This window comes from Phoenix dactylifera, unplaced genomic scaffold (genome assembly GCF_009389715.1).
Source record: "Phoenix dactylifera cultivar Barhee BC4 unplaced genomic scaffold, palm_55x_up_171113_PBpolish2nd_filt_p 000521F, whole genome shotgun sequence".
Classification (NCBI taxonomy): Eukaryota; Viridiplantae; Streptophyta; class Magnoliopsida; order Arecales; family Arecaceae; genus Phoenix; species Phoenix dactylifera.
In genome coordinates this window covers 230,174-302,262 of record NW_024067932.1, presented here as the reverse complement: position 1 = coordinate 302,262, position 72,089 = coordinate 230,174, and the positions used below count along the sequence as shown (strand labels likewise).

At 39.0% G+C, this 72,089-nt stretch overlaps 2 protein-coding genes and 1 pseudogene across 7 annotated transcripts; all 3 read left to right on the top strand.

Moving 5' to 3' along the window:
- The first annotated feature begins 14,207 nt into the window (after window positions 1-14,207).
- On the top strand, window positions 14,208-16,505 carry LOC120106299. The gene has a single exon (XM_039119279.1). The coding sequence runs from the start codon at window positions 14,208-14,210 to the stop codon at window positions 16,503-16,505; it is 2,298 nt and encodes a 765-aa protein (XP_038975207.1).
- A 7,714-nt stretch (window positions 16,506-24,219) lies between these two features.
- LOC120106297 (ribosomal biogenesis protein LAS1L-like) lies at window positions 24,220-26,783 on the top strand. Of its 6 annotated transcripts, none has more exons than XM_039119278.1 (4): window positions 24,221-24,365; window positions 25,506-25,786; window positions 26,025-26,320; window positions 26,466-26,783. In XM_039119278.1, coding segments are annotated over exons 2-4 (393 nt in total). In that variant the 5' UTR covers window positions 24,221-24,365; window positions 25,506-25,690; the 3' UTR covers window positions 26,467-26,783. The 6 variants fall into 6 exon arrangements, 4 of the variants coding, with proteins under 4 accessions (XP_038975206.1, XP_038975205.1, XP_038975204.1 ...); XM_039119277.1 differs by having other exon boundaries at window positions 25,503-25,786; XR_005508481.1 differs by lacking the exon at window positions 25,506-25,786 and having other exon boundaries at window positions 24,220-24,365; window positions 25,991-26,320.
- A 14,892-nt stretch (window positions 26,784-41,675) lies between these two features.
- On the top strand, window positions 41,676-46,307 carry LOC103696808 (annotated as a pseudogene).
- The last annotated feature ends 25,782 nt before the right edge of the window (window positions 46,308-72,089 follow it).

Genomic DNA, 72,089 nt, shown 5'->3' with positions numbered 1-72,089 from the left:
GGGTTGTCTCCGAGACGTCTCTGGCACAAACAGGAAGAACTGGCACGTCTGGAGACGTCTCCGGTACCTGCGGAGTCATCCCCGCAAGTAAAAAGCAGACCAGCGGAGTCGTCCCCTAGATAGCGGAGACGACTCTCTCAGAGAATTCCAGAAGACTTGTTTTTCGGAGATATAACGGCGGAGACGTCCCCGTAAAGCGCGGAGTCGTCCCCGAAGAAGCGGAGTCGTCCCCATGCAAAAAGCGCAAACAAGCGGAGACGTCCCCGTAAAGCGCGAAGACGTCCCCGTAAAGCGCGGAGACGTCCCCGGAGCGCCTGAGACGCGACTAACAACTTTTTCAGGTTTGATTTGAATTTCAAACGTCTCTTTTTTGTGTCTAACGGCTATATTTGCTTTTGGGGCTATAAAAGGGACCTCTTAAGTGCTTCTCAACATCTTCTTACCAACCCAATACAAGATCATTCAAGAGAGAAGAGAGAAAAAAAGGTTCAAGAGAGTTAGTGCATTCAAGTGAAGAAATCAAGCGCCTTCAAGTTTTCCAACAGATTTCATGCTCAACTACTCTCTCCCGTTTGGCATTCAAAGCTCACATTCAAGCCAACGCGATCCACATCGGAAGAACCATCATCTCCCACGCTTCCAACGGCTAAAAGGGTTCTTGCGGGTTCTATTGTTTATATTGTTATATTTGCTTGTTTAAGAAGCTTTGATTTGTTTTAAACCTTTATTCTAATATCTTGTAACTTGATTCAATCAAGGGATTGAATCAAGGGGTTAAGGTTTGTTGGTGAGCCAAAGGAAAAAACCAACGTTGTAAGGTTGTGGTTGGTGAGCCTTTGGGAAAACCAACCGGGTTGGATTGTGAGCCCGTGAAAACAATCGGTTGGTTCGAGTCGGTGAGCCTGTGAAAACCGACCGAGTTCGTTGTGAACTCGTAAAACAACAAGTTAGGTTGTGAGCTTGTAAAACAACCGGCTGTAATCTGTAGGATTATAGTGAAATTCCCAAGAGGTCTTGGGGAGTGGATGTAGGTGCTGGGGTGCACCGAACCACTATATGTTTGTTGTGTTTGTGATGCTTTTTGTCATTGTCTAACTTGCTCACCTACTTACTTAGATAAATTGCTTGCTTAACTCTTATCCGTGCATCCTTTAGTTGCAAGCATATTCAATTTACGTAATCAAGTTTCATTCAATAAATCAAACTGTTGCTAAGTTTAAATTCCACTGTGCATCTATACAACTTAGCATAATTAATCAAAAAGTTTCAAAAGAAGCTTAAAAGTTTTAAAAGACCCAATTCACCCCTCCTCTTGGGTCGTATTTACTGGGCAACAAGTGGTATCAGAGCAGGTGCTCTAAATTTAATTATTGATCTCACGATCAAGAGCCAAAGATCATGACAACTCAAATAGATAGTTTTCTAGGAGAAGGACAATCAATTGATACACCTCCACTATTTAATGGCATAAACTATACACATTGGAAAATACGCATGCGCATTTTTATTCAATCACAAAACTATTATTTATGGAAAATCATAATAAATGACTTTCATACACTCTCTCAAACTATTAATGAAAAGGACTTAGCACAATTGAATGCTAATGCTATGAACATATTATATTGTGCTATTCATGAAACGAAGTTTAATGAAATTTCTGCATGCTTATCTGCTAAGGAGATCTGGGATACTTTAGAAACTATTTATAATAAATCTCAGATTAGCTCACATGTGCTTCAATTGCGTACTAACAATGAGATTGCAGAATCCTCCACAGTAGCCGAGTCGACTCCCAGTTTGTCCGAGTCGACTCCTAGAGAAGAACAGTCTGAAAGGCAGAGACACAGTCTTGAAGACCCTGTGAACGAGTCGACTCCAAGTATTTCCGAGTCGACTCCCAAGTTAGCCGAGTCGACTCCAACAAGGCCCGAGTCGACTCGGAGGCAGATTAGTTCAAAAAACAAAGAGTACGGTGATGGAAACAAGGATCCATTCCCGAACACCGAAAGATTCAAAAGCTTCCTAAAGACGAAGAAGAAGAGAAAGCAAGAAGAAAGGAAGAAAGAGATAAAAAGCAAGAAAGCCTTGACCAAGGAAGAGTCAAGCAAAAAATTAAAAGCTAGAAGCAACAATGAACTACAAGAGGTAACTAACTTATGTTTTATGGCACTAGAAGATAAAGTAGAATCTGAATCTAATTTTACATCAAATGATTTTCAAGAAGAATTTTCTTATGATGAACTTTTAAATGCTTTTCATGATTTGTATGGTGAATGTAGAAAATTAGCTATGAAAAATAAAAATCTTAAAAAACTAAATTTGAAAATTTCAAAAAAAGGAAATTCTATTGCTGAAATACAAGACAAACTAAATTCTGAAAATAAAAGCTTAAGGTTAAATTCAGAAGAATTGATTCAGAAAAATCATAGCTTAATCAAAACAAACCAAAACTTGAGTAAAGAAGTTGACCAACTGAAATCTCTTATTAACAAGTTCACTGTAAGTTCAGAAAGATTAAAAATGATGTTTGAAAGCCAACATGCTGATTTTGATAAATCAAAATTTGGCTTGATTCCTTCACTTAGCAATGAATCCCTAAAGAAAAATGTTTTGAATTTATCAAGCAAATCATCAAAAAGGATAACGTATTTTAAACATCAAAAGAATGGACATAACAACCTTACCTATAGTTCTAGTACAATTAAGTCAAATGGTAAAGTTATTACTGTTAAACAGATTTGGGTTCCAAAAGGAACCATATGTCCTAACTTTCAAGGACCCAAGCAAGCTTGGGTACCCAAAATGAAAATATGAGGATGTAGACATAGGTGTGCCAAGATACCCATGGAACAAATAGAACTTTCATACAAATGGGTGTTCTAGACACACATCAAAAAATGAAACTTAAAACATACTTATGAAAAGTAATTTTAAATAATAAAAAAAAATATAATAATAATAATGAAATCAGTAAACCTTGCATTTCATCATTATTTTTGCTTTAGTATTTGATTGAAATATGAATTGCAAGTATTGACCAATTTTGTGATATAGAAAATACTTTTGAAAATATAATCAAATCACTTCATTTTATAGTATACTTTACTCACTATTGGATAAGTTGCTAAAAGATTAATCAATTTATTAAGAATAACTCTATGAATTCTCTATATGCTTGATTGAGAGTTTTTATCCATGGCATTATTATTTATTGATCATAGATATGATAATGTGTATATGCACTATGAATACCAAGATTAAAGAAACCATCTTTGGCATATAAAATCAACTCATGCTAGTATGTACTTAATCTCAAAAGACCTTGCCATTGGCTTACTTAGATCATCTTCTGAAAGGTAAAAGTTTTGCTATGCATACTAACTAAGGAAACAAACAAAAATCATTTCCAAATCTAAAGATGTTGTTTCCATCACTAAGTTTTCAAAAGCTTACATTGGATTTGTTCTTGGCAAATAAAATTAAAATACTTTCTGTATTTGCTAAATCATGTAAAAGTGTTTCAAATGATAAAGATTTTCAAACTGTGAAGATAAAGAGTATCATGGCACAGTGTTGAAAACCAAAATCCTGATAAAGTTTATACAGAAATTAATTATTTCAGCACCAAGGACACCTTAAGTAAAATAGAGTTAATAGAATTCTTGAAGAAATGAAAAAGACAATTGTGTATGATAGTCATCTACTTAAATTTTTTTAGGCTATCATCACTGCTTATCATACATATGACTTCTATTAGATCTATTTTTTGATGAAAACTTTTTTTGATCTTCTGAAAAATAGAAAATGAACCATTGCATATCTCTCATATTTTTCAGTCGTACATACTATGCTTGATATGGTCTTATGAAAATAATGCCAAATCTGATAAAGATATTTCTATTCTTGGATATCATTCATCAAGCAATGCATATAGAACATTCAATGAAAAGATTCGAGTTGTAGAAATATTAATTCATTTTGTTACTTATGAGATTAATGATTTATTATCAAGATACTAAAATTAAATTATATATGTATATGGTTAATCTTTTACATATAACAATCTGAAAACATGTTAATAATTATAACCAAATTGAGTTTTTCAGAAATGCACTTAATGAAGAAAAATTGTTTGCTTAGAAGATGAAATAGATCTTGATTCTTGCATGATTAGAAGTAAAGATCACCATTATCATTTGCTTGCTTTATGAGCTTTATATTCTATCAAATGAGTGTGTAGAATGGACTCCTATATGCTTATTTTATTAAAGAAGATATATGTTAAATAACCACCATATTTGAAAACACTCATTACAAATATGATAAAGCAATATATGATTTGAAACAAGCATCAAAAGCATGATATAAAAGCTTAAGCAACCTTTTTGATATAAAGTAATAGTGATAATTCTTTGCATCAAAAATGTGTGATATCTTACTTGCTCAAAGTATACATTAATGACATCATTCTTGGTTCTACTAATGGAGATTTATATGAAGATTTTACTTAGCTCATGTAAGGTGAGTTTGAAATATGTATGATGAACATCTTCTCTCAAACTCTAAATTAAGATAAACAAGAAAGGGAATCTTCATTGACCAAAGTTAGTCCACAAGAAAACCCTTATAGAAGATTGGCATGAAGAAGGTATGTCTATGACCCCATCTTGTAGAATTTGAAAAGGATGAGCAAAGTAGATCTATTGTTTTAAAGCTGTATTGAAGCATGATAGAATAATTATTTTATCATACAGCTGATAGACCAGATTGTATGCTCATTATGTGACCTTGTGGAAGATTTCAATCTAACTTTAATGAATCATATTTTATTGATAACAGAGAAATCATAATCAGAATTTTGATAGAAACAACCGTTTAAGATAAGTTGATTATAACATAGCTAACATATCTTATTGATAATTATCTTAAGCAAATAAAATCTAAACTAAATTATTTTTGAAAATAAGAAATTGATTTGACCTTGATAAATCTTTCTATTGCTTCACATGCTTGTCTTTGAACCATCTTGGTTAATGAAACTATCTCTTTAAGTTCAAGTGACATATGCTTGCTTATATTTAGGCAATCTCTTGAGTAAAATGACTCAACACTCAATTATTGTCATATCGTACGTTGAGTCATCTAGTTAAGAAATATATGTATGAATGTTTTGTATCTTGAAGAAACTAATGATTTTCCTTCAAGAAAGAAAAGAATTTTGTTAATAATGCAGGATCTTTAAGCAAGAAAATGAGAGATTTCAACTTGAAGAAAACCTCCACATAAGATACAATAAACATTCACATGCAAACAAGAGAGAGGATCTTCTTCAGCCAAAAGTTCACACATAAGAAATCTAGTTTGGCTTGAAGAATATAGAATGAATAGGTAATTTTAGATACCTTTCTCATAAATTAATTGAGCAAAGTCAATAACTTAAATCTTATTATGGCATGATTATATTCTTTAATTATTAATTTTTGATATCATGTCTATGTGTGTATTGACTGACTTATACTTTTAGAAACTGTTTCATAGTTTGCCCAAACTAAATTATTTCTTTGCCTATATCATAACCATGAAATACACAAGTATATGCTTAAAATTTTGATGTAAAATAACTTGTGAGAAGTTATGAATACTTGAGCATAATGAAAATGTTGTTTGCATGATATACATCTATATGACACATAAGATTATTTCTTTATTCTGCTCTTTCATGTAAATTACTTGAGAATAACAAAAAGAGAGAGAGATAAAGAAAAGAAAATAGATATTATTCAAGAGAAGTAAAATCTAAGTAAAGGCAAATACTTCAATCTTGAGGAAAAACAAAACAAGCATAATATATTTGGAACATTTGTGAGCATTCTTTTGGAAGGGATAAAATCCATAATTAATTACACTTAAACAGGGAGAGTTTGAAGTAAACATTTTAACCTTTCTATATTGCTCATCATAGGGATGGTGCCAATGGGGAGGCTAGTGGTAGTACCCGGCACTATTTGACCCAACTATTCGGTGTAGGGCATATTAGGGACGGCACAAGAGGGAGGCTAGTGGTAGTACCTCGTGCCCCTTCCCAACTCCACTGGATAGGGAGCAAATAGAGTATAGAGCATAAGAAAGTTAAAAATGAAAGACAAAGTAAATGAAAGTATATAAGAAGAATCAAGTCAAATTTTTAATCACTTGAAAACACACTTTAATGATGAAATCAGTGCAAAATTATATAGAGGGAGTTTGTTTGAAAAGAATTGATTTTGATCCTTGACATTCTTTTTCTTATTATTTTAATGCATGACTTAACACATAATATATTTTGCATGTGGCATGATGTCTTGAATTATGGGTTCTCAATATTTTTGTAATGCCTCATACTTGGACAATTTGATTGAATGTTTGAAATACTACATAACATCTTGTGTTTGGTTTTATTGAAAAGAAATTTCAGATTTGTCGTTCACAATCATCGTTAAAATCTGAAAGTTAAATAAATTTGTAAAAAGGAGAAGAGAAGGATATCTCTATTTAGGCAAAATGAATTGAGTTTGTTTTATCTTTCAACTTGCTTAACTTTGGTATATAATGTGCTAATTCATACCAAAACTCACATTAAATACAAAGATTCTGAATATGCTCTTATATGTTTGAAATATAAGTTTTCAATCGTAATGATTTAAGATGAGCTATAATGTGGAAGATACATATCTCAAATTATGACCTTGAAAGGCTCTATTGAAAATCTTTATGAAATTCAGAATCTGATTTTGTATAAAAGCTTAAACTCATATGATTTCTAAATAAAATCTTAATATAAGAAAAATAGAATTAAAATTTTGATGCCTTGGTTGATTGCTCTGATACGCATCCGAAACATATCATTTCTTATCTTTAAAGTGTACTAATATTGGTCCAAATGATGTGTCTTTCGATGATTTTGATTGCAAACAAAAATTTCTAAATATATAATCTTATCTTGATATTAAAAAGATTTATTGTGTTTCATATATACATTGGTGAAAAACTATGATTAAGAAATTGAGTTCTATAAATATATATACCTCAATGATCATCTATATGTTTTTCTCTCCTACATTCTTAAAGACTTCCATCAGAATATATATATAGAGTGAATGATCTTAAAGCTAGAAATATTTCAGCTCACTCAAATGATTCTTAAAAGAAAGAAAATGTAAATGTTTTTGAAAGAAACTGAGCTACAAATGAATCATTTTCTGATTAATATTTCTATACATTTTCTCTAAGATTAGGAAAAAGCATAACTTGTGCTTAAAAGATTAAAAAGGGTGATTGCTATAAATTTTGAATAATTCTTGATCACTCTACATTCTCGATATCATAGAATTTCAGTTTTATTCACGCTTGTCATTAAAATCTGAAATTCAACAAAAGAAAAGAATGATTGAAGAGGAATACATCTTTTGAGGGGGAGCTTTAGATATCTTATCCTAAAGTTACTTTAATTTGATGCATACCTTGATTTTTATGGATTGATTTTGATGAACATCCTTATATTGCAATACATGCTTTAATTATAAGTTTATACCTTAAGATGAGTTCTATAAAGGTTGTCTTATCTCAAACCTTGAGTCTTATGAAAATAAGCTGAAACTTATAGAAAACATATTTTTGAGATTGACAATTTTATTGAACATTATCTACAAATTCTAAACTCTTAAAATGGAATGATCAATTAAGGGGGAGAAAGAAAATTTCAGAAGGAAAGATCTTATGGAACTTAATCGCATAAATCTATAACTAAAGGAGAGGGAAAGAATACTAAATGAAAAGTGATCCTAATACTCTCCAATATGTATCATCTGAAATTTAAATCTGAAAATCTTTATAATACACCTTGAGGCGTGTTATTTGGTTAGTATATCTCATGCATCACTCTTGAACCAAATTGCAAATTTTAAGAGCCTCTAATTTAATGAAAAAGGGGGAGAATAATGTGTTAAATTTTCTTGAGTATCTCTTAGAAAATCTATTTTTGAACTTCACTAATGAGTCCTAATTGGCTTGCTCTTTAGAACTTCAATTTTGTGCCAATTCATTATTTTATGTATCAAATTGTGCTTATTCTCTAAAGAAATAAAAGAAAGTCTTTAAAAGAGCTCTAAGATGTATCAAAAATTGCATGAATTCATATTTTGGTATTTGTGCCCCAATGCTCTTATTATCATAAAAGAACTTTGAAGTCATTAAGAATTAATGATCCAACAGGATGATATGTCTTTCAAATATATAAGTTTTGATCTTTTACTCTGAAAATCAATTGAATTGCTCTCCTATTGATAAAATACTTAATAGATTGGGCAAAAGGTCTTAAATGAACAAGCTTTCCCACTTATTATTGAAGAGAGGTCAGATTTCCATTCGTGCTTTCCTTGAATATCATTTGTGGTACTTCTTGAATTAACCTAAGGAAGATTCCACCTACACTTGATTAGAAAACTATCTGTGGTATCAAATTAGAAAATTTCTTGAAATCACATTCGATGTGTTCTGCTCTGGAATTATCTTAATTGGCTCTGATCTATGCTCATTAATCTTTTTCTAACATTATTGCCTTGAGTTATATGATTCATATTCTTGCAATAACTTGACATGCAAATCAGAGTACAATAAGAAAAAGAAATATTTGAGTATTCTTATCTTTGTGCTTAATGTTCCACTATCTTTTTGATGTTGTCAAAAAGGGGGAGAAATATCTAAGTATATGCTCATAATGCTTTGTATTTTATATTGAATACCAACTCAGCTTAAACTGAAATAGGTTGATTGTGTTAAGCTGATTAAATCTAAAGCATTATCATGAAGTATGTTTTAAATATTTATGTTTTCTACTTTATGTAACTTAGCTATGCATTAGTCCTAGAACACAATATATTTTATATTGCACATACTCCAAGTTTTGTCATCATCAAAAAGGGGGAGATTGTTGACCCTCTAATGGATTTTGATGAATACAAAATACTAGAGCATAATTCCCTTTATCTTAACAAGTTATTTGAGGATTTCAGTTGGTTAATTAAGAATATTGTTAAGAAATGTCTAGGCAAGTTTCCATGATTTTTAAGAACTTATTGAAGAATTTTTGAGATGAAAGAAAAAGTTCAGGGACAGCCGAGACGTCTCCGGGTTGTCTCCGAGACGTCTCTGGCACAAACAGGAAGAACTGGCACGTCTGGAGACGTCTCCGGTACCTGTGGAGTCGTCCCCGCAAGTAAAAAGCAGACCAGCGGAGTCGTCCCCTAGATAGCGGAGACGACTCTCTCAGAGAATTCCAGAAGACTTGTTTTTCGGAGATATAACGGCGGAGACGTCCCCGTAAAGCGCGGAGTCGTCCCCGAAGAAGCGGAGTCGTCCCCATGCAAAAAGCGCAAACAAGCGGAGACGTCCCCGTAAAGCGCGGAGACGTCCCCGGAGCGCCTGGGACGCGACTAACAACTTTTTCAGGTTTGATTTGAATTTCAAACGTCTCTTTTTTATGTCTAACGGCTATATTTGCTTTTGGGGCTATAAAAGGGACCTCTTAAGTGCTTCTCAATATCTTCTTACCAACCCAATACAAGATCATTCAAGAGAGAAGAGAGAAAAAGAGGTTCAAGAGAGTTAGTGCATTCAAGTGAAGAAATCAAGCGCCTTCAAGTTTTCCAACAGATTTCGTGCTCAACTACTCTCTCCCGTTTGGCATTCAAAGCTCACATTCAAGCCAACGCGATCCACATCGGAAGAACCATCATCTCCCACGCTTCCAACGGCTAAAAGGGTTCTTGCGGGTTCTATTGTTTATATTGTTATATTTGCTTGTTTAAGAAGCTTTGATTTGTTTTAAACCTTTATTCTAATATCTTGTAACTTGATTCAATCAAGGGATTGAATCAAGGGGTTAAGATTTGTTGGTGAGCCAAAGGGAAAAACCAACGTTGTAAGGTTGTGGTTGGTGAGCCTTTGGGAAAACCAACCGGGTTGGATTGTGAGCCCGTGAAAACAATCGGTTGGTTCGAGTCGGTGAGCCTGTGAAAACCGACCGAGTTCGTTGTGATCTCGTAAAACAACAAGTTGGGTTGTGAGCTTGTAAAACAACCGGCTGTAATCTGTAGGATTATAGTGAAATTCCCAAGAGGTCTTGGGGAGTGGATGTAGGTGCTGGGGTGCACCGAACCACTATATGTTTGTTGTGTTTGTGATGCTTTTTGTCATTGTCTAACTTGCTCACCTACTTACTTAGATAAATTGCTTGCTTAACTCTTATCCGTGCATCCTTTAGTTGCAAGCATATTCAATTTACGTAATCAAGTTTCATTCAATAAATCAAACTGTTGCTAAGTTTAAATTCCACTGTGCATCTATACAACTTAGCATAATTAATCAAAAAGTTTTAAAAGAAGCTTAAAAGTTTTAAAAGACCCAATTCACCCCCCCCCCCTCTTGGGTTGTATTTACTGGGCAACAATCCTAAATCAAGCTAGAAATCAATTCAAGCTTGAACCAAGCGAGCTTGTTCCAAGCTTGGTTCAAATTTGAATTAAAATTTAATAAGTTCAAAAATAAACAAACTTTCAATCTTGAACTAATACTGTGGATTATTGGATATAAGATCCAACAACTTCTATCTAAAATTATAACTAGTATATATACGCATAAATACGTATATACTATTATGGTGTATACTGATTAATGTGGACAAGGCCGACACATAAGAGGTGGAAAATAATATAAAATGGAGAGAGGGAGGATAAAAGAAGGCACCTGATCAAGTTGGTAGATACACGGCGGAGAAGAAACTAATTTTTCTTATTTACTCTATCTTGATTTGTCATAGTACATGGGTTTACATAGAATTAAGGAGAGACTACCTTGGAAAGGAACGAATAAAAGTTAGACTCTGACTGTCATACTACCATATAAAAATATACTAACAGTGGAACCTTTCCCTAAATAAACAACATAATATCCCAAGATAGGAAGGTTCATTGAGTTTATTTTCAATGCTGTTTAGAAGCTATATGATTCCCCTTGGACACAACTATGGACTCTGCAAGGCATTCTAATAGTGCCCTAACATTGACCTCACCAAACTTTTACTAGAATCAACTTCGAACTCAACTTGAACTTCAACAAGAACATGCTATGACTCGGTAGTGTTGATATTCGTATTATCTTTAACACTCCCTCGTAATGTTGATAGCCTTCACTCCAAGTTTTTCTATAAAAAACACAGACTTTTCTACCAATGAAGGCTTTGTAAGATGTTATCAAATGAGAGAACTGTTTATGGAGATATGGAAGCAAGACAAGTAAATATAATACACTACCAGAAAACACGCGTATAGTGACGGAAAATTAGTGACGGACCGTTATCAGTCACTATTTGTGACTGATTAGTGACCGCCAGAAATTTGGTCACCGTGGTGTAAACTTAGTGACCGATTAGTGACAGACCGGTCACAGAATGCGCGGGTAGGATGGGCGCCAAACCTTAGTAACCATCATAGTGACGGGATATCTGTCAGCAAAATGATAACCGAAATTGCAACCCCGCAGTGACAAATTCAGCCGTCACAAATATCGTAACCCAAGTATTTATAAATTTTTAAAAGATTATTTTTGGCGGTGACAGGTTATTGACAAAAATTTCCGTCACCAAATTTAATTTTTAATTCCATAAATATTAAAAATATTATTTTTGAGTAAATCTAAATTAAAAAAAGATAAAAGGAGGAAAATCCAACATGAAACTAAGTATGCCCGCCGTTTCGCCCAAATTTCTTCGATAACTCAAATTCCAAACGCTCTCCAGAAAACTCAAATTTCTTCTCATTTTCAAATCTCATGGTGTTGGCCATGACCCATTTGTACCCCTATTGCAACTTTCCTGCAATGGGATTGGATTTTGGAAGAAGGTCTCGAATTTTTTTTACCATGCTTTATAGTTCAAAAATATTTTTTCCAGCAAGTTCCGTCCAATCAGCCTTCTTCCAATCAACCTTATAGATAAAAAATAGTTCAATATGAAATTTGGCTTGCACACCGACTTAGTCCAAAAATAATTCAATATGAAATTTGGCTTGCAGTCCCGTCCCGATTTGGAGCTGGGTGACAGGGTGAGCCTGGGACTCGAAGCATTTGGTCTCGATTAAAAGATTGGCGTGGTTAGGGATTTGGCATCGCGGCTTCCTATCTCCTCTCCTCCCCTCCACCTCCGGCCTCTCCTCTCCGGCTCCCCCTTGCCGACGGCGACCACGGCAACATCACGCCTCCCGATTGCGGCTACATCACCTCGTCGACGCCCCCTCCTTCTTGCTCGTCGGCTAGGATCTCTTCCCGGAGTTAAACCCTAACCTACCGAGGGTTTCATTGTCTCTTTGCTCGGCGCCTGTGTTCATCTCCTTCTCGCCCGGGACGAGATCATCGCGGCTACGTCACCCCGTCGACGCTCCCCTGTTTCTTGCTCGTCGGCTAGGGTTTTCAGAACCGGTTCTTCCCGGAGGTAAACCCTAACCCCATTTCCTTTTACCCCATGATAACAAAATAAAAGAAACGAAGAAGAGGAAGAGGAAGGGGGAAGGAACCTACCGAGGGTCTCCCCCTGTGGATCCGGCGCCGCGCTTGATCGCCGTGCCTTTCGATTATATACATGATCCTGTGTTTACATCTCTTTGTGTTCATCTTCATCTAGTCATTATATACATGATCCAAGATTCCAAATGTGGATGTAAATGTATACATTTTAATCTCCTTTCTGAGATGCTGTGGTGAAGCAGGGTTTTTGAGATGCTGTGGTGAAGCAGGGTTTTTGAGATGCTGTGGTGAAGCAGGGTTTGTTTCCCTTAATTCCCTATTGATGTTTCGTTTTAGCAGACGAATTTTTTGATTAATAGTGTCTGTTAAGTTTGGAACCGCAAAATCTCATGTTGTGACATGGAGCAGCAACTATTTCTTTTTTTTTCTTCCCTTTTTTCTTTTTGAGAAATATGAAGCAGCCAGGATTTAGAGAATATATGTTCTTGGGGGTTCTTCTAAATAAACAGATCTCACTCTTTGAAACAACTTCAACTGAAAAACTGATGAAATCATTGACTAAAGGCTTGTGTTTCCAGCTGCCAAGGATTATAGTAGTACTTTGTTTCAAGAGTTTCAACATCAGATATTGTGGTTCCAATGGTCCGATACTATTAGCTCTCAATGATTAATCTCCATTTTTTTATTGTTCATGTGAAAATATTAAGGGAAGAGTTGTGTATCATTGGTGCAATTTTTTTTCCTCCTAAATCTGAATCTACAGTAACCTCTAATTTAATGTAATATAATTGAATGTATTTTATTTACTTGGACCCTTGTAGGAAATCTAATCTTTGTATATTGTGATATATTTGAGCTTTCCTATGAATATCATTCGTCAAGCACCAAACTTGGGCCGATTAGAGATCTAATACTTAAAAAAGAGTATCAATTATTGATTCTTCATCAACTTGCAAAATTTATTTTCATAATTGTTGAATAGTACTTCAAAGCATGCCAGTCATGCTTCTTATGACATTGGTTTACATTTTTGAAAATTTTCTCAAAACTTTAACTTGACTCTGTAAAGTTTATGGATTTTAATTTCTTCGTCATGTTATTCATTTCTACAATCATTGTTCATCTGCAAGAAAAAATGGAAAGTGGTGGAAAATAGTGTTGCTTCATGGTTGTGACTTATTTCTAGTGTGCAATCAAGAAGGTGGTCAAAAAAGCTTGCTAAGAAGTGCCATGCTTTCCTAGCATCAGAGGCGATCATGTATATTGACATTTGTTCTATGTGAAGCAGATAGTATTCCATATGTAAATTTGGATGATTTGACTTGTATTCCTTGTCTTTGTAAAGATTAAATGCTTTTTGAATATTGCTGGTATTAGATGAATGAAGAGATAACTTGTAAAGATTAATTCGTTATGTTCAGCTTTTTATAAAGATTGAATGCTTTTTTAATGTCAATGATGCTACGACAAGATTGAATGACTTATTTTTGTCATTCTTATGATAACTTCTCATCTTCATAAATATCATACCAGTTTTTGTTTCTTTTACATTTTTTATGATCTTGCCTTTCGTGTTTTTTAATGGCCCGATTTTTAATATTTTCTAGGCTTTCTAATGTTGTTTTATTTTTTTGATTTCTAGAGGAACTATGTCAGTTGATCGTAATTGGATGTACCACCGACTTAGTGAAAATGGTTATATAAGAGCTGAGTTCTGTGATGGAGTTAAAGGGTTCCTTGAGTTTGCATTTACTCAGTTAGAGTATTGTAGTGGTGATAAGATTAGATGCCCTTGTATGAGATGTGACAACCAGAAATTTCTTAACCGTGATATGGTCAATGTTCATTTGTTGAGAAAGGGGTTTACACCGGGGTATTCAACATGGTTTGCACATGGGGAGTTACTTGGTGCAGTTGCTCCTGTAAGTACAAGTGCAGTAGAAGCATCCACATCAATGGATGTTGGTTGTGAACATGGTCAGCAATATAGAACCATGGTGATGGAAGCTATGGGTCTAGAAGAGGAACTCCATTTGAGTAGTGCACTTGAAGTTAATCATGAGGAAGAGCCAAATAAGGATGCTGCAGATTTTTATTCTTTGTTGAAAGATACAGAAGTACTTTTATGGGAAGGGTGTAAAAAACACTCTAAGTTATCTGCTATTACTCAATTATTAAATTGCAAGTCTGAATTTAATATGAGTATATCTTGCTATGATCGAATCATGAAAATAGTGAAGAATATGTTGCCGGAAAGTGAGAAGCTGCCCCTTGATTTCTATCAATCAAAGAAGATGCTTCGGAAGTTGGGGTTGGAGTATACAAGTATTGATGTTTGTGAGAATAATTGTATGCTATTCTATAAGGAAACAGAGAATTTGATTGAGTGTACTATTTGTGGTCATCCTCGATATAAACTCAGAAGAAATGATGGTGGTGGTAGGAGAAAAGATGTTCCTTATAGAAGGTTGCGATATCTTCCAATAACACCAAGACTTCAGAGGCTTTTTATGTCAAGCAGAACGGCTGAAAACATGTCATGGCATGTAAAGGGAGGTGATTCAGATGAGATGGTGCATCCTGCTTGTGGGGAGGCTTGGAAGCACTTTGACCGCATTCATCCATCCTTTTCTACCGAGCCTCGTAATGTGAGACTTGGGTTATGTACAGATGGTTTTAACCCTTTTAGCCAATCAGCTCGTCCTTATTCCTGTTGGCCAGTTTTCGTAACAGTTTACAATCTTCCACCATCAATATGTATGAAACGACCCTACATTTTTCTAAGTTTAGTCATTTCTGGACCTAAGAGCCCCGGCAAAAGTATCGATGTCTTGCTTAGGCCTTTGATTGATGAACTTAAAATATTGTGGGAAGTAGGGGTCACTACTTATGACATTTTTAGAAAAGAGAATTTTCAAATGAAGGCAGCTTTATTGTGGACTATCAACGATTTTCCTGCATATGGCATGCTTTCAGGATGGAGTACACATGGAAAGTTGGCATGCCCGTATTGTATGGAGAACTCAAAAACTTTTACACTACAACATGGTGGGAAGACTTCTTTTTTTGACTGCCATCGTCAATTCTTGCCCATGGACCATGCATACAGATACCAAGTTGATGGTTTCTTCAATGGTAGAATAGAGACAGACCCCCCACCTCCTCGACTGTCTGGTGAGGAGTTGAAAAATAGGGTCTTTGCCTTGCCTAATGTAACTTTTGGTTCGAAAGCTCCTAAGCACACCATTCCTGGATTCGGTAAAGATCATAATTGGGTGAAAAGGAGCATATTTTGGGAGTTGCCCTATTGGCATACACTACTTATTCGACACAATTTAGATGTCATGCATATTGTTCGAAATGTGTTTCTCAATATATTTTACACTTGTATGGATGTAAAAGGGAAGACTAAAGATAATGTGAAAGCAAGGCAAGATTTAGAGCTGTATTGCAAGCGTCCCAAGTTGAGGATTCAATTTGTTAATGGAAAGCTAGTTAAGCCTCCAGCTTCCTATGTATTGTCCAAAGACCAAGCAATGGAGGTCTGCGAGTGGGTGAAAGGGTTAAGACTCCCTGATGGATATGCTTCAAATATATCGAAGTGTGTTAACCTGGATGATTATAAGTTTTACGGGTTAAAAAGTCACGATTGTCATGTTTTCATGCTGAGATTGCTTCCAATTGCATTCCGTGAAGTATTGCCAGCACCAGTGTGGGATGCATTGACAGAATTAAGCTGTTACTTTAGAGATTTATGCAACACAACTTTGCGTGTCCAAGATATGGAGGTTCTTGAGAAAAATATTGTGGTAACTCTCTGCAAACTTGAGAAGATATTTCCTCCTGCATTTTTTGACTCAATGGAGCACTTACCTGTTCATTTAGCTTATGAAGCTAAAGTTGGGGGGGCCGTGCAGTACAGATGGATGTACCCCTTTAAAAGGTAACAATTTCTATAATTTTATTAAATAGTTTTTTTGTATCTATTAAATTTGAGAAATTAACATATTAATCTTATTTATAGGCTTATGCATGATATAAAGCAGAAGGTAAAGAATCGAGCATCGATTGAAGGTTCTATTGTCGAGGCTTACATCATAGAAGAAATATCAACTTTCTGTTCGCATTATTTTGAGCCTTCTATACAAACGAGGTTAAATCAAGTTCTCCGTAATGAAGACGAAGGGGAGTTTGATCTCGTGGATCGTCTATCAATTTTTGCTCATCAAGGTCGGCCTTTTGGGAAACCTTTTGGAAGGCATTTAACTACTCAGGAGTTTAATGCTGCTGAATTATATGTTCTTCTGAATTGTGAGGAGGTTCAACCTTTTGGAAAGTAAGTTACACAAGTACTTAATTATAATCATCCTTAAAAATGCATATGGAGTACAATATATGTGATTCTAGCTTTTGTGTTGTAGGTATTTTGATGATTATATCCGGCAATCTTGTCCAAATATAAGCCAAATAGATTTGGAAAGACGTCGCGAAATGGAGTTTCCGGCTTGGTTTAGGTCATATGTGAGTACATAATTCATAAATATAATAATAAATTAGACTTTCTCTTGATTTATTCTTACGATATTATTTTTATCATGCTAGGTTAATGACAGCAAAAATCATGTTGATGGGCGCTTAAAGGACCTATCATATGGCCCTGGGAATAAAGTTAAATGTTATAAAGGCTACTTTGTGAATGGGTACAGATTTCACACTAAAGAATATGGAAAGGATAAAAGAACCTTCAACAGTGGTGTGTGCATTAAGGGAAGCAGTTACAATGACTTTGAGAGTGACTATTATGGGATGTTGGTTGACATTATCAAGTTAGACTATTTTGGGGTTGGTAATAAAGTAGTGTTATTCAAATGTGACTGGTATGATAGAGACAAGGGTATGAAAGTGCACCCTCAACATGGCCTCGTTGAGATCAATTACAAACTAAGACTTCCAACCAATGATCCTTTTGTATTAGCTCAACAAGCACATCAGGTGTTCTATACTGGTTACCCAGGTAAGAAGAAGAATCGAAGATTGTGGTGGGCAGTAATTAAGACAAAAGCTAGAGGTAGGTTCACTCCTAGTGTGCCAGAAGAAAATTTTCTTGATTTTTATCAAGAAGAAAACCACAGGATTCCTACCCCAATCTCGATGACAGATGAGCTTGATGATCCAGACATTTTGGTTGGTGTTAACAGAGATGCAGAAGATATTGATGCAGCAGAAATTGAGTTGACAACTAACCAAATGGAAGAGGACTTTGAGGATGAAGAAGAAGATTTTGAAGATGAACAAACCGAGGAAGAGGAGCATGAGGCTGAGGAAGATTAAAATACAACATGCAACTTTGTGAATGCTAATATAACTAATTTTAGACTTATAAATTATAATTGTGCAGACATGAGAAAGAGCAAAGGGAAAGCAACAGGTCCACTGATTGTTCTTTACTTTGATTGGATTTGTTGACATTTACATTGTGAACTAACTACAACTTTTTATTGTTGTGCAGTTATGGCCAAGAAAAAAGGAAAACCAAGAGGTAATGGAAAAGCAGCTTTAATACTGGCTGCTACTCAAGTTCCTTCTCAACCTTCTAGGTTGCCTGAGCATGTCGAGGATTGTCATGATGATGATGATTACATTCCTGATGGGGACATGATTGAAGAGGTGGATACAAATGAAGAAATAAACGATGAAGAAATGAATGGTGCAGTGCAAAATCATGAGGATATAATGAATGAGGATCAGATGAATGATGAACTTGGGATTGATCCACGACAAAGCAATGGCCGAGAACCAACCCTTAAAGCCCCTGTTGATGCAAATGGAAAAGTGATTGTTAGGTGCACAAGAGGAATGTATGAAAATATCACTTTCTTATATCACTAATTTGAATTTATGTGTTTGTTGCATTTAAAGTATTTAATTTATTTTCTAATAAATATTTTTTAAATTGCAGGTTTCTTGATTATGAGGTCAGTCACAAAGCTGTTGCTATCATGCGCCAATTTTTCAATGGTCCGTGGTTGTCATGGAGGGAGGTCCCTACACATGCTAAAGTTGGAATGTGGAACAAATTTGAGGTGATGTAATTAAGTTATATTTCTTATCATTAACTTTTGCCCTTGTTACACATGCCAATTAATAAGTCTGATTACTTGCGACCTTTTTTTTGTTAGGAGATACACACAATTCTTCCAGGACAATTGCATCATGTGCATCAAGTTTGGGACAAGCATTGTCAGCGACAGTTGACAACCTCATTAGGGAGGGTCAGAAGCCAAAAGCTTTTGGAAGCAAAAGGAGATTTAAATAAAGCCCGTGATAAACCCCCTAATTGGATCTCTAGAGAAAATTGGAATAAGCTAATTGATATTTGGATCTCCCCAAAATGGAAGAAGAAATCAGAAGCCAACAAAAATAATAGAAACACCATGAAGAATGGTAGCATCTCTAAACACTGTGGAGGATCAATCGCATTTGTCAATCATGACGAACGACTGGTACATATCTTTATTCAATTAGATTTCTATAATAATTTTTATATTATTGTTCAATCATCTTAAATTAGCCCATTATATGTTAATGATTTTTTTCTTTTCTCTTTTGTAGAAATTAAAGTTAGGTAGGGAGCCAACAATAGTTGAATCTTTTAATCGGACGCATAAGACAAAGCAAGGCATGGGAGGATATGTAGATAAGAGAAGTGAAGCTGTCATGGTAAGTATAATTTTTTTATGATTCATAAATATTATTGAGCTTGCTCATGTTTATCTCTTGTTTGATCCACCATAATGTTTTTCTCTTCTTTTAAATCAACTGGCAGGCAAAGTATTCAGCTGAATACTCCAAAAAATATGGTGATGCCTCCACCTCAGATGCTCCTCCACGTGATTATGACTTGTGGTTTGAGGCAACTGGTGTCCCAACTCATGGCCATGTCTATGGCTTTAGTCCCCTAGAGGATCTCACTGGAATTATTGGGCAATCATCATCCTCTTCCACCTCTACAAGTCAAGCTCCAGAGCTGTACACTCATGAAGACCTTCTACGTATTCTTGAGCAGGAAAAGAAAAAATGGCAAGAGGAGGTTCTTCAAAAGATGAGAGAAGAGATTGGCTTTGGAACAAGGCATGCAGATCGGGGGTGTAATGGTGATTCTGGTTCTACTGATCATGCTTCATTATGATTGTTTTTGCCTTAGATGATAGGTCCTTGCATTCTTAGGAGGAATGAAATCTCTGTTGATCTTTATGACATATTTTTAGACTTTGATTTTGATGGATTCAGGACATGTTGATGCCAATTTTGAATGACATTTAAAATGACTTTTGCGTAATGTTGAATGCCTTTGCTATTAATGATATTATTATTATTATTATTATGAGCCAATCAATGTACCAAATGTACCAGGTTATTAGATTGTGATCGGTGACCAAATTTTGGTTACTAAATTGTTTACCAAGTATTGTGACGAGCAGTCATAAACTTAGTGACAGGATTTTGGTTAATAAAAATTGATTTTGCTCAGCGCGTTTGTAACCAATTAGTGACGGTAAACTTATCACTAGGTCAGTGACGGGATTAATGACAAATGTAGTGACAAAATGTGTGACCATGTCTGTGATGACTAAATCTGTCACTAAAGGTTGTGACAGATCAGTGACCAAACTTGTGACCGCATTCTGTGACAAAATCAGTGACCAAGTTACCTTCGTCACTAACTCCGCAACTAGATAGTGACGGGAAATACATAATTTCTTAAATTTTTAATTCTTGAATTTGTAACGGCTTAGTGACGGCGGTTCTGTCACGGGAGTTAGTGACGGGAATCTCCGCCGTCACTGATAATTTAGTGACGCGTGTTTTTGTAACCAAATCAGTGACGGGAGCTCCGGTCACCAATTCCATATTAGTAACCGGAAACACGGTATAGTGACGGGAATCTCCGTCACTATACGCGTGTTTTCTGGTAGTGATATCTCTAAAAATGGTAATTTGAAAGATTCTATATATACATAAAAAGGAGGCGAACTACTTATAAAGCCAACTTTGTGGTAGAAGTAAATTGAAACAAGAGTAAAAGTAAATTTTACAATTATTAACTCAATTTCAAAAGATGTTGTCTCTATTTATACTATTTTTTTTTGGAACTCAAAAGTTTTGTCATCATTAAAAGGGAGAGACTATCGATCCTAAAGGTTTGATTTTGATGATACAAAATATTTAAGTAAAAAGTTCACTAATCAGTTGCCTTGAGTATGATTGAATGTTTACAGAAAACCAAGAAGAAAGCCTTCAGTAACTCTCAAATGAAGATTAATTATTCAATGCTCTACACAAAGATGGTCAACTTCAAAAAGACATTGAAGCAATCCTTCAATGCTCACATAGTAATACTGAAAATTCCGACTTGGGCTATCTACGGCATAAGCAGCCGATAAAAGAAGCTATCATGTCCATTCGGAAACCAATGGTCGCTTAATTGCTAAATTGCTCAAGAGTTAACCCTTAGATTGTAATGAGTCAATCCTCACACACTAATACAGACTGATATACCCTCACAAGTCAACCCTACAAGATCACGAGTCGACTCTAGAACAGTCACAGAAGGCAGACAGAAAGCTATAAAATTCATCATATTGGCAAATCGACCCATAAAGAACACGAGAAGACTCCAATTAGACAAGAATCGGCCCAAAAAGCAAACAAGTCGATCCCTGATGGCCATAGAGAAAAGACAAAACTATAAATTTTGCCATATTGGTGAGTCGACCCATGAAGAATACGAGCTTACTCTAATTAAACAGGAGTCAACCTCATAAGCAAGCGAGTCGACCCCGAAATGACCATGGAGAAAAGACAGAGCAGTAAAATTCAGTCTATTGAAGAGTCGACCCATAAAGATAACGAGTTCACCCTTGTCACTAGACGAGTCGACTCCTGAACTAAAAAAGTCGACTCCATAATGGTCGTAGGAGAAAGGTAGAGTGCAGCAAAAATAATAGCTAGTTTGAGTTGACACCTGAAGATCATGAGTACACTCTTAGAGATAATGAGTCGACCCCTAAAAACATCGAGTCGACCCCTCTATGCCTGACAACAGTAATGACTAGTTTTTCTATAATCAGAACATTCGTTTTTAACTCACAACGGCTCTTTCGACCTATCTAATGGCTAAGAGAGTCTTCCAACCACTCCTAAATAGTATAAATGCATAAGAACACCAAAAAAAAGAAAAAGAGAAGAGAAAGAGAATGAATTGAGCCAAGAAAAAGAAGAGAGCTTCAAAAAAAAAATATTCAAGTGCATTTATTGAGAGCTGAAAATTCACATCCTCTACAACTGAGAGAGTTGGTGAAGCGCAATCAAGTTCAGTCAAAGCTAACCAACTGATTCAAAGCTCAATTTATTCGTTGTATTTATCTTTAAGGAGCAGTATTTTATTGTGTTTACATATTATTCTTTATACTCTGTTGTGACAAGTTTTAGAGACTGAAACTTGGGAAAAGGTCTATCCAAACTTTGAATTGGATTATATTGAGCATGGGAATAGGCTCGAAAGTGAAAATCAACTGGGTTGATCGTGAGCCGGGATAAAACAATTGGATTGTAGTCTTAGAAAGATTATAGTAGAAATTCCCAAAAAAAAGTGTCTTGGAGAGTAGACGTAAGTGCAGGATTAGCATCGAATCACTATAAATTTTGCTACATTCATGTTGCATAAATTATCTGTATTGAACACTTGCATATTTACTCTTGTTAATTACTTGTTTGAAGCTCATATTGACTCATTGAGTTTTATTCTGCTATATTTTACTCAAAGTTTTCAAAAAGTTCAATTCACCCTCTCTTGGTTTGCATAACTGGGCAATATGGATGTAACGGAACTAATTATATATATTTTCTTTGGTTGGCTATTAGTTCCACATGCATATATGCATGTGCATTTTACCTAGTTATATTTGAGGATTGTTCCCATTCACACTACCTACTCAAAACTCTAATACATATAAATAAACATATACCTGTATTTTGTTATATTTATATACCCAAACGATAAACAGATTTTTGCTGTTGAAAGATTTGTTCTCGGCTTTCCCTTTCCCAGTCCGTTTTTTCAGGACGCATTCAAGTCATAACCTTAATTGTGGTGTCCTTGACTTTTTGTTCCACATGCTCAAATCAGTTTGGTCAGTCTTCCATCATATATTCTATTGTTTTAGCAGTTAAACTTAAGTTTCTCTCAGTTACAACTGAAGTTTGAAATATTGAGGTAAGCGGGCTTGCTGAGGGGTGGGTGGATGAGCTACCCATCATACTGAGGATGTGCCAAAAAAAAAAGTTCCGGAGGATATCAATAGATATTGATGGAGTGCCTTTGGTATGGTGTTGCCAGGGTTATTTTTGGGTTTGCACAATTTTTATGTGGAGGTTTTGGGGTTCAACTTAAAACCCTAAAAATCATCAATTATGATCTCGAATTCATGCTCTAATCACTACAAGAAAATACACTTTCAGCAACAACTTTCGGTGACTAAATGAGTAGTGGTCGCTGCAAATAAGACTATTTGCGACCAACATCCTTGTTCGTTACTGATTGATTGTCCTACACGGAGTGGAGGTAAAATGTTTGGCGACTAAAGTTTGGTCGCTGCAAATAAGGCCATCTGCGACCAACATTTTTGTTAGTTATTAAATAATTGTCCTACATCGACTAAATGCATATTTGGTCGTGGAAAATCAAAACCAAGTTGGCGGGGTGAAAGTAAAACGTTTGGCTACTAAAGTTTGGTCGCTGCAAATAAAGCCATCTGCGACCAACATTCTTGTTAGTTACTGAATAATTGTTCTAAACCGACTAAATGCATATTTGGTCACGGAAAACAATACCAAGTTGGCACAAGTCAAATATTTCGCGCGGGCTGGAAGTAAAACTTTTGGCGACTAACTTTTGGTCCTTAAAGGTTCACCTCCAGCGACTCAAAAAAATTTAGTCCAGGAAAATTTTTACGAATGGCGGCTTTTTCCGATGAAAAAATTGGGCAGAAAGTTTGAGTTTTTTAGTGACCAAACTTTTGGTAGTGGAAGGTTCCCGTAAAACCAAAAGATGTTGTATTAGCCCCTGTAAGATGCTAATTTCTAAGTTCAAAAAAAAAAAAACTGCTTATTTTCAAACAGTGCCGTTTAACACCTTAATTCACTTAGGCATATCCTCGTCTCTTCGACTGAATCTCAATCCCACAACTTTTCTTCATACTTAAATTCTTTTTTATTTTTATTATTATAATATAATTTTAAAAGTTCGAGCTCGGTGCTTGACTCCTTGTCAAATAAATATACGGATCGACATGATACGCGGCATGCGGACGTGGGAACGGAAATCCGCTAAGAAATATATGGAATTCTTGGACATCTTACGGGCAGGATTGAAAATCCGCTTAGAAATAAATTTGCACGCATCCTTGTTAGTTACTGAATGACTGTCCTACACCAACTAAATGCATATTTGATCACGGAAAATCAAAACCAAGTTGGCGCAAGTCCAGTATTTCATGCGGACTGGAGGTAAATTTTTGGCGACTAAATTTTGATCCCTAAAGGTTTACCTTCGGCAACTAAAAAAAATTTAGCCGAGAAAAGTATGGAGACGTGTGAGAAACCAAATAAACCCTAATTTTCTATTCTTCTATTCCGCTTTAACTCCTTGCCTTCACCCGCACGTCGCCTTCACCGAACTTCGCCCTCGCCCGTTCGCCCGTTTGCCATTCGCTCATCTCTTCGGCATCCACAGCAAGCGTCCCAAGGTACGTTCTGGAACTTGATTTAGCAGAGGCCGGGAGGGAGAGGGAGAGGGAGAGGTGGCCGGGGGTTGTCGGGGGTCGTCGGAAATTTGGAGGCGAGGTGGCCAGAAACCCAGGAATTTAGCAGAGGCCGCGGCCGGGAGGGAGAGGGAGAGGGAGAGGGAGAGGTGACCGGGGGTCGTCGGGGGTTGTCGGGAAATTTGGGGGCGAGGCGGCCAGAAACCCGGGAATTTAGCAGAGGCCGCTGCCGGGAGGGAGAGGGAGAGGGGAGAGGGAGAGGTGGCCGGGGGTCGTCGGGGGTTGTCGGGAAATTTGGAGGCGAGGCGGGAGAAGAAGAAGAAGAGGAGGGCTCCTCCTCCTTCGCTGCCGCCGCAGCCACCGCGGAGGGCTCCTCCTCCTTCGCTGCCGCCGCAGCACTGCGGAGGGCTTCTCGTCAGGGCAGCAGGGAGAGATAGCGAGGAGGCGAAGGGGATTTGGGGCAAGGGCTTTCTCTTGGGCCGGCAGGGAGAGAGAGCGACGAGGGATTTGGGGATATTAGTTTTGTTTTGGGTGGAGAGAAACAGAGGAGAGAAAGATAGGGGGATTGGAGATGGACTTCACTTTGGTTTTGGTCTTGGTTTTCCTTCCCTCACGTCACTCCTGATCCAGCTGGGCCATCGGGAAGAAAGATAGGGGGATTGGAGATGGACTTCTTAGAGGGTGGAGATTCTTTTGTTGAAGGGTTGCCGTGCTGTGGTGTAACTTGGGTATCGAAGAGGAGATGGGAGATGGGGGGAGATGGGAGATGGTGGGATGGAACTTCTTTTAAACTAAATATTTTTTCATGCTTCTATTCAAGGATTATATTTTTTCATGCTTCTATTCAAGGATTATATTAAACTGAAGACTTGTCTATCTTTGTTAGATTCATGCATCTTTGTTGAAATAGTATACTTGACAGCTATCTATTTTCATATCATTTTTTTAACTATTTTGTACTTATTAAAATTTATTATTATTATTATTATTATAAAAAAATGTCTCATTCACTTAGGCTCCCAAATATATTGGGCCGCTTCTGGTTTTGTGTTTTTTTTTTACGTTCTCTTTGTCTATCACTAGCAGGTTTGTCTTATGGCCTAAAGTATTTAAGTATTTTAGTAGGTTCATCATCAAAGCGCGTGCGGGGTAAGACAGTTGGGAAAGGAATTGATAAGCTCATTGCCCAGAATGGCAGAGAAAAGCTCTCTGTTCCAATACTTGATGAGTGGAATGCTTTGTGTGGTATTAATGCCCCAAAGGTAGCCAATCATAATATTTTCTTTAGATTTTTAATTTGTATTTTTTTGATGGTGAGATCAAAAGCTGGCAAAAAGAATAGGAAAAAGCTTGAGTATAATCATTATTCAGGATCTCGGTCATTTGTTGCAACAATGACTATACAGGTAATATGTTTTTGAATACGTACTGACTATATTTTTAGTGAACTGCCTGTGAAACAGTCTATGGGATAGTTTTGGCTATTGTAAAATAGACAATTTGCTGCAAGTATATTTTTGGAATCCTTTTATGCAAGTAGATCTGACAGTTATTCTAGTTTTCTTATTATGTAGTGGCTATATGCTAATCTAAATTACACTTTGCAGCAGGAGTTTAATGGTTCTGAAAACCTTGAATTTACAGAATTCTTCATCTTCTTCCACACCTAGTCGTGTGTCACAAGACCATATTGGAGAGTTGCAGAAACTTAAAGCTGAGATGGAGGAGATGAAGATGGAGCGTGAGGAGTTGCGGAGGCAATTGGAGCAGGAGAGGAGAGAGCATGAGGAGGAAAAGAAAGAACGAGAGGAAGAACAGAAGCAAATTGCACATCTTACAAGTTTGGTGACAGAGTTCTTAAAGGAAAAGACTCAAACGCACAAGTCATCTATCCATCATGATGGGGCCATGTATTCAACTGGTGGTACAAATACTCGTTGGTATGTATTCTCATTTATATTACGTAGGTTATTTAGAGATTTGGACCAAATTAAGCGAAATGTCATTGTGAACTTATACTTGAATTTTAAGTTTATTATTTTTCACATGTGGTTATTAATTATGTATTCTTTTTTGCTTTCTCAGATATATGGTGGAGTTATGAGCATGTAAAATCTAGTTTCTGGTATATGGATAGCTTTTGTTCAGATGATTATGGTGGAGTTGTCTACAAGCAGAATTCAGTTTTTGGTATAAGATTATTTTTGTCTACATGATGGTTGTTTGGATGAATAGCAAGATCAGATATTTTGGGATTTTTAATTTACATTTTGATGTGTTTGGTGATGATTATCACCTTAACATATGGTATGGATGAAACATTTTGATGTATGGTTAATAGGTATGCTTGACTTTAGACTTATAGATGATGATATTTATAATGAATGATTATGGATTCTCCAACATTGTGTATACTTCTATTTGGATGAGCAAATGTATTGTGCAATATGGATATTGGATAGGCTGTGTTGGTTGTACAGGATTTGGAACAAGCCCAAAAATAAATATTAAGCTTATAATTTGAATTGTTAATTAAATACAGGTTAATACTTTATGCCACCAAAAAATATTTGTTGCCAATGCATTCCAATACATTCTGCGACTAAACTATTAGCGGGGGAAGATAGATATTCAGTGACCATTTTTTTTTGTAACGGAGTATAAACCTTCCACGACCAGCTATTTGGTCAGCGTTGAAATTAGCGACAACAGATTTGGTCGCTGATAATTTTCTTTGGCAACCAAACGTTGGTCGTTGTTGGTGTACCTTAGGGGACCACACAATATTGATCGCCAAAACCTTTCAGTGACTAGGGTTCGGCAACGAAGGATATGCTAGTCGCGGAAAGATTTCGGCGACCAAATATGGCTATTCGGCAACTAGAATCTTAGTCGCTGAATATGTATTTTCTTGTAGTGAATGCATGAATTCTGTGTTCAAACAATGTTTGGTTCTCATTTGACAAAATCTCCCCATGATCTTTTCAATTTAAAAAAGAAATTCCACTTGCATTTTTTGAAAAAATAAGGGATTATAGGACCGAGAAGGTTTACCTAGCTAGAATGATATTTTCTAGCCTAACTGATCAAAAATCAAGCTTATCTCCCGCAAGCCAATTTCCTTAGGCAGCCTTCCCTTTCCCTCGGTCAGTTCCCACCTTCAAATGATGGAGAACATTTGGAAATGGGGCTCTTTTACTCCCGAGTGATATTGGCGATATCTCTCAATTTAGGTCCAGCTCAAGTTATTTTTGGGCCAAGCTGACCATGATCTGCTTCGAAGCCTCTCATTTGAGGTTAATTTGAGTGACTCTGGGGGTGTTTTCCCAAACTTATGCTCCCTTGTACTGCTAAGGGAAAGGAAATGTAATCAATTGGTGTTTCAGGTCTTGATTTCAACTTATTCTTTTCCTCCTTCGGATCACATTAAGCTCAAGAATTGCTTGTACGGTTGTACCCATTTCATTGTCCATCTTGGTGATTGCACGACATTTTCCAGCTCTATTCAAATGTTCATATGTTGTGGTAGGATGTGATTTGAGAAGCTGGTTAATTTCACTAATTACGATAGCAATATTTAAAACTGGAGACAAATAATAAATGTACCAATAGATCATTGAAATGGTAGCATCAATGTATAGTTCTCCATAAACCCCATTCAATTCAACATCAGTTCTAATGGAAGTGACAGAGCATGAGGGACCTAAAGGGTCACCTGTAGGGCTCCATGGAATCCACCATGACAGCAATTTTGTTCATAAATCAATTAAATATGTTATTAAACTCATAATGCATAAACCCACTTAAAGAACTCTCAAGCCAATCAAAAGATTTGTCAAACATATCTGGATGAAAAATATACAAACTATGACTCTTAATTGGACTCAAAAATCATGAGCAACACTTCCTAGTTTAACTCAAAACTCTACTCTAATCCCTTACTGAAACATAACTATTATTATTATGATTGTAACATACTTATTTCATTATTATTTTATTGTAATGATTTTTATTATAATCTATATATAATTGATGTAGTTAGAGGATCTTATGTCTCCCAACTATCTGAACAAAAAGGATACAACCAATCCATAAAAGAGATCTCTTCAGAACAATCCATATGATGGAAGACCAGCAAAACTCAAAAAGCGCAGTTGCACTGAAAGATATGCCAGGAAAGCCTGAAAGAAGATATCTCAAACCTCATATGAAGATCAATTGGTAGGATGGAACATATTCTGGGAGGCTGCCAGACCTCTAATACGTGGTTCACAAGTGTCCAGTGGAGCTAAATTTTGAGGATTTAATTAAGCAATGGTGAAAAGAGCAGCTTTGCACATCGAGAAGCAAGAGACAATAGGTTATTTCCAGACCTACTGTAGAAGCCATGTATAGCCCATGTAGCTTGTGAAGAAATGTGGTTGAAGAGTTGGATTCAAGAGATGGTTTTGTGATTGATGGTTTCTGTGAAGATGCACTGTAATACCTGAAACCACAATCCACTGGTTTGTGAGGAAAGCATATGTTTGGAGGTTGACTGTTTATTTGATAAAGCAAGCTCATAATATAGCTCGGACATTTTCTTCATAAAACTGTATGCCTGGCAGAGAGTGGATGATAAGCACCAAAACGAGGGTAGTATGCAGGAACTAATAGCGAAATGCATGCACAAGTCATTTACATACTTCAACTGCACGGACTCCCTACTGCATTAATTGCAGGTGAAATTGGAGCAGATGTCTGAAATTATTGCAAGTGGATCTGTAAAATTTTACCTAATGGTACTAAAATTAAACTGCCACATTAAAATATAATTAATTAATCCGGCATTGAAAGTTGGGCAAGATGAGACTGTTGAATGGATTTGAATATGAATATAATCATATCCAGACTCCGTTGGCTAATGACCAGTTCTATCATGCTACATATTTGTATAAATATCATTTATTCATTCTTAAATGGAAACCATCAGATTAAGAAAATCAATATGATAGTTGTAGAAGTGATGCTGTATTTAGTTCCTACTAGGTGCGAAAAAGATAGAATCCATACATGTGAGCCTTGTAAATTCAATAGATACAATAGCATAAATTTGTTTCTTTTGAAACCAATGCTTCGTTTTATATATTGAAGGTGTTCAGATGCATAATATCAAGCGAAACCATACTTTTGGGAGCTTCGTTAATGGATCAGGATCTGAGCCAGAATCCTATTAGAAATGCGAGAAACCAGGCGTACCCAGTTTGGTTTCACATCTTTCTTGCCTGATTCTTGTAAGCTGCCAGTTATTCCAGAAGCTTTTCGAAAGATCTATAAGCTTCTAGCAGGATCTGAATTCAGTTTATCCCAACTGAATTCAGTTCATTTCAAACTGTTGTAACTGTTTCCAGTTAATCAACAGTTGAACTTTGGCTAATTAGCTATAAATACATATATTGTAAAGTCTTGATGTAATGAATAAGATGATATTCAAACTCTTCTCCCAGTTCACTGTCTTCTGAATATTTCATTGTATCAGCATAGTTTCAGTGCCGTGCCAGTAATTTCTAGGAATGTATCAGCTACAGTAAATTCAATACATCTTCTTCAAATCTCTTCATGGTATCAGAGCAGGGGTCCAGATCAACTCGTCATGATCCACTAGTTCATTAAGATCTACTAATAAGATCAAAAGATCTTAAGGTGTGATTTTTTTTTTTTCATGTCCTTGAGGTCGGATGACATTGTAGTACTACTCCCTCCTCTTGAGAGTGATTCTATGGCATCACCTGCATCAGTGAATCATCCCAGATCCGATGAAGCATTCCAGTCTTCTGCAGATCAGGTTATATCTCCCAAACTTAAATTCTTGACTTCAAGGATTCAATCCCTTATACCCAATCAACTTACCACTGAAAATTATCTTGTCTGGAAATCCCAAATCACTCGAGTGTTCAAAGCAAGTGGATTTTTTGGGTTTCTAGATGGTTCATCAACTTGTCAACAATCTTCATCTAGTTCTGAATTTGATGCTTGGTTTTTGACCGATCAGTTCTTAGCTGTGGCTTTGAATTCAACCATTTCTTCTTCTATATTACCCTATGTGATTAATCTTGAGCATTGCTATCAAATTTGGGCTGCATTGGACTGTCGTTTAAATTCCTCAACTAGATCTCATGTCATTCAATTAAAGAATGAGCTTCACAATATTCGGAAGCAAGATCTATCAATGCAGCAGTATTTAAATGAAATCAAGACTAAGGTAGATGCTCTTGCAGCAGCTGGATCCAAGTTAGATACGGAGGATGTGGTGCTATATGTTTTGAATGGACTTCCAGCTGCTTATGATTCCTTTTCTACTGCCATTAGAACTCGGTCATCAGCTATTTCTTTGGATGAACTCTATGCTCTGTTAAGTAGTGAAGAGATTATCTTGACTAACAAGGACAAACAACAGTCCTCTGTCGACTCTGCTTTTGCACTATTTTCAATTCGTGGCAGAGGTCGTGGGCGTTTTTCCTTCACCAACCGAGGACGAGGCAGGTCAAGAACATCCGGATGGCCTTTTCCAGGTCGAAATAGAGATCAGCGAAATTTCTTGGAATGTCAAATTTGTAGTAAACGAGGTCATTCTGCTGTAAACTGTTGGCACAGGATGGATGCCAATTACAGTAGCCCAGGTTGGCCACGCATGGATTCTTCTTCCAATGTATCATCAGCAACTCCTCCTCAGGCTTTTCCAGCAAATTCAACTTCTCAAGCTTCATCTGGAGGTTCTTCTACATCAACAAGAACTGGGGATTGGATCATTGACAGTGGCGCTACGGCACATATGACACCTGAGCAATCAGTTCTTCATCACCCTATTTCCTACAGTGGGTCTGAACAAGTAGCACTTGGGAATGGAGCTTCTATTCCTATTCATCATCTGGGTTCTGGTATCCTTCCTACACCATCTCATTCCTTCAAACTGTCTCATCTTCTTCATGCTCCACAAATCTCTCATAATCTCTTATCAGTCTATAAACTAGCAGCTGACAATCACTGTGTGCTTATTTTTGATTCGGATGGTTGTACTATTAAGGACAAGTACACCAACAAGACTTTGTTTTAGGGACGTTGCAGTGAAGGACTTTATAGAATTCCTTTCACCTTTGTTCCATCATCGGTCTCAGCTTCTTCAGCTCCAAATGCATTCTTTGCTTCAAACCCGTCTTCCTCCATTTGGCATCAGCGACTTGGACATCCGGCTGCCTCTGTGCTTTCCACATTGTCTACCCATATTCAGCCATTTTCTTCTTCAACTTCTTCGTCTGTCTGTCCAACCTGCAGCATGGCAAAGAGTCATAAGCTTCCTTTCAAATCAAGTACCACAGCATCAACAAAGCCTCTAGAACTCATACATTCTGACGTTTGGGGACCGTCACCTGTTGCATCTTCAGGGGGTATTCGTTACTATGTGCTCTTTGTTGATGATTTTACTCGTTTTTGTTGGGTTTATCCTCTTCGATGTAAGTCGGATGTCTTTCAGCAATTCTTGCAATTCAAATCCATAGTTGAAAATCAGTTTTCCTCTACTATTAAAGTGTTTCGGTCTGATGGAGGGGGTGAGTTTAACAATGCAAGATTTCAAAGTCTTTTTTCCCAAGCTGGTATTGTACATCAAATGTCCTCACCATATACTCCTGAACAAAATGGCATGGCTGAGAGAAAGCATCGCCATCTCTTGGAAGTTGTTCGCAGTCTTCTTATTCATGCCTCTCTTCCTTCAAAATTCTGGGTTGAAGCACTTTTGACTGCCACTTATCTTATCAATCGTCTGCCTACACCACTATTGAAGAACAAATCTCCTTTTGAACTTTTGTTTCCACGTGTTCCTGACTACAGTTTTTTAAAAGTATTTGGATGCCAATGTTTTCCTTGGCTTCGGCCACAAGCATTGAATAAATTCTCTCCACGATCTACTCCGTGTGTTTTCATTGGCTATTCTACACAACATAAAGGATATCGATGTTTTAACTTGCAATCAGGGAAAGTTTTCATTTCTCGGCATGTTGAATTTCATGAGGCTGTGTTTCCATTTTCTCAACAGACTTCACTTTCCTCGTCTCAGACCACATCTCTTCCTTATTCTGTTTTTATTCCATTCTCACATTCTTCCGAATCATCTTCAAAGTCTTCTACTTTACATCCCACAACACCTTCACAGACATCTTCTGTTCTTGTTCCTGCTTCCCAGTCTTCTTCTTCTACTTCACTATCATCTTCTCCTTTACTGCCTTCTTCTCCAAAGCCTGCTCGCCACCCTATGGTCACTCGTTTTCAGACTGGTTCCCTTAAACCTCGGCGCATTTTGTCTTTACTTAGCACTGCACCTATTCCAGCTGAGCCCTCTTGCTATTCTACTGCTATTGCTGATCCTCGTTGGCGTGCTGCCATGTCACAAGAATTCAGTGCTTTAATTGATCAGCAAACCTGGGAGTTGGTTCCTAGGTGTTCTTCACAACATGTTCTTGGCTGTCGTTGGATTTTTCGGATCAAACGGCATTCTGATGGTTCCTTGGCCCGATACAAAGCCCGTGTTGTGGCACAAGGATTTAAACAAGAATATGGAGTTGATTTCACAGAAACCTTCAGTCCTGTGGCCAAGTTTCGAACAATTCGAGTATTTCTTTCTCTTGCATTAACTTCCGGCTGGGATATTCGTCAATTGGATGTTTCAAATGCTTTTTTGCATGGTAAACTGGATGATCAAGTGTTTATGGAACAGCCCAAGGGTTTTGTTGATCCTCAGTATCCGGATCATGTTTGTCGTCTTAAGAAGGCGATCTATGGTTTAAAGCAAGCCCCACGCCAATGGTTTGCTACGTTCACTAGTTTTCTCATTGAGCAGGGTTTTCAGAGCAGTTCAGCTGATCCTTCTCTTTTGTTTTTCAAACGTGATGGTGTTGTTCTATATCTCTTGGTTTATGTCGATGATATTCTGCTTACTGGTAACAATACCAGTGCTATGTCTTCTCTTTTTCTTCAGCTGCAAGGTAGATTCAAAATGAAAGATCTTGGTTCCTGTTCTCATTTCCTGGGCATCACAACAACCTTTACTGCTAATGGTGTTTATCTTAGTCAGGCTACCTATGCAACTGCTTTATTAAACCGGGCTGGGATGCTGACTTGCAAGCCAGTTTCTTCTCCGCTGCCACTTAAGCTTGAAGCCTTCTGTCAGCCTGATGTTCTGTTTCATTCCCCTGAGTTGTATCGAAGTTTGGCAGGTTCTCTTCAATATTTAACAGTCACTCGTCCTGACATTTCCTATGCTGTCAATTACCTATGCCAGTTCATGCATTCTCCAAAGATCTCTCATTTTCCGCTGCTAAAGAGGGTGCTTCGGTATATTAAAGGAACCTTGCATCATTCTCTTCATTTTCAGTCTGGTCCTCTGGTTCTCTCTGCATTTTGTGATTCAGACTGGGCTGGCGATTCAATTGATCGTCGTTCTACCTCCGGTTTTTGTATCTTTTTGGGCTCTAATTTGATTTCTTGGTGTGCCAAGAAACAGCCGACTGTTGCTCGCTCGTCTACTGAGGCTGAGTACAGGGCCTTGGCTCTCACTGCTTCTGAGTTAATTTGGCTACGTCGACTACTTCGTGAGCTTGGCATTTCAATTGATACACCTACTGAGATTTATTGTGACAACATTTCTGCCATTGCTCTTGCTTCAAATCCTGTATTTCATGCAAGAACGAAGCATATCGAAGTCGACTATCATTTTATCAGGGAGAAGGTGCTTTCCAAAGAACTTCATATTGCTCATGTCTCTAGTGCTGATCAAACGGCAGATATTTTCACCAAATCCCTCACTGCTAGAAGGCATTCGCTCCTCTGTTCCAAGCTGCAGGTCTCTTCCCTACCTTCAGCTTGAAGGGGAGTGTAAGCTGCCAGTTATTCCAGAAGCTTTTCGAAAGATCTATAAGCTTCTAGCAGGATCTGAATTCAGTTTATCCCAACTGAATTCAGTTCATTTCAAACTGTTGTAACTGTTTCCAGTTAATCAACAGTTGAACTTTGGCTAATTAGCTATAAATACATACATTGTAAAGTCTTGATGTAATGAATAAGATGATATTCAAACTCTTCTCCCAGTTCACTGTCTTCTGAATATTTCATTGTATCAGCATAGTTTCAGTGCCGTGCCAGTAATTTCTAGGAATGTATCAGCTACAGTAAATTCAATACATCTTCTTCAAATCTCTTCAATTCTGACCTGCATATATCTCCTCTCCTCCCCGCCACCCATCCATTCCCTCATCTTTCCTCTTCATATTTTTCCTTTCTTTAATTTTTGGTTCTCTTATTCCCTATTATATTGCATCAAGTTGTTTGTGGCCATTAAGGGATCTCAAGTTGGTGGCATGGACCTTGAGTCAACCAGCGATCTCACTAATTTTATTTGGAATTGGAGCTCCAGATTCTTGCCTCGCTGATGTGTGAAACTTTAGGTTTAAGACATATCGATGCCACTTTTTCACCAGAAGTTCTGTGAGGTTTCATTTTCGATTCTTGATGAATGACTTCTCAGAAAGCAATAGGCTTCAACGAGCTTGCGTTTCTGTTTCTTATTGAATGGGTTGCATGTTTTGTCCAATACCTACGAGCAAAATACAATATATTTTTTAAAGTTCAGATATAAGCTCGTCAATCCTTAAATTATTGATCAATTGTCTGTATCCTTGGATTCTATAGTTCAGCCATAATCAGGAAGACAGTTTATTGACTGTGAGAGTAGCCATCAGAAATATTGGTTTCTATCTTCTATTTTATGATAATTATGATATCATTAACTGAGAAAACTAGATACTTATGCTCATGTTCTGAAACACATGATTAAGACACTTACCTAATTAGTGAGGACCACTGCATTTGCAAGTTCTTTATACAGATAAGTAATATGTAGTGTGGGACTCAACAGACAGCATTTTCCTGTGCCTTTGTTAACCGTTCTATCATTGCATTCCTGTCCGATCCAAAGTCCTGCTTTTCAAAAACGATATTTATGCTGTCACTAATTGCAGAATTTAACATAGATTTAGTGAAAAGAATCGTTTATTCTTGCAAGTAATTTAAGAATTGAAACAAAATTTGAAATGTCTTCTCCATGGAGTGAGATTCATTCTTTTCTTCAGTTTCAGCAGATCCAGCAGTCTTTGATTCTTTAACACTTGATTGCTGTTGATTGTCAAAATGGAGTTGTGTCGGCCAAAGGCCACTCTATATGTTAGTCCTAGATTCACCATCAATGTCTTAGAATGAAACAAATCATGAACTTGGGGAGTTCAGAAAACCGACAAGTCGGCCTCTATCGGTTGTCCATAATATTCTGTAGTTTTCTCAATGGAACCTACTACCTGTCACGATTATAAACTATTTCCTTCATGTCTTCCTTTATTATGAGGAATGGTATTGTCTCGCATGCATTACTTCACATCTTCTATGTTGCTTGAGATGAAAAATGATGTATATTGTTTTAGCTGTTTCTTCTACAATCAGCTCTATGTATCATTCTCAATTACCATTCAAGCATATGCTAGAGATGCATTTTCTGCATTCATCATCCTGCGTAAGATATATGTGGTTGTGTTAATCATGTTACGTATCTTTTAATTTCAACTTGTAAGCAAGAATATAGATAAACTTCCGTGGAAACTATTATCTTTTAGCAGTTCCATTAAATTTTGTGCAGTGAGAGGAAGCTGAACAACTTCAAGCTTTCTGCATGTGAACACTGCAGTGGTGGTAGATGTACACATTTGCCTTCCAGTTTACTTCATCATTGTCCCCGGTTGCTTATTGCCACTGCATAGTCTCCATGTTACAACCTTATCATGTTCTGATGCATCAATCTTTTTTGCAGTAGCTTTAAATTAACTTCAGTTAGCTGAATTTTTGGAGTCTCAATGCACTGTAGCTAGCTGAGCACAGCGTCTAAAAGTTTATTTGGAAAAGGTTGAAGGCCCGCTGATCCTTGTCTATCGGGAGACTGCCTGCCACCACCATGTCAAACACCAGAAAACTGATGTTGACACCATTCTTTTTTTGCTGTATGGGGTTAGCAACATTTAGCCATCTCGTTAGGCCTTTTCGTATCTTTTACATCTATCATTAACTTGCACTCTTTATAATTCTTTGTACGTTTATTAGGTGAGTAGGAGACCTTTGGCCCACTGGAAACAACGTAACTTAACCTTCGCATCTCAAGATCAAGATTTATTATTAACTTGCACTCTTTATAATTCCCTGTACGTTTATTAGGTGAGTAGGAGAACTTTGGCCCACTGGAAACAACGTAAATTAACCTTCGCATCTCAAGATCAAGATAGCCGCATGGGTGCATCCCCCAAAGCACGGTGCTGGATAGCCTCTTCTTCAAGAATGTCGAGGTCACAAGCAAGAGCGTATAGTCTCAGTCCAAGTAAAGAATAAGGTGCTCATGTTGGGGAAAGAAAGGGACTTGATCTCATCGAAGCCTTACTGGTTGTGACATTCATCTGAGAAGTGCAGCCCATGGCGCAGACAATTGAGGATTGAACTCAAGGTGCAATGGAGCTAAGCCATCTCCAGTTGCTAGAGGCTTAAGCTCGGCTCGATTCAAGATACTTAGGCTTCAAATTCAAGCCAAGATCAATCAAGTCTTAATATCCAATCTTGAATTTGACTCAATAAAAAAAAAAGCAATATTTGAGATCGATTTGACTCAATTCGGATATCAACCGAGCCGTACTTGAGCTTGAGCTTGAATTTGAACCTTGGTTATAATTAGAAAATATAGTTAAAAGTTAGAAATTCGGTCAGATTAAAAAATATAAATATTATATTTTTAAAATATTAAATAATAATATATATTATAAATAAAATATAATGTTATTAAAAATATATATACTCGATTAGACTTATGAGTTTTCGAGTTTACTATTTGAGCTCAGCTCGAAAAATTATTTAAACTATTTGAGCTCGACTCAAATTTGGTAATAGTCAAATCGAGTTGAGCTCGGATTCGAGTAAAAATCGAGTAGGTTGCAAGCTCCTTAGCTTATTGCACTCCTAATTGAAACATAGCTACGTTGAAGGATAAAAGTTTTTGGAAACCCAACCAACAATTTCTAAGGAGAATGGGATATATCTCTGTCACAACGAAACCTCAACATTCTTAATGGTGGTTATGAAATGTTTATGATGGGTGAGCAATTAGTTTAAAATTGACAAAGTTAAGACCTTTCTCCTAATAGAAATATAAGATTATAGCCATCTTTTCTATTGTGTAGGTAAAAACTTGGAAAAAATTATTGAGACACTTTTTTAAGTTTGGACCAGTTACACTTAAACTCCCAAAGTTCAAAAAATTTCAATTAACCACCAAAACTTTGTTTTAGTTGCAATATAGCCCCATTGTCTATGTAGATCCTAACATTATTAACGAAATGAGAAAAAGACCAAAATATTCTTAATTCAGAGTGGCTAGATTGTGACGTTCATGCAATCTCAAAGCGCTCCATCTTCTATAATTTATTCACCTGCACAGATCTTAAAATGCTCCACCCTCTATCATTTTCGCACCTGTACAAATCTTAAAAGAGCTCTATCCTTTATCATTCATCCTTCTGCACAGATCTCAAAATACTCCATCCTCTATCATCTATCTAATTGCACAGATCTCAAAGCGCTACATCCTTTTATTATTCATCCACTTGCATAGATCTCAAAGCACTCTATTTGTCATCCAGTTGTCCGCACAAATTTCAAAGTGCTCATTCCTCTATCATCCATCTGCTTGCACAAATTTTAAAACATTCTATCCTCTATCATTTATTCACCTATACTGATCTTAAAGCACTGCATCCTTTATCATCCGTCCACCCTACACAGATCTCAAGACTCTTCATCCTATCTTATCCATCCACCTGTAATCTCAAAACACACTATCCTCAGTCATTCATCCACCTGCGTAAATCTCAAAGCACTCTATCATCTATCATCCATCCACCGGCACAGATCTCAAGTGCTCATCCTCTATCATCCATCAATCTTCTGTACAGATCTCAAAGTGTTCCATCCTCTGCCATCCATCCACCTACACAGATCTATCATCTATCTGATTGCACAGATCTCAGAGAGCGCATCCTCCATCATTCAATCCACGTGCACGGATCTCAAAGTAATCCATGCTCTGTTATTTGTCTACTTGTACAAATCTCAATGTGCTCCATCCTTTATCATCCACTACTTACATAAATCCCAAGGTACTCTATCCTCTATCATCAATCTAACTAACATATCTCAAAAGGACTCGATCTTCTATCATTCGTCCAGCTACACAGATCTCAAAACGCTCTATCATCTAACATTCATTCACCTTTACAGATCTCAAAATACTTTATTTTTTGTCATCCATCCACCTACACAGATCTCCATAATTCATCTAATTGTGCAGATTCAAAATACTTTCTTTCAATTTACTCCAAAACAAGAGTCTCTTGTAAAGTTAGTAAAAGGAGCAATCCTGAAATTTTACCAAAAATTTAATTATCGACCATCCTCATGCCATGATATTTTGTAATGGCGATCGATAGTGTGGCCACTTGAATAAATTTAAAGTTTTTGACAGATGATTGATAGTTTTTAAATTTTTAAGGCCAACCACTTGCCAATAGATGTATTCATAATTTTTTCCTAAAAACTTTTTAATTTGAACACTTTTGCAGGGTGTATCATAGGGATGATCATTTCTTTTGTCAAAATGCCATCAATTGACCAAGTATAATTAAACGAAAATCTCAGCTTAACCTGAAACACAGAGCCCAATCTTTTCCGAAGCAAACAAAAATGACGTTCCCTAGTTCTCGCAGTTCTCAAGGTAAAGCAAATGGCCGGGGAATGAGAGGCCCTCACCCCCTTTACTTTATGGTTGTTTGAGACCCTTGTTTCTTTAATGATCCATCTCTCTCCTATCCGTATCACATGCCGTGGTTGTCAGGCCACACCTTTAAGCGAGTTGACGAGTCTTTCTTCCTTTGGTTATGACGAGTCTTTCTTCCTTTGGTTACCATGAGAGAGAGAAGTCGATTCAACTTTCCCACCAACAGCTTTTGGCTGGGGATATGATTTCCTTTTCTTGATACGTGGTTTCTGCTCGTAGGCCCTGCTCTCCTGCTTCCCGTTTCACGCACCCAAGCAGAGGCCTACTTTTCCCCTTTTCTCCCCTCCCACTTCCCCCCCCCCCCCGCGCTCAGTTTTTGCTGTTTAGGGAAACCAATTGATTCAGGGCCTATTGTTGTGGAGCATCGAAAAGCCTCCTACCCTCCGTATCCTTCTCTCTGCTGAGCTATTTTAACGGAGAGGTAAAAAGAAAAAAAAAATAAAGAAATCATGAGATCATCTATCAGTAGGTCTCAATGCACCTGCTTACTTGTATCAACATGCAAGGTGAGCATAGATGGAAATTATGGTTAGCTAATTTCCCTCTCCAGATCTGCTAAATAATTTAACGGACCTTGCTGATGTCATCATTCTCTTACCCATTTGAGTTTTAAAATATCTTAGCTGATTTGGGGCAAGGTTAAAAGGACCATATTAGTCTTAAAAATTAAGATAAAGTTAGCTAATTTTTCATACTTTAGTCTTAAAAAATCAATTAAGATAGTATAAGATCTAGATAGGTTAGAGAGTTACGGCTCCATTAGCTTATTTAATCAAAAGATATGGTGTAGAAAGTTGTGTTACACACCTAGTAAAGTTAGATGGAAATCTGTAAATTACCCCAAACTTCGAAAGAGGTCAATATATTTTACCCAAGATTATATATATATATATATATATACGAATTTGGTGATGAAATAGAAAATTTTAGGAGGCATGATAAGGGAGGGAATAAGTTGGTGACCACACACCCTATCTTAATTAAAATGAAAAGATCTTCGTATCCTACTTTTCTCTTCTTTGGCCGTGTGGGTCATCCACATTCCTAAACAAAGCTAGGCTAAGCTCAGACCCACTTACACCTAACACTAATGGTGACCGTGTAATCACGTTTAGATCGCTGCACTTTAAGTGCCAAATGACATGTGGACGTACGCATACGTTCCCAAGTAAAGCACCAGCCACCGCATTGAGCGAATCGTTCTAAAAAAAAAAAAGGTGCATGAATGGACTAAAGGAGATTATATTAGATCATTTTCTAAAACAAAGAATAAAAAACTACCATCTTAACACGTTTACTATCCTTTAATAAATGTATTCGTTTGTACACAGAAGGTGAGTGGTGTCCAAATACGTCTCCATACAACCCATCCCCCTAAAAATGGTGTAATGCTGATGTATGACAGGTAATTATTTGATCCTATGTGCTAAAATTCAATCCTTCATAATTGTATTAGTGGGGCCGGACCTATGCACCAACTAGGTATTTGATTAACCATTGCCCAAATACTGTACTTAATTTCAAACCAAATGGCCCACAGCTAGGCGAGATTTACATTCCCAGCATAAGTACAAATAAGTGAGTACAAACATAGCACAAGACATGGTATCAAATATATTCATATCTATATTTATTTTATTTGTCGAATATGAATATTAGTTAGATGCTAAAATTTATATATTTTTTTTAAATAAATACGGATAGAAATCAGATACTGAAAATATAGATATAAATATGGATACAAGTTGAATAATTAAACTTTATGTCCATACAATCAAAAATATTATTAAGTGAATACTGATATTACTAAGTGAATCAGTATTCATATTAAAGATATTGATATTAGTTGGACACTTAATTTTTTATTTATATTTGTATAGTTTTGGATATCAAAATAGATTTTGATAAATATTATATGATTCACTTTCATCTCTATTTTAGATAGTTTTTTGGTTAGAAAAATATGTGTAGGTTTGGATTAGCCACAAGAGGCCTGGGTGGGTGATAGGTGCAAATTATGTCTATCCAAGGATCCTCCATAGCTAGTGTCATGCGCAAATTATGTTGAGCCCCAAACTAAGGTTGCAACAAGCTTACCACTCCTAATGTTCTTACAGTCCTATTGAATGTAGAGCTCATATATAGCACCAAATAACTATGATATTTCTTTTAATACTTGTACTATATATATATAAATGTACTGTATCTAAGATTAAATAATTATATTATTAGGCATTCTTCCAAGGTGCGGTCAACCCAGCACAGAGACCAGAGAAGGAAAAGATAGCTACAATTCCTTAAATTCCTAGGCTGCCCTTCCACTTTCCCTCTCTTTCCCATCCCTCTTTTTCTCTCGCTTTCCATCCTTTTCCCCTTGTCATTCCATCTACTCCCTTCCTGCCCCTACTGCAGCAAAAGAATTAGGCACAATAAGAAGAAGCCCCAAAAAGCCAGAATTATTTTGGACCCCAATTCCCCACATCCAAAGCCCACAAGAAACGGAGGCTGGTTGGCAAGGAGCAAGGCTTGGGAGAGCGAAAAGGAGAAGCGGACTGAGAAGGCAAGGAGAGGCTGAGGGGGAGAAATAAGGGATAAAAATAAAAAAATTTGACAACAACGTCTCGCTTTCCAAATCTTGTGCTCTCTCTATCCATCGTTTCCAAAACCCAAAACCCATCAGGACCAAAGCGAGGAGCGGACCGGCGCCGGAAGCCCCGCGGGATCGCCGGTTCGTGGCATGGACGGTGGAGACGCCCAGAAATTCCGGCTCCCGCCGGCGGATTCCTCTGGTTAAATGCCCGGCCATCGCAGCCTCCACCGCCGCGGCACCCGACCCCGCAGAAGACGACGATGGAAGACGCCAGATAACGACGATAGATAGATACCAATATCGCAAGAGTAAGCAAATAATACTAGTTTGGAATCCCTTCCTTGGAGCATAAGCAGTTGGAGCAGTGCAAAGAGTTTGTGCGAGATTTGGATTGGGGGATAAAGTGGGAGGATTTGTTCTTGTTGTTTTTGGTACTGCTCATGGCAACGGCGAATGCCTCCGCTTCGGCGGGCAGCGGCAGCGGCGGTGATGGACCCGCCCGCGGCGGCGGATGACGCGACGGCGAAGGCGGTGCACAAGAGGTACGAGGGGCTGGTGACGGTGCGGACCAAGGCGATCAAGGGGAAGGGGGCGTGGTACTGGGCCCACCTGGAGCCCATCCTGATCCAGAGCGCCGACACCGGCCTCCCGAAGGCCGTCAAGCTCCCGCTGCTCCCTCTGCGACGCCAGCTTCTCCGCCTCCAACCCCTCCCGCACCGCCTCCGAGCACCTCAAGCGCGGCACCTGCCCCAATTTCACCTCCCCTTCCTCCTCCAACCCCGCCCTCCCATCCCCGCCCCCTAGGCCCATCTCCTCCATCGCCCCCTGCTCCTCCGCCGCCCACTCCCACCACAGCAGCCGCAAGCGTTCCTCCGCCGCCAACCCGCCCCCCTCCTCCTACCACCACCACCATGCTTCCTCACTCGCCCTCATCGACCCCTCCCGCTTCTCCTCCTCCCCCACCGCCGCCTCCGCCGGCGGCGACGTCGGGTACCCATCCTCCACCACCCCGCCGCTGCATTACCACCACCACCTTGTGCTCTCCGGCGGGAAGGAGGACCTGGGAGCTTTGGCGATGCTGGAGGACAGCGTGAAGAAGCTCAAGAGCCCCAAGACCCTCCCCGGCCCGGCTCTCACCAAGGCCCAGGTCGACTCCGCCCTCTCCCTCCTCCCGACTGGTTCTACGAGTCCTGCGGCGCCGTCTCCCTCTCCTCCGCAGAGCCCCCAAGTTCCGCTCCTTCCTCCACCAGGTCGGCCTCCCCCCTCTCTCCCGCCGCGACCTCGCCGGCCCCCGCCTCGACGCCCGCTTCGACGAGGCCCGCGCCGATGCCGACGCCCGCATCCGCGACGCCCTCTTCTTCCAGCTCTCCTCCGACGGCTGGCGCCAACGCGACCGCCACCCGCCACCTCCGACGCCCTCGTTAGCCTCGCCGTCAACCTCCCCAACGGCACCTCGGTCTTCCACCGCGCCGTCCTCTTCCCACGGCGGCGCCCCCTCCAAGTACGCCGAGGAGGTCCTCTGGGACACCGTCGCCGACGTCTGTGGCAGGCCGTCCAGCGCTGCGCCGGCATCGTCGCCGACCGCCTTCAAGTCCAAGGCGCTGCGCCACCTCGAGACCCAGCACCATTGGATGGTCAACCTCTATTGCCAGCTCCAGGGCTTCCACAGCCTCATCAAGGACTTTCGCCCGCGACCTCCCCCTCTTCACTCCGTCGCCATCAACTGCTGCAAGCTCGCCCACCTTCTTCAACACCAACAAGCAGGCCCGGGCATCTTCCACAAGTACCAGCTCCAGGAGACCGCCACGCCCGCACTCCTCCGGGTCCCGCCGTCCTTCGACCCTTCGGCCGATAAGAGCAGCCATGGCAGGGAGATTGTACGTAACTTCCGCGCCCGTCGTCGCGATGCTGGAGGACATCATGACCGCCGCCCGGGCGCTCCAGTTGGCGGTCCTCGACGAGTCCTACAAGCTCGACTGCCTCGACCGACTCGACGGCGAGAGAATTGGGGAGATGATCCGGGACATGGGATTCTGGGGCGATGTGGATGCAGTCTACTCGCTCGTCAAGTTGGTCAAGGACATGGTTCAAGAAATGGAGACCGAGCGGCCGCTGGTCGGGCAATGCCTGCCGCTGTGGGATGACCTGAGGGCCAAGGTGAAGGACTGGTGCAACAAATTCAGTATCGAGGAAGGGCCGGTGAAGAAGGTGGTCGAGAGAAGGTTCGATAAGACTACCACCCGGCTTGGTCGGCGCATTCATATTGGATCCATTGTATTTGATAAAGGACTCCAGTGGGAAGTACCTCCCGCCATTCAAGTGCTTGACCCCCGGACCAGGAGAAGGATGTGGACAGCTCATCACGCGGATGTTTCCCGCGAGGAAAGCCCACATTGCATTGATGGAGCTCATGAAGTGGAGGGCAGAGGGGGTTGGATCCTCTCTACGCACAGGCGTGCAGGTGAGAAGCTCGACCCGATGACAGGGAAGATGAGGATTGCGAACCCACAGAGCAGCCGGCTTGTGTGGGAGACGTACCTCAGTGAGTTCAAATCACTAGGGAAGGTGGCGGTGCGGCTCATCTTCCTTCATGCTACCTCCGTGGATTCAAGGGCAACCTGTCGCTGCTGCGATGCGTGCGCGCGCATGGCCGTTCGAGGGCCTGGGATGGACCGAGCCCAGAAGCTGGTCTTTGTGGCAGCCCATGCAAAACTAGAAAGGAGGGATTTTTCGAATGAGGAGGAGAAGGATGCAGAGCCTCTTCGATGATGGGGAGGAAGATGTGCTAAACGAGCCACCTTTATGGATGCCTCATCAGTGTAACATTTTTATTTGATTTTTTTTCCCATTTTGCTGCTTTTGTAGAATTGGATTTGTAGGAATTGCCATAATTTTTTCTACAAAGTCTTCGATGTGTCCATGTTGTTTGTCTTAGTTGCTTGAGATTTTGGCAAGAAAGGTGTTGAGGGGATGAGAAAGGACATGATTGATTTGCTAAAAGATCAGCAAATCTCTTGGCTGGGCATATGCATGATATTGTGAGGGTCATCGAGTTGCAGATAGAAAGGAAAGTCTTCTTGTTTATAACATAGAATTAACGAGGCAACAAAAACAGGAAGAATCGATGTAACATATTGGTTGTTGAAAATAATATTGATATGAAGTTGGAAGCAACAGGCCTCAGATTATTCTTCTCATTTATTCTTCTTGCTTCCTTGCCTCACTGTGATACCTTGTGGATTCCTTATAGTCATGTTTTCTTCAGCATATATGATGTTCATCATATGTTGAACTGATTGATTCGAGAACTATCTTGTCATCTTCAAGCAAATGATCTTTCTATTTCATTAATATATTTCTCCGTTGAGCTTTCTTAATATTTGTGCGACCTGAGACTAAGTAACATTGGCATGCTCGATTCAAATATATAAAGCGCTCCACAGACAATGGGAATTCGTATCTTTTTGGTTGTATTTCCTGTTCTGTGTGTGGCTAACACTGTTTGTTTAAAACTGTGTTAGTCAAGATTTGTTTCTTAGCCTGCTGTTTAACTGCATTTTCGCCAGATAGATTCTGTCAAGGCCAAAACTACCGTACTGCTCATGTTCTTCGACTTCTGCACTGCTGGTTCCGGTTTGGATGACTTCCATGTGGTTAGCAATGATCATCCTTACTGATTGAGCAAAAGACCTTGGTATATCAGTGCTCTTCTTGGATTAATGTGCATTCTATGAGCTCTGGTGATCATGTGGCTATTTTTCTTGTCACAGGAATCGATAGTCCCCAGCTCTAATGGCGGTGGACAAGTGATGATCGCCATGCCCATTCAAGTGGCCAATTTGACAATACCGATCAGAGTTGGAATTAAGCAGAGGAGCATCAAGACAGCAAAAACTTGGGTTGCATAAATCTCTCTCCATTGTGGCTGTCATTCGATTCTCCTAGACTACTGCATGATCTGAATCAATCTTCAATTCAGAAGTACAGAGGATGCTCTCCTTGTTAATTTGAATGTGGATTCAGAACTGCACTGTCCAAGAATCTATGCTTTCAGATTCCTCGCTAAAAATGGATACTTATGCTTTGTGAGTTTGGGCATAACTGTTTGGCTGCTGCCCGTCGACTGCCCATATCGCCTTCAACCGTGATTTTATGGAATGTGACAGTCCCAGTAGAAATTTACTTCGGAAGTCTTGATCACCATCTGCATGGCCCCCCATTTACTCTAGTCTGCAATGAAGAATGCTCTGAAGGATTTCACTTCTCAGATCCTCTACTTACTTAATTCTCTAATTTAATTGTATTGTCTCAGTATTGGGACTGTAATGGGTGTATGGAAAGCTACAGAGCTTACATATTTGATGCTAGCCTTAGATTTCCAATTCTCTGATCACCTGATGTTATGAGAGTGTTGGTAACGCGACAAGCTGCGGCAGTGCAATGGTGTAGTAGGCTATGAAAGCCCTCAAGACCAGGCATGTAGCTTGAAACGCAAGTTGCTATAAGGACACGAGTTTGGCATTGAGTTGAGACACCTGAATCAAGGAATTATTTTTATTTTTCCTGGTTGGATGGCAACCAGGGCTCCTTTTCTTGTCTTCTTCCCTTTTCTACTCTTGGGAAGGGAGAAGGCCCACTCTGTACGCAGTGGACGTCAATCTCGCGGCCGTCATGGTCGAAGAAAGAAAAAAGCTCACTCCCCAGGCCTTTCTCTCCGTCATATCTGGGTACTTCTTTTCTAAACATTACTAAAACCCTTGACGTCTCAAAGCTTCTCTCGGCTTTTCCCTCTCCCACCATCATCTCGCAAGCTCGTGAACCCTAACTCCCTCCCGCTGTCGGTCAAGATACGAAGACAAGAATGCTCAATTATCATGAATTGCTTGCTATCCAATAGTATGCTATAAGTTATATAAATAAACGTAACTTCAATATAGATAACAACTCTATTAGTATTACAAGTGGTTACATACAATACCGTACATGCATATGATCACATGCAAGCCTACATTATACTACAGACCATATACATCCATGCAAGCGGGAGTGAGTGGGACCAAGAGTGTGCGTAATATCAAATCGGTTTTCGTAATGATTATTATAATGTGCCCATATTTATTTTAACCATGGGGAAAGTATAACCTTTTCAGTGGTAGTGAGGGGATGTGTGGAGAATAGAAACGGGTCTTTTTGAAAAGCGCCTACCACACTACTCCTCACTGGTCTAGAATGGCTGGGCACCATCTCTTTCTGTGGGAAAGGTTTTGATTCCTATTATGAAACCCATCCTTCTCCTCTCATTTCAATAGTAACTATGATGGATCCTTTATCAGGAGATAGACCTATCATCATCCATGGGAAACCCAGACACAACCCAGCGCCAACCAGAAAAGGGTGTCCCTTTTCCCTGATGAGGGGTAATTGAATCTTAATTATATAGAGAGAGAGGAAGGGGCTATCCTTCCCTCCCTTTTTAAAGCTCAATTTAAACTCAAGCAAAGCGTACAAATGACTTCAAAATGAATAAATAGACGGTGGCAAATATAACTCTCCCTTCAAAGTAGTGCAATTCCTGGGATGCCCCTGGTGGAGAGAGCGACAGCATCTCCTGTCGCAAGGGGCTTTGCACAGCTCACCAACTCAATTTACTTTCTCCTCCTCTTTTTCTCGGAACAGGTGCGTATGGGAAGCGAGAGATCCCTTTCCTCCCACAAGATCATGTCATTGTAAAAGTAAGGGAGGGAGGGAGAGAGGGAGGAGAGAGAGAGAGAGAGAGAGAGAGAGAGAGGGGGAAGTGTAGTAGTATGATGCTTAGTATCGGACGACACACACGAGAATCTTAACCACTTGGATGGCCCCCTTCTTTGCCTTTTCCTGCCAACACTGGTCATTTTTTTCTTTCCTTTTGACCTTTTGGTTTCTTTCTCTCTTCCGTGTTGGTCATGTGGTGTACAGTGACTTGTTGGTCCACAAGATTTACGTTAGATACTTCTTATACGTGGCCTATACGTTTGGCATGCTCATTGGTTAGTATGACAAATCAAGGACGAAAGAGAACTTAAAGGGGACCTTTAAAGCAATCAGTGTGGAAAGCGCACTGAAACTGTAGTAATGCTGCATTTATGAAGGGGAGAAATCTTCCATTTCTTGTTGTTTAAGTTGAATTTTCAGCTTTGGAATTATCAGTACGTAGGGAAGTTTGCAATACAATCAGTATTATTTTGCTGATATTTGTTATTAGTAATAATGATATCATCTCTACGTAACACATTTTCAATTATTCATAAAAGCTACAAACGCTTCTTACAATCAAGGGATGATAATTACAAAGAAATAGAATGATATAGAAGAATGATCATAGGAATTCCAGTAAATTGCAACTAAAACTTTCATGAAGCATAACAAGTAAAAAATAATCCTACACCAAAATTATCCAGAATTTTTCAAGAAAAAGAAAACCTTAATTATGTGGGCTACTGAGGAGGCTGTCTTCTTTAATAAAGCCAAATAAAAATAATAATTATAAATATATGAACAGGACTATACCTACATGGGATGCTAAGCAGTGCTCATTTTGTTTTTCTTCCCTTTTTTTGCTTCTTCATCCTCAAATTATTTTCTTCTTATTCTTCCTCCCCCTCCTCTACCATCCAATTTTGGATGGATCTTAATCTGTGGAGTGATTGATTATAACCCTATTTGATTTTGATGAGCTCAAAGCATTTGAGTATATCTTCTTATGTTTACTAATGAATTCAATCTAGTGTTTCAGTGATATCCCTGTAAATTTATGGTTAAGAGTCTCTAAATTTGGTTCAAGACAATTTGGATAAGTTAAGAAGTCTATATGAACCATGGTCTGAGACTCGAGTCGACTCCAGGATAGTACGAGTCGACTCCAAGCGTATCAGAAGCATTGGCACAGGCTCGAGTCGACTCCGGAATATTACGAGTCGACTCCGACTAAAAACAGACAGACAAACAGAAAGACCCAACTCAGAACCTGTCAGCGAGTCGACTCCTGAAGTGCGCGAGTCGACTCCGATGCTAGCCGAGTCGACTCCAGGATAGTATGAGTCGACTCTAGGGAGTTACAGACAAAAACTCAGAGAGGAGTTTTCGGACCCTGAGAGCTGAGTCGACTCCTGAGGAACGCGAGTCGACTCCGATGGTTGGCAGGTCGACTCCAAAGAAAGCGAGAGTCGACTCTCAGTGTAATACAAGGCAAAAGTCAGAGAGCAACTTTCGGACACTGAGAGCCGAGTCGACTCCCGCAAAGCCCGAGTCGACTCCGAGACAGCGCTACACCAAAAGATAGAAGACAGTGTTTTTGTCTCTGAGACTCGAGTCGACTCCAAGACAGTTCGAGTCGACTCCAAGGCAGCGCGACTCCAAAAAGACAGAAGACTGTTTTTCGGATACTGAGAGCCGAGTCGACTCCGGAACAGTTCGAGTCGACTCCAAGACTGGACAAGCCAAAAGACAGAAGATCGGGAGTTCGGGCTCTGAGTATCGAGTCGACTCCCAGAATTCACGAGTCGACTCGAGTGAGCCAAGTTGAAGAATGCATCCTTGGATTCCGTGGAATGAGCCGACTCCAAAAATGCCAAGTCAGCTCCAGAATTTGGGAGTCGACTCCGGGTTAAGTCGAGTCGACTCCCAGTCGAGAAGACCACTTTAATTCAAATCCGGAACAGTTGCCGAGCCGACTCCAGAAAAGTATGAGTCGACTCCTGCTACAGTCGAGTCGACTCCTGCTACAGTCGACTCCGATCCCATCGGACACATTGTCAGGATGTGCAGAATGTGCAGAACGGCTAGAAAAGTGTGTCTAACGGCTAGTTTCCGTGGGAAATGGTTTAAATAGCCACAGAGGACTGTAGCAAAGCAAAGAATAACATTCCTTTCAAAGAAAACACAATAACTTCATCTGCCAAAGGGATTTCAACGAAAAAGAAGGAAGAGAGCCATTAACTCCATTCAACCAACTCTTCCCAGCATTAAAGAAGTCTCCTTCTGCCTTCAAGTCTTCAAGACGTTCAAGAGGAGACCCAAAGTTAAGGATGGCTCTGATACCCCTGAAGGGTTTTAGCATGTTATAATGCGCAGCGGAAGCTAGAAATTTTAAAAATTTCTTAATAAAGTCCCTATGCATGAAATCCTTTTAAGCCTAGATCACCTTAATGATTACAATCAAATGATATAAAATAAATGCAGAATTAGTAGAATACCTCAAAAGCTAATCCAAAGTGTACAATCTCCACGAGGCGTCCAAGTGTCCGCCCTTCAATGGTGATCCACACGAAAACTTGATCAAGACTTTAGCTCCAAAGACTTTTGATCCTTAATGCAGAATTCTTCTAAAGAACTCTAATGGCTTGCTTTCCTTCCTTTCTATTTCCTTTAGCCTTCTAATCCTTTTTCCTAAAGAAGACCACCTTGTCTTGGCTTAGGACACACTAGAAGCAATGCTAGAAAGAAAGAAACTAATGTAAGAAGAAAGAAGAGAAGAGTGGGGTGAATTGGAATGATGAAACCCATGGAGTGCTAACCTATTTATATAGGTGTAGGGATGCATCTCCAAGGATGCATCCCATCCACACATCCTCTCATGAAAGGCATTATCTAAAGGGCCATATCAAATAAGAGGTGGTGCAGATCAAGTGAGGAGGTGTATCAAATGATATGTCCTTTCATGTGGTGCCATATTTTGACCAAGTCAATATCACATGCTAATCACATGTCCATCATGCCTCACCTCTTGATCTTTCATGATGATGATCCAAGGGCTCCAATGCAAGGCGCCATTCACTGACCCATTATGTCTTCATCCAATGGTGGGATTAAGATCCAATGGTCAATTATGGTAGCCATCCTCTAACCCAATCCAATTGGGTTAAACCAACTCTCCATTATGTCTTCATCCAACGGTAGATCAAGATCTAATGGTCTAGATTGAATGATTTATTAAATCTAATCCAATTAGACTCAAACCAAGCCAATTAGGTGCCAACTCTTGGCTAACCTATATTAGAATATGATCTAATCAAATTAGATCAATTAAGAATCAGATTCGAATCCAATTCGAATCAGATTCGAATCCAATTCGAATTAGGAGCTAAGGTTTGCAACACCTGCTAGGGATGTTTATCTTGCAAACATGATCTAATCCAATTAGACCCTTGATAAGTTCCTTGTGTGTGACCCATTGGGTTCCATACTTAGCCAGCAATAGGTATGAGTGCGAGTTGATCCAACTTGATAGAACTCTTCTAATCGATTTAAGTCCAAACTGCGCGAACCCGAACTTAACAATTAGAATCCTTTCTAATTGGTGATCGAATTAAACTCTTTAATTTGATCAAACCTATAAAACAGATTGACGTCTAGCAATGTGTCATGTCTACCCGAAAAATATGGAATTGGTGGAAATACCAAAAATACCCTTCAGTGGCAAGTTACCATGCAATTCAATCCTTTAATCAAACTGCATCCCAATATGTATATGAGTATGAATATATGTCAACTCAATTTCATATTCATATTTTTCTCAATCTTTTAATGATAATTCAAATAATGAAACATTAGAAACTCTTTCTAATTTTCATTCTGCTTTGATCAAAGGCTTCTTGAATTATCATATGATTAGAATAAATAGGATGCTATCTTCTCTTACTAGAAGTGATTAATTCCTTGTTGACCTACTCATAATCTTCGTACACAATTCACCATATCCAGAAGACCTCGTACATAACTTATTATCATGAATGAGTGTAAACCAAAATATGGGTTCATGTGCATAAGATACCCATGGTGATCTCAGGTCATAGGATCAGTTGCACAACTCCCACTAAGAGAATCATCTTTTGACATGTAAGTAAGACTTCATAAGATTTCTCTTTGTAGGTCAATTCAGTGAATTCATTCCTCTAATGAGCACCCATATCTTTGTATTAGTGTCTCCACACAAATGATTGTGAGATCAATCATCTTCTGCATCGAGCATACATAAGACATGCTAGTCTTTCCGGTAATCATTGATTCCCGACTCAATGTACCAATGACTGAAAATATTTAAGATTAGAATTTTAGGATTTTAAGTCTCACTAGTATGATCTCATCATAGTCTTAAACCATTGCCCTAATCTAAGGAGTTTATTATAAATATAATCAACAGCTATGATAAAACATAACGCCTTTATTCATATTTAAAATGTCATGTACATGATTTGGACAAATCAAAAGAAAAACCTTTCGCAATATATATTGCGATTGGCTTGTAGGGCATCTACTCTTTCACTGACACCCATATATTTCAGCATATAGCATTAGGCTGGGCAAACTTTTAGCGAATCAAGCTGGATCCTTTCATTCGTTTCTTTTGCCCAAGAAAAAAAATAAAAAGAGAAGTAATGGATCATTTCTCTTCGGTGCTTAAGCTTTGGTTGTCATAAACCACTATTATTTTAATTGAAGAAAGGCACAAAACATGCCAAACGAAAAAGATTTAAATATATACAAGTGAGGAAGAACCATATAGAAGTGCTAATTCTCACATCCATTATGTAGCTTGTATCATGTTGCTGGATTAACAGAAGATCCAGAACACAATTAATCCATGTTTCCTACTATTTTCAACCTCATTGGTTGGGCCGGCAACACCCCCTTGCTTCAAGGTCACCATACGATAACACTGGAGTATCATATCTATGCCAATAGCATATGACTTGAATTCCATCTATTAGCATCTTAGCAAATCTATGAATCCACATAGAGATTTAGAATTAGACAAGAAAGAAATTTTCTACTTGTTCGCACAAATGTGTATGCAATGTTTATAGGATATTCATATTATTAGACCTTGGCAAATCAAGGTTTACTAACGTTGCAAACACAACTTACAAGTGGATCAGATTTTCCCTAGCAATGGGTAAGTCCAATCATCAAAGTCGTTAGGCTCAGATTATAAAAGGAACGAGATTTTTCAAGGGACACATGATTCATATTGACGCAGGCCAGTAATTGATACCCACAGAAGTAATAGGGCATCTTAATTGTGGTTGTGGAAGCATTAGGTTAAGAATTCCTCTAAGAAAGAGACAACAAGTGTCATAGACCATTAGAATAACCCAACAGGACCAAAAAGTCTTCTATCTCGAAAGGGATTAGCATTTTCTAAAAAATAAGAAATAATAAGGCATTATTCTTGTATTTATTAACAATTTTGGATACAAGAAAATAGATAAGATAACTAGAAAGCTAAAACTGAAAGGCTAACTTGCAAGTAAGAAAACAAAGAAGAACTAGAAGGAGAGAACTTGATAAATCCCACATCTTTGCCAAAATCGCTAGCTTCTTTTAGGGCTTTTTGGAGTCACACCCGATGAAGAAAGAGCCTCCGAATCACAAAAGTTGCTATGGAGTTGCATCATGGCAAAAAAGAGACAAGCACCGTGAACTCTTAGAAGGAGAATCCAAAAACTTCAATTCAATTCGTTATGATAAATAGAGGGGGTTAAAAGGTATTTAGAGTGTTCTATGGTCCTTTACAATGACTACAAGTCATGAATTCCTCTAAAGAATTTGAATTTGACTCGATTTACCTCACCACTAGGTCGTCTGAACAAATTCTCGTGCCTTAGGTGCGTTTTGAATATAATAACAGGTCAGACAGTGAGTGTTGCGGTGTCCAATAGGTCAGATGATAACCAACCTGGGTCTATGGTAGGATTCCTTCCATCAACTTGAGCCAGATGTGATACTAATTGTCATTTCATATTAGTCCATTATCATACGTTCTGTCAGCAAATCATAGATTCGGACTATATGGATATAAGGTCATGTTTTCGACCATAACTTTCTTATTCAATCTTAGACTGATGCAATTCAACTTCAAAATCTTGCTTGATGATGGATGTGCTGAAAGCTATTTCATTCTAAAATTCCTTGTTTTATTTTTTGTGCATTTTTGAAGTTGCCAGTATCCACACCCAAAGTTTGAGCTCTTTGAATGTAAATCAAGTGCCACCACATGATCATACTTGGCTATTACCTGACACTCCTTGGAGGTTGCACATGATACTTTAGTGTTGCTCATTTCCCTTAGTATGAATTTCAAGGCAGGAGACTTTAGCCTGCATCACTTTTCCCAGGTAGGTACAGCTGATACAATTAGATGGGATAATGTTGAATTCCTGTTTCGGATAAATGTTTTTAACCCAAATAATCATTACAGTTCATTATTGTGTTATGTGAATGCTAACTGGGAAAAGAAACAAAAGGATGATTTTTGGAGGAATGAACAAATTTGTCCTAGTAATTTACCTCATACTTGGACAATAAAATAATAATATCATAATTATTTTAATATTACAAGTAATGTATTTTAATACCATTGTTTACACTCTATCTCAACAATCTACAGGGTAGCCAAGAGCAAGCATCATGTGGAACAGGAGTAGGTGTGAATCAAATGACCTTAGCTGAATTGAGGAGAGTTCAACTACGATAAATTTTACCAAGTATGGAGCTACAAACCAAAAGAGAAGAGTTCAAGCAAAAGCAAAGCAAAAACATAGAACTTGGTGATGATCAACTACAATACGTGAAAACAGATTAAGGTAATTGAAGCGGTCTCAAAGATAATCTCGAATATGAAACCGTATCTTAGACTGAAAAGATGTGATTATCGGCTTGACAGTTGCAAAGCAACTACGTTGACAAACGTTCATAGTGGAAACTGGTGTCAATCATCAAAGCTGCCGGAGTAAAGACAAGAGGTAGTAATAACCATCATAGGGTGTAGTTATTATTTGTTAGTATAAATAAATGCAAATTTACTTTGTAATAGATGAAAGGATCTACAAAGGGCTACATGTTGAAAATTAAAAAATGTTTTTCAAAATGCGTGGCTGCACCTGTTCAGTTCCCTACGTACCCCTTCAAAAAGGGGATCAAGCCATACGTAGTTCTTATATTTTGAAAACGCAGCGGAAAGATCGAATTAAACATTTTAATTTCAGCATGCAAGAGAGATCATATCTCAAATACGAGGACCGTTTAAACAATTACGCAAAAAACAACTATGCATGATTAACATAAAATCTGAAAATAAACAACCCCAGTTAAGCTCTAAACTTAACTAAGTTAGATTCAACTGAATCTCTGAATGTGTCAATCAATCTCCGAATACTCATTGAATAAGTTCTGGGAGATTACTCCGTGAGGGAGCCCTATAAAGGTTGAACCTCGAGGGAGTGCACCCATCAAATACTAGTATACCATTACCTCCAGATTCATACCTTTATGAAAAACAGAGACAAATTGATCTGATGCTCGAGCTTCGCTACCACACAATTACCTGGCCTCTACGAATGATCCACGCAAAGCTCCGGGAATTGATCTTGTTCTCTGGCGCAGAACAACTGTTTTTAGCTAGAGATCTTCTTGTTTTTGAAGTCACCAAACACTTGAAGCTTTCAAGGAGGAAGAAGATTGAGGATTTTTGAGGAGAGGAAGAAGACTTCACCCCCTCTGAAAACAGCAAGGGATGCCGCACAAAAACACTTCTCCAAGGATCCTTCGACAATCAATCAACAAATCTTCATATTAGTTTTACTACCTTTTAACCTAGACGTAGGCATAACTTAGATTCCTACCGCTAGCCTTAGCACATCCCTCTAACGTAGCCTAGCGCATACCCTTACTATAGCCCAATGCTACATCATTCTACCATTAGTCTAGCGCTACATCTCTTATCCATCCTCTTCGAATAGTGGTCTAACGATGCAAAATCTTTAAAAGGTTAAGTCACACTTGACCTATTGCTATTCTCTATTCTTTCTTTGGTCGCTTTTTGCACTGATCCAATGATGGGTGGCATGCTCATGCGCACCAATTCACGATATCTATCTTCTTACCACTCTCCTCTGTTAGACCTCATTAGGACTCACCAGCTGGCCCCTAGCGATATGTCTAGATAGGATAGAAAGAGTACCAACAGAAGGAAGAATTATAATATTACTATATTTAATAATATAATACACTACCATGATTTAGATCATATTAATTGGTCCATTATTTTGGTATTTGCACCATATCTTAAAGACATATCACGAGGCAAATTTAGAAAATTGACATGTATATTAATTAAAGAACAGGGATATGCAAATAAATGGTCCAGGTTAAACAAGCCAAGGGCCAAGTAAAGATCGGAAGAAAAATTGGTCTAAGGTTAATCATTTTGGTGAAGAAAACTAAACCCGATGAAGGTTAGTGAACCCAAAAATGTTGGCACTTCGATAGTATAAGCAGAAAAATTGAAAAGTACATGTTTAAAAGCTTAGTGATATATAACAACCATTACGTAAGTGGGTTGGTAAAGATAACCATTGAACATGCAGTCTCGGATAGTTAGGAGATTGAGGTAGTTGGTGCATAAGACAAAGATGGACTATGGGAGGGAGGCTTTTCCCAAATGAATGAATGCATTTATATTTCTTATTCATATTTTCATTTACTTATTATTCTGCAATAGATTTTACAGTAGTGTAGGTGGTATTCTATTTACCAAAAGTCTTTGAAGTTTGAAGGCACCCGAACCTAATATTTCTTCTTCAAATTCTGGGCAATAGTCTAGTGACCATGCCGCAACAAACCCTCATTTTGGTCAATTAGCTTTATTATCCCATTTTTGGCTAGAAAACTTGGAAATAACAAATTATATAGAAAGCTGCCCAAGAAAAAAGTTGATCCTAATTCTTCCAGCATGGTACAACCTGAGAAACATGTAGACTGTGCCTCTATTCTAGACAACAGGAGGTGTCTTGGGTTGAGCCAGCTGAGAATTCCCCACCAACACGGCATATTCAAATTATTATTGATGGGATCTAACAATTCACTATTCCTCAAAAAAAATCAGGGCCAGCAGGAAAGCTAGCTTCTCTTGTGAGGTCGTTCCAATAAGTAGTTAGGTAGATGTGTGAAGTCGTTACCTAGTTTCCAATGTCATCTTGGTTAAAGTCAGAAAAGATCTCCTTGAAGCTATGACTAGTCATTTACAACGATCCTAAGGCCATTCATTTGTCAACAAGAGAATTGCTCCACCCAAATTGATAAGCAAATTGAACGATTAGTTGCAGTGCTAACCAAGTAGAATCGGTTGTCACATTTATTTTGCAACACATCCCCGTCTGCGCAAGTATTTAAAAGTAGCCCTCAAGTTATTAGTAGTTCACCGGTGCAAGATTTACAATATGGAAGTGTTAGGATTTTAGAATGGCCCAACCTTGAGAAGCTCATGTCATATAATAAAGAAAATGCAAAGTTGCTGATGGGGACATCAGAGCCTTTCATTCAGATGATCTTGAGCCCCCGGATTGAGTCAGATCCGGATTGGGTCCATTTGAGTCCGTCTTTTATTGTATTATTTGCTTTTTGTTTTAGTCAAATAATTTAGTCAGTTGTTTTGTTATTAGACTAGTCAATTGGATTTATGTAATTGGTCAATATGTAAGGTCTATATAAAGATCACCCCTCTCATGTATGAGGCAATTGATGATTGAATTAAAAAACCCTAGCCTCCTTCTTGTTCTTCTTCTTCCACCTCCCCTCCTCTTCTTCCTGCATCTCTATAACCTCTTCTTCCTTCTCCCTCCCTTGTTCTTCCTTCTTCTCCTCTTTTCCTGCAGTTGTGCTACATCAGCTTGGTATCAGAGCCTCGGCTTTGCCTATGTGCCAAAGCCCATGTCCTTAAACAACGTCTTTCTCCCTTGCTGTCTTTCCTCCGCCACCACTGTCGGCCTCTGCCTTTCCCTGCTCCTTCTTCCACGCTGAAGTCTCCAAATAGAGTCTCTCCTGATCTCTTCTTCCCTCATCCGGCCTACACCACACACCTCCTTCATCAGGCCTTCTGGAAAAAAAAAGAAAGAAAAAGAAATCCTTTCTTCCTTCTCTCGGTGCTCACCAGAAAAGCAACAAAAAAAAGGGGGGGGGGGGGGGGGGAAGCCCTGTTCGTCAGGCCCATCCCAAGTCCATGGCCACCACTCCCACGCTTCACCGCCACTGCATCGCGCCACCACCAGGCCGAGTGCCGCCTCCTCCGAAGTGTCGCTGCGCGCCCCGAGCGCTCCGCCACCGTCGGGCGCCCTGTTGCTGCCCGCGGAAGCCTAAGACCGGCCGCCTGCGTCGTGTCCGCAGAGGAGACCGCCACCGTGGAGCCCCGCAGTCGGTCGCCGTTAGTCGCCGCAAGCCCACGGCCGCTGTCGCACCCTCCGCCCACCCGCAGCCGCCGCCACCATTATTGGAGCGCCCTCCTGAATCCATCAGGAGGTTGAAGAATGGCAGATTAACGGGTAAGAGTCCACCTGTTAACCCACGATCCGGTAACCCGGGTCCAAAAAAAAAGCAGTGCACGTGCGTTGCACGTGCAGGCTGTACGAGTATCGGAGCGAGTTGCGCCCGAAAATCCGAGCCCGATAACCCCGAACCCATAAAGGGTAAAAAAAAGAGGAAAAAAAAGAGAAAAAAAAGCCCTTACCTCTGTCATCTTCTTCCTTCTTTCCGTGGCCTCCCCGCCGTGACCACTTGCTGCGCCGTCCGAGCCCGCGCCGCTCCGCCACACCGTCCCCCATTGTTGCCGAGCTGCACCTCCTGCGCCGATCGCGTCCGCACGCCATTGCCGAGCCACAACGCCACCGATCGAGGTGCCTCCTCCCCGCGGCCAACCACAGCACCGCCCCGAAACCAGCCACGCCGCCGCCGAGCAACCGGCAGACCACCCAAGCACCGCCCGCTTCCTCCGAGCATCGCCTTCTCCTTCCCCCGAGCACACCACCCCAGTTCCCGCCATCTCCTTTTCCATCTCTTCTCCCCTATTTTCCCTTCCTTCAACCGCATCTTCCCCGATCGCCCCTCCCTTCCCCTATCGTTTATTCGGGGTTTCAACATTGAAGCCTTCCTCCCGGGTGTTTTCCCTGGCCCTCACAGTGGCCCACTCTACATCAGGCCCGAGCCGCGCCCGTGAGGCCCATCATCAAACCCACTGAATTTTCTTGATCAGGCCCCCAAGTTGCAAATATCAGGTCCACCGAGTTGCTGTGATTCGACCAGATTTGCGCCATCTGACAAGCCGACTCGCCGCACACCGATCGTCGCCCCAGTCCACGAGCACACGATTTTGGTCGACTACTTCACGACAGGTGATAGGTATCTACTTCTGGCTTGTTCATTTAATTATGTTCTAGTTCTCTTGCATGATAGCCACATTTTGAAAACTTATATTGCTGCCAAAATTCAGAACATTAAACCTTTCACTTCTGAACCCATCCTATTACCCATTAAATCTTGATATTAAATTAGCATACCCTAGTAACAGGACGTTTCTTAACATTATTCGATCAAATTACTTTAGGATCAGAACAACTATACTACTTGATTGCAATCTAATTTCTTAAATTGAATAATCTTAATCCTTAATTCCGAATAATCGAAGTAAAAATCAGCAACATTTAAACTTTAAGTTATTCTTGTGAAAACTTGCTGATCTCTGAAATTATAATAGATTGCATTAGTAGGTTGTCCTGCATCAAATTTGGTCTTGCATCATATTTATTAGGGTTTCATTAGTGACAATGCATTTCACATCATCACCTAGTGTTGTTATTGCATGCTAACCTGTAGTGATAGGAAGTACTATTTTAAATGATCTAAAATCTCTGCAGCTACCATGAATTCCGATGTTTATAGATCTCTCATAGAACAGCTCGATGCCATGCGGGCTAGTCATAAGAATTCAAACAAGAGATCCGTGAGCTCATACAAAATTCTAGGACTCCTAAAGTGCCAACCCCTATTGTTGCCCTGTTAGAAGTATTCCTTAGAAGCCGACGTGGCTGACATATATTTGTAATCTGGAACACAAATTTGTAATTTGACTCTTATTAATAAATAAGATTGGACAATTTATTTTTCATTCATGTTTTGTATGTGTCCATGAATCGTCCAAGAAATTAATAGATGATGGCACATATTTTCAAAGGAGTTGAGAATTTGAGGCATATGTCATTAGGGATAAATTTCTAAATGCTCCTGATCGATGGATCCATCACGAGGGACGGTGATCGATCTGCTGAGATTAGTGCATAGATCACTTAGTCAGATGGACGAGTCTCGAGTCCACGGTGTAGAGACACTAGAGTGATTATGCAAGTACTTGTTAGAGAACAAGGTACTGAGCATGACCAAAGATAGTAGCCACATGGATGTCTATCCACTCGTCAATGACTACTTATGATGCAGTTGTATGACTGGTCCTTTGACCTACGATGCATCAGCTATTCACTATGAGGTTGCTGTAGTTTGACGAGCATGTGAACTTGGGCCTTAGCCATTCGGATTCTTGTAGTGCGGATTGGCTACAGTAGGTTTATTTTACAATAGGGTTGCATCTAGATGGGATCTATCGACCTTGATAGATTAGGAGTGATCCTATGTGATTTATGAGACTGAGTTCGATAAATTTCTGACCAGGTATTTTGGAAAAAGAGTTTTTCATATCTCGAACTGGAAGTCATATAAATGTGACATATAATAGACGATGGAATTTGACGAGATATCCATAACCTCCGTCACGTCGGGATCCATGATAGAGGGACTGTATCATATGCTAACTGCACCTAGAGGTTTAGACATTCCATTCTGCTGGGTTGCCACCATATACTGCTAGGTGTCACTAGTGGATTGTGAGACTCGAAGACATTTCACTTGGTGATCAGTGAACCCTGAGAGTAGAACTGAAATCGTTTCAGTCCACTGAAAGGAGTTTCAATGATATTGAGATAGAGATCTCAATATGTCTCACTACCAGTCAGAATAGAACCTACGGGGTCACACACATAGAGGATTTAATTAGTTAGATTATCATAATTGTGATTTGGAATCACAATAGAAATCAATCATCAATATGATTGATTGAATTAACCCACTAAGTGTTAGTAAGTTAATGAAAGAAGAATTAAGTGGAATTGATTACAATTGGATTGCAATTGGGCTGATTTAATGAGCCAAATCAAATTGGGTTCGACCCAAATTGATTTGGGTTCATGATTGAGTCAATTTGATTAAACCAAAGTTTGTGTGGATTTTAAAGACCACATGTCGTCATAGGATGAATATGACTTAATTCATATTCACACTATGCAGACTTTAAAGTCCACATGGCGTCGTAGGATGCATGCTCCCAAATCAATTAATTCTCCTAATGAGATTAGGAATCCTAATATGATTAGAAAATTAATCAATTGATTAAGTGGACACATGTCATGCATCTATGAGCACAAGGATTGGACACTTGGCATTAATCCAAAGGTGGTTATAGTTCCATACTCCTAATAAGATTAGGAGAGGCCCTAAACCCAATCTATAAAAGGATAGCAAGGGAGACATTATGAATGAATTCTCTCCTCTTCCTCTCCACGCCTCCTCTTCTTTCTTCCTCCTTCTCCACGACAGCAAGGGGTCTTCATCCTCCTCTTCTTTCACGGTAGCAATGCAGGAAGATCCACGTGCAAGGTTGCTCCTTTCTCTTCCTCCATCGCGAGCAAGGTTGAAGAAGAAAGGTTCTTCATCAAGGAGGTAAGTTGCAGATTCTTATTCCAACTTATGATAGTCATGAGAGGTCTTTGCAAGAGCTAGCACTCTGGTAAACCCATTCTCAGATGATTAGATCCTCGTGTGGATACCTGTAGAGGTGGGACAATTGTACGGCTCAAACAGGAACTAGAATAGATCATCAGGCTACCGTATTCTACACCTGCAGAATTTTGAAGATGAGATCTTCAAATCTAATAACTTCTGATTTTGTTTCAGTTTATAAATCTTAATCAACCCTCCTCAGATCCTAATCTCCCCTTTCTAATGAGTTCAAAGATCTTCTGGATTTGGATCCAGAAAATTTTTTGAATTCTACGATCCGAGGCACGTTCATACGATGAACGACGTCAATTTCGAATTCTGCTGCGAACGTCGCATCGAACGGGCGTAACTCAGCAGTGTTATCAGAGCCAGGTTCTAGGAAGCATGATTAGGACTTAAGGATTGATTATCATATTTGTAATCTAATTTTTAAAGAAATTATGCTTGCTGGATTTTCTACATGCTGAAATTTCAGGTTGCTGAAATTTTCAGCATGCAGATTTTTATTTGCTATGATCTTGCAAATTATTTTAGAATTGCAATTAGATTATAATGTTTTAAATCAAGTAATGTATGATCTGAAATCCAGAGAATAGTATAATAGGTTTAAAGTTTAAGATCTGAAAAATATACATAAGATGCATGTGGTAATCATAATGTTCATACTTGTTTAAGGTTATGTTTAAAACAATGTATGCATGAGATGTATGTATTAGTTAAACAAAAATTTATTTGCATGAGATGTAAATAAAAATTCTTAAACAAATAGGACATTTACATAAGATGTAAACTGAAGCAATTATGTCATTTACATAAGATGTAATCACATAATATATGAAAGGATTTCATAATTACATAGGATGTAAATTTGAACCAATGTGACATTTACATAAGATGTAAATCGAATGACATATGGTATGGGGTAGATTGTTACATTAGATGTAAATCCCAAGAGACCTAAAATCTTTCTAAATCAATCAAAAGTGAACGATACATTGAGCTAGCTATATTTGATTAATTGATCTAATTGGTGTCTAGGAAAGCTCAAAGGTGGTTACTTAATTAGGACCTTACTCTCTGAGTAAGGAGAGCCTCCCACCTGCTTACCTGGCCAATTGATCGATTACCTCCTATGGAAAGCTCAAAGTTGGAATCACTAAGATCTGATTATCCAATATTAAGTCGATCGGTCTTCCACCGTATTAGAGTTGCTAAGATCTTTTCGGCATTGATTAGTCTCGGCTGGATACAGTAGGCTAGTTGCATCGAAGGATTGGACCTCTCTATTAACATGAGATGTTTGTGGGGTAAAGGTGGGGTTGGGCTCCAATAACTGTTAGGTGAGGACCCAATCACAGCTTTATTTTCGCGGAATATACGGTGGGTCTAACTTAACCAAGGAACGGGTCCAATAACTATTAGGTGAGTCCTTATGACTTGGAGACTAGGTTAGCTCAATATGCTTACGAAGTATTGTACAAGAGTTGTACACTCATCATCTATGTATCTTCAATAACTGTTAGGTGAGGTGACATATAAATTGGTAGGACCGCAGCACCCCACTCGAAACTCTAAGTCGCAGGTTTTCGTATCTTTACCAGGGGAGTGTGAGAGATCCGAGAAATAGTAGGAGGATTTGATTCAATTTTGTTTTAAAAGTTTCTAAAATAAATTAATGTCAAATACAAATTTCTAATTAGAATCTTTACTCTCTGCAGATGTCAATGGCTTCCAATCCGATAGTTCGAATTCTAGATAACAATAGGTTGACCGGACCAAACTATAAAGATTGGTTCCGCAACTTGAAGATTGTCTTGAGTTGTGAAAAGATAGCTTATGTTCTTGACCATGAACTCTCGGTGTTACCAACCCGTGCAACTAATGAGCAGCGTGAGACGCATGCAAAATGGTTGGATGACGACAATAAGGTTAGGTGCTACATTTTGGTATCCATGTCCAACGAATTGCAATACCAGCATGAGAGCATGAAGACTGCTAAGGATATACTTGATCACCTACAAGAGTTGTATGGTGAACAGAGTCGCGCAGCGAGGTTTGAAGTGTCCAAGCGGCTCTTCAAAGCCCAAGATGCACGATGGGCAGTTCGTCCTTGAATATGATTTGACCATGATCAAGAATCTTGAGGAGCTTGAGAAGCTTGGCATGACCATACACAAGAATTTGCAAACGGATTTGATCCTACAATCGTTGCCATGTTCATATGGGCAGTTTATTGTAAATTACCATATGAATAAAATTGAATGCACCAAACTTGAATTGTTGAATATGTTGGTGACAACTGAGGGAGCCTTGAAAGGTTCAAGGGGCACAGTTCTCGCTGCTAAGCTAGCTTTTACTTCCAAGAGAAAATCTATTGGAAAGAAGAAGAAGCCTACGAAGAAGCAGAAGACCGAGAAAAGCCGAAGAAGGAAGTTTCTAAGAAGAAGGCCGAACCCAAAGGGATAATGTTTCTATTGCAATGGAGACGGCCATTGGAAGAGGAACTGTCCTATCTATATAGAAAACATAAAGAGCAAGAAGGGTGACACGCCTTCTGAAGGTATGTCTAATATGCTCATTATTGATACTAATCTAACAGTTTCTTCTATTTCCAGTTGGGTTATAGACTCTGGTTCTAGTGTTCACTTGTGCACTACCATGCAGGATCTAAAGAAAAGTAGAAGGCTTACGGAAGGTGCGGTAACCCTATGGGTTGGCAATGGAGTAAGAGTTGCTGCTGTTGCTGTGGGTACATTTCCTTTGCATTTACCATCAGGATTTAGTTTGATACTTAGAGATTGTTATTTTGTACCTAGTGCTAGCAGAAATCTAATTTCTGTATCTTGTCTAGCACAGGAACATTATGAATTCAATTTTAATAAAGACTACGTTTCCATTTATTTGCGAAATAAACTGTTTGGACGTGGTTTTATGATTGACGGTCTATATCACTTTTATATGGATGTATCTGTGAACGTATCTGAGCATACAGTGAGTACCATAGGATCTAAAAGATCTAGAGATAAGATAAATCAAAAGTATTTGTGGCACCTTAGACTTGGTCATATAAGAGAAGACAGAATTAACAAATTGGAGAAACATGGGCTTTTGAGTTCATTTACTTCTGAGTCATATCCAATTTGTGGATCCTGCCTTCAAAGAAAAATGACCAAATTACCCTTTGTAGAACACGGGGAGAGGTCCGCTGAAATACTTGCCCTAGTACACACTGATGTGTGTGGCCTATTCGATGTGCAGGCTAGGGGTCAATTTTTCTATTTTATTACTTTTACTGATGATTTCTTACGGTATGGTTATGTCTATCTTATGAGACATAAATCTGAAGCATTTGAAAGGTTCAAAGAATTCAGATTTGAAGTAGAAAAGCAGACAGAAAAACTCATTAAGGTTCTTCGATCAGATCGAGGAGGAGAACACCTTAGTGGAGAGTTTCGCGATTATCTCAAACAAAATGGTATAGTTTCACAATGGACACCTCCTGGAAACCTCAACTCAACGGAGTGTCAGAAAGGAGGAATCAGATCCTATTGGATATGGTCAGGTCCATGATGAGCTTCACTGACTTACCCTTATTCTTGTGGGGAGATGCCCTACTTACAACTATCTACATATTGAATAGAGTTTCCTCTAAGTCCGTTCCTACCACACCGTATGAGATATGGCATGGTAAGAAACTAAGTCTTGGTTATCTCAAGATTTGGGGATGCCTGGCCCAAGTCAAACGATAACAGGCAGACAAGTTAGAGGCTAGGTCAATTGGTGCTCGTTTCATTGGATATCCTAAAGAGTCATTAGGATATAATTTTTACATCCCAGAAGACCACAAAGTGTTTGTGAGCCGACATGCCATCTTCTTGGAAAAATAGTTTATCCTGGCTAGAGGCAGTGGGAGAAAAATTGAGTTCGAAGAGAAAATCTCTCAAGAGCAACGAGCAATTGAGCCTAGTGAACCTATTCACATTGAGCCAGTACATGAAGAACCTCGTCCACTTCGTAGATCCAGTAGGATCTCCCATCCTCCTAAAAGATACTTAGGTATGCTTACAGAGGACATAGAGGAAGAGTTCCTCATGGGAGAAAGAGATCATAGTAATGATCCCAAGACCTACAACGAAGCGATGTTAGACATCGACTCCAAAAAATAGATGGATGCAATGAAATCAGAAATAGACTTTATGCATTCCAACCAAGTATGGACCTTAGTAGATCCACCTGAAGGTATTGTATCTATTGGGTGTAAATGGGTCTACAAAAGAAAAATGGGTTTGGATGGCAAGGTAAAGACCTATAAGGCAAGGTTGATGGCAAAAGGTTATAGTCAGCGCGAAGGCATTGACTATCAGGATACCTTTTCACCGGTAGCCATGTTGAAGTCCATTCGAACGTTGCTTGCTATTGCAGCTTATCATGATTATGAGATATGGCAGATGGATGTGAAAACTGCATTCCTTAATGGATATCTTGAGAAAGATTTTATATGAAACAGTCTCAGAGTTTTACTTCCAGTGATGGTGATCACAAGGTCTGCAAGCAGCAAAGATCCTTTTATGGACTAAAGCAAGCATCTCGAAGTTGGAACACTCGTTTCGATGATGTGATCAAATCATTTGATTTCATCAAAAATAAAGAGGAACCATGTGTGTACAAAAAGGTTAGTGGGAGGGCTATAGTATTCCTCGTATTGTACATGGATGATATACTCCTAATTGGGAATGATATTTCCATGTTCACATCGGTCAAGTTATGGCTGTCTAAGAAGTTTTCCATGAAAGACCTAGGTGAAGCATCTTATATTTTGGAAATTAAGGTCTATAGAGATAGATCTAAGAGGATGCTTGGCCTATCACAGAAAATGTACATAGAGGAAGTGCTGAAGAGGTTCAGCATGGAAAACTCTAAAAGGGGATTGTTACCCCTAAGGCATGGGATAAATCTCTCCAAGAAGATGTGTCCCAAAACATCTGAAAAGATTCATCATGAGTAGGATCCCTTATGCATCGGCAATATGGAGCCTTATGTATGCCATGCTATGTACTTGACCTGATATAGCACATGCTGTGAGTGTCACGAGCAGATATCAGTCGAATCCAGGCGAGGAGCACTGGATAGCTGTGAAAAATATCCTTAGGTACTTGAGAAGGACTAAGGATATATTTTTGGTCTTTGGGGGAGGCACAGAGTTAAAGGTAGAAGGATATACTAATTCAGACTTCATGACTGACCTTGATGATAGAAAGTCTACATCAGGATATGTATTCTTATGCAATGGAGGATCGATAAATTGGAAGAGTTCCAAGCAATCGATTATTGCAGATTCTACCATGAAAGCAGAGTACGTTGCTACATCGGATGCTGCGAAGGAAGCGTTCTGATATAAGAAGTTTTGTGGAGTGATTGATTAAAACCCCATTTGATTTTGATGAGCTCAAAGCATTTGAGTATATCTTTTGATTACTAATGAATTCAATTGAGTGTTTCAGTGAAAATCCTGTCTAAGTGTCCCAAGACTTGGTTCATAATTTTTGGATAAGTTAAGGAGTCTGTTTGAACCAATGTCTGAGACTCGAGTCGACTCCCGAGTATCACGAGTCGACTCCAAGCGTATCAAGTTCACTGGCACGAGCTCGAGTCGACTCCAGATAAGTACGAGTCGACTCCGACTGAGAACAGACAGAAGGACAGAAAGCTTCAACTCAGAACCTGTCAGCGAGTCGACTCCCGAAGTGCGCGAGTCGACTCCGATGTTCACCGAGTCGACTCCAAGGAAGTAAGAGTCGACTCCAAGCAGTCACAGGCAGAAAAGTTAGAGAACAGTTTTCGGGTCTGAGATTCGAGTCGACTCCAGTGGAACGCGAGTCGACTCCGATAGGTGGCAAGTCGACTCCAAAGAAAGCATGAGTCGACTCTCAGCGGAACACAAAGAAAAAGTCAGAGAGCATTTTTGGGACTCTGAGATTCGAGTCGACTCCCGCAGTACGCGAGTCGACTCCGAGACTCCGCGATCATCAACAGACAGAAGATCAAGTTACTGCCTCTGAGATTCGAGTCGACTCCCAGACATCTCGAGTCGACTCCAAGACAGCTTCACATCAAAAGGCAGAAGACCAAGTTTCGGAAACTGAGAGCCGAGTTGACTCCGAGGAAATTCGAGTCGACTCCAAGACTGGACGAGTCAAAAGATAGAGGATCAGGAGTTCGGGCTCTGAGATTCGAGTCGACTCCCAGGATAGTCGAGTCGACTCGAGTGGACAAAATTCAAAATTGGATCCACGGACTTCAGTGGATGAGCCGACTCCAAAATTGCCAAGTCAGCTCCAGAAGTTGGCGAGTCGACTCCAGGTCAAGACGAGTCGACTCCCAGTCGTGAAGGCAACTTTAATTCAAATTTGGAACAGTTGCCGAGTCGACTCCGGAAAAGCTTGAGTCGACTCCCGCTACAGCCGAGTCGACTCCTGATCGCGCGAGTCGACTCCAACCCACCAACGGTCATATTGTCAGGCTGCGCAGAGTGTTCAGAACGGGCAGAAAAAGCACTCTAACGGCTAGTTTCCGTGGGGGTTGGCTTAAATAGCCACAGAGGACTGTAGCAAGGTAGAGAACAACCATTCCACTCCAACTAATCAAGCATTCAAGCTCTGCAACGTGCTCTTCAACGAAAAAGAGGAAGATCTGCATTTACTGCTTCCAACTACATCTTCCCAGCAATTAAAGCCTCCTTCTCCTGCATTCAAGTCGACTACTCTTTCAAGAGGAGACCAGAAGTTTAAGAAGCCATTCCTCATCTCCAATCTAAAAGCGTTTGAGGCTTCTTAACTTCATTTATTGTTCATATTGTTTTCATCTGCTTTTTGAGAAGCTCATTTTCTGTTTTCTTTCTACAACTTGTATTTACTTGGTTCAATCGGGGATTGAATCAAGGGGATTGAGGTTGGTTGGTGAGCCGAGTTAAAACCAACGTGTGTAAGGGTTTGATTGTGATCCCGGGAAAACAATCGGGGCGGTTCTAGTCGGTGAGCCTGGGAAAACCGACCGAGTTCGTTGTGAGCTCGTAAAACAACAAGTTTGGTTGTGAGCTTGGAAAACAACCGGCTGTAATCCAAGGGGGTTATAGTGAATTCCCAAGTGAGACTTGGGGAGTGGACGTAGGAGCAAGGGTTAGCTCCGAACCACTATAAAACCTTGTGTTTGTGTTGGATTGTCTCTCTTCTTCTTCCCCTCACATCACTCACAGCACTTAGCATTAATTAAATAACTTGCAATAGTTTTTAATTAGTCAACCACATCGTTTTAATTATTCAAATTATTTTAAAACCCAATTCACCCCCCCTCTTGGGTTGTCTATCTGGGCAACAAGTGGTATCAGAGCCTAAAACTCTTCCACCCAAGAGTTAAAAGATCAAAATGACAACCCTATTTGGATCTTTCCACATTGAGGGTCAGTCCACCCAAAGACCCCCTTTCTTTAATGGATCCGACTACTCATACTGGAAGGCTAGGATGAGAATATTCATCCAAGCCCAAGACTATGAGATGTGGACCATTGTAGTAAATGGCCCATACATCCCATCCATATATGTAGAGGGTGTCAAGGTACCCAAACTAGAAAAGGATTGGGATGAACATGACATGAGGAAGGCACAACTTAATTCTAAAGCTATGAATGTACTTTATTGTGCCTTAGATAGAAATGAATTTAATAGGGTCTCTACTTGCAACTCTGCAAAAGAGATCTGGGATAGACTTGAAGTGACCCATGAGGGCACAAATCAAGTTAAAGAATCCAAAATTAATATATTGGTTCATAAATATGAACTATTTAAAATGGATTCTAATGAAACAATTACATGCATGTTCACTAGGTTTACTGATATTGTCAATGGCCTAAAAAGCCTTGGCAAGAACTATACTAACAGTGAGCTTGTCAGGAAAATCCTTCGGTGTCTACCAAGGTCTTGGAAGCTAAAGTGACGGCAATCCAAGAAGCCAAGGACTTGAACAAATTACCACTCGAGGAGCTCCTTGGATCCTTGATGACGCACGAGCTAACCATGAAGCAACACAACGAGGAAGAGTCCTCTCATAAGAAAAAGGTATTAGCACTAAAATCTACTTCATCTAACAAGGACTTATCTTGCAGCAGCAGCAGTGAAAAAGAAGAAGATGAGGAAGATGATGGTGAGGCACTTCTTGTGCGCAAGTTCAAGAAATTTATCAACCACAAGAAAGCGTATCATCAAAGGAGAGGCCCCTCAAATTCCTACCGCAAGGACAAAGATAAGGAAAGGGAAAATGAGGGGATTGGGTGTTACGAGTGCAAGAAGCCGGGTCACATAAGAGCAGAGTGCCCCTTACTGAAGAAGGGGAGTAAGTACAAGAAGAAGAAGGCTCTTGTCACTACACTATCCGACTCCGACTCATCATCCTCCTCATCAGATGATGAACAAGAAGAGAAGGCCAATTTCTGCTTCATGGCCAACGAAAACGAGGTAACTTCCGATACGCATCTTGATTTTTCTTTTGATGAACTTTATGATGCATTTAATGAATTAATGGTAGAATATAAGGCCATAAATCTTAAGAATAAAGAACTAAAAATAGCTAATCAATCATACCTACATAAATACGATAAATTAGTTAAGGATAAGGATTTAATCATCAAAGAAAATATAGAACTTAAGACAAGCAACCAACTTTTAACTCAAAAGAATAGTACCTTAACTAAAGATAATGAAAAACTAACTAAGGAACTTTCAGAACTTAAAAATCATAAACAAATCTTAAATAAGGATCTCACAAAAGAACTTAATGATCTAAAAGCAGAAAATCAAACTCTAACTAAAGAACTTAACAAATACAAACCCTTAGTTGATAAATTTACATATAGTTCTGAAAAATTAAACATGATACTTAATAGTCAACGAGCCGTATTTAATAAAGCGGGTTTAGGGTATAAACCAAGAAATAAACAAAAACTTCTTAGTAACTTCTTTGTTAAAGCTGGAGAAACTAAAACTAAGAAAATAACTTGCTTTTGCTGTGGTACTATAGGTCATAAAGCAAATGTGTGTAATTTTAGGAAAAATAAAATAAAAAGGAAAATTAAAAGGGTATGGGTTCCAAAAGGAACCAACTTGACTAACCATGAAGGACCCAAGAAAACTTGGGTACCTAAGATGACATGATTTGCTTGTGTAGGAGTGTCTTGCAGCCAAGGTCAACAAAAACTGCTGGTACTTGGATAGTGGCTGCTCAAGGCACATGACGGGTGACAAAGATCAATTTTTCACCCTTGAAGCTAAGAAGGAAGGTGCTGTGACTTTTGGAGACAACAACCAAGGTCACATCATTGGTATTGGTAAAGTTCAAATCACCCCTTCTACTTTTATTGATAATGTTAGATATGTTGATGGTCTTAAGCATAACTTGTTAAGCATTAGTCAATTATGCGATAAAGGATATGATGTTATGTTTAAACCATCACTATGCATTATAACAAATCCTAATGATAATAGTTTAGTTTTTAAAGGGATTAGACGTGGAAATGTATATGTTGTAGACCTAGAAGATCTTGCAAAACATAACCAATGTCTAGTTGTAAATGAAACTAAAGATAATGATGCTAGTTGGTTATGGCACCGTAAGTTAGGTCATGCAAGCATGGACACAATAACTAAACTAGTTAAAAGAGACTCCGTGATAGGTTTGCCAAAATTAAAATTTGAAAAGAACAAAATATGTGAAGCATGTCAATTTGGCAAACAATCTAGGAACTGTTTTAAATCCATAAAATGTGTCTCTACCTCTAGGCCTCTAGAATTATTACACATGGACCTATTTGGTCCAACTAGAACAACAAGCCTAGGTGGAAATAAATATGGTCTAGTTATAGTAGATGATTACTCTAGGTACACATGGGTCATGTTCCTAGTGCATAAGGATCAAGCATTTTCTATGTTTAAGAAGTTCCATAAGGAAGTAACAAATGCTAGAGAGTCTTCAGTCATAGCCATTAGAAGTGACCATGGTACCGAATTCGAAAATCAGTCATTTAATGAATTTTGTAGTAAGAAGGGGATAACCCATAATTTCTCAGCACCTAGAACACCACAACAAAATGGAGTGGTGGAAAGGAAGAATAGAACACTAGAGGAAATGGCTAGAACTATGTTATGTGAAAGTAACCTCCCTAAGTACTTTTGGGGAGAAGCCATTAATACCTCTTGTCACATACTAAATAGAGTTCTATTGAGACCCATTATAAAGAAAACACCTTATGAACTGTGGAAAAACAGAAAACCAAAGGTTAATTATTTTCATGTTTTTGGATGTAGGTGTTTTGTGCATAATAATGGGAAAGATAATCTAGAGAAATTTGACCCTAAATCTGATGAAGGAATATTCTTAGGTTATTCTACAACTAGTAAAGCCTATAGAGTCTTTAATAAAAGAACCTTAGTTA

What these genes read in the sequence shown, in the direction of transcription:
- LOC120106299 (XM_039119279.1), top strand. Translation starts at nt 14,208, where the DNA reads ATGTCAGTTGATCGTAATTGGATGTACCACCGACTTAGTGAAAATGGT.
- LOC120106297 (XM_039119275.1), top strand. Translation starts at nt 25,379, where the DNA reads ATGTCTCATTCACTTAGGCTCCCAAATATATTGGGCCGCTTCTGGTTT. An exon ending in TTGCAACAATGACTATACAG is followed by an intron (nt 25,787 to 26,024) that starts GTAATATGTTTT and finishes TTGAATTTACAG; the next exon opens with AATTCTTCATCTTCTTCCAC.